The sequence below is a fragment of the Sarcophilus harrisii genome, chromosome 2 (genome assembly GCF_902635505.1).
Source record: "Sarcophilus harrisii chromosome 2, mSarHar1.11, whole genome shotgun sequence".
NCBI classification, from domain to species: domain Eukaryota; kingdom Metazoa; phylum Chordata; class Mammalia; order Dasyuromorphia; family Dasyuridae; genus Sarcophilus; species Sarcophilus harrisii.
The window spans coordinates 47,374,989-47,428,003 of NC_045427.1; the positions used below are offsets into that span (position 1 = coordinate 47,374,989).

Consider the following 53,015-nt stretch of genomic DNA (forward strand, 5'->3'; position numbering starts at 1 on the left):
CAAACCACGATTGGCAAGTTCAAGGAGAGTAGGATGAACGGCTATTGGGTTAACCACATTCACCTTGGAGTCAGACTATGGTTTCCTGGGGGTAGAGGGTCCTCATTTCACCCACTACCCACCCTTGAAGATCACTGATCTACATTTACGTACCCCAGGTGGTTAAATCATTCCAAATTATTTGGTATCCCTTCCACACTAGTTTTTTTCCCCCTCTTCACTTTAATCCTAAATTAAAAGATCAGGAATTCTGTTTGACTTGTGACTATTTCTTCTCCCTCCGTCTCAGGTTGTCCATTCTCTATTGTGTTTGATGTATTTCTACATCTGTCTCTGGGTTTGTTTCTTCAAACCCAGAACTTGAACTTTGTTCAAGTTTCTTCATTTCTGATAGGAGTTATCCCAACTGCTTCTGATGTCTGTATCCTTTTCTTCTCAAGCACCCTGATTATGAGAAATATAAAGATCCATCCACTTCTTCCTTCTTTCTATATTAGTATATTCATTCCTTTACCATTCCTTTTCTTATCTTTTTTAAAGTACTCAGAACAGAATCAAGGTACCATCCCTCATATTCTATTTTTTTTTAAATTTAACTCTCTTAGTACTTTTTGAAGTGGGACATTTGTTTTCTCTGCTCCCATTAGAATGTTAGCACTATATCATCATACTCCTTCTGATCGTTCAAATAAATTTACTTTTTTAGTATTCTCTTGATTTTTATATTTGTATTTGAAAGTTCCTACTCAACTGGGAAGTCTTTTTTAAAAATAATTTTTAAATTATATTAAATTATATTATATTAAAATTTTTAAAAATAATAATAGTTCTGTTAATAATAGCTTTTTATTTTCAAAATAAATGCAAAGATAGTTTTCAAAATTCACCCCTGTAAAACTTTGTATTCAAAATTGTTTCTTCCTTCCTTCTTCCTATTTCTCTCCCTGAAATAGCAAGTAATCCAGTATAAGTTAAACAGATACAATTCTTCTAAACATATTTCCACATTTATCATACTGCACAAGAAAAATCAGATCAAAAGTGAAAAAAAGTGAAAAAGAAAAGAACAATCAAGCAAACAGCAACAATAAAAAGTGAAATTACTATGTTGTGATCCACATTCAGTTCCCACAATCCTCTCTCTGAATGCAGATGGCTCTCTCCATCACAAGTCTATTAGAACTGACCTGAATCACCCTGTTGTTGAAGAGAGCCACGTCCATCAGAATTATCATCATATAATCTTGTTGTTACTGTTTTTGATGTCCTCCTGGTTCAGTTCATTTCATTTAGCATCAAGTCATGTAAGTCTTTCCAGACTTTTCTGAAATCATCCTGTTGGTCATTTCTTATAGAACAACAATATTCCATAACATTCATATACCACAATTATTCAGCCATTCTCCAACTGATGGGCATCCATTCAGTTTCCAATTTCTTGCCACTACAGAAAGGGCTGCTACAAACATTTTTGCACATGTGGATCATTTTTCCTTTTTAATGATCTTTTTGGAATACCAACCCAATAGAGACATTGCTAGATGAAAGGATATGCACAGTTTGATAGCCCTTTGAGCATAGTTCCAAATTGTTCTCCAGAATGGTTGGATCAGTTCACAATTCCACCAACAATGTATAAATGTCCCAGTTTTCCCACATCCCCTCCAACATTTATCATTGTCTTTTCCTGTCATCTTAGTCAATCTGAGAGATATGTAGTGGTACCTCAGAGTGTCTTAATTTGTATTTCTCTAATAGGGAGTTAGAGCATTTTTTCATATGACTAGAAAAGGCTTTAATTTCTTCCTCTCAAAATTGTCTGTTAACATCCTTTGACCATTTATTAATAGGAGGATGGCTTGTCTTCTTATAAATTTGAGTCAATTCTGTATACATTTTAGAAATGAGGCTTTTATCAGAGCTCTTGGATATAAATGGGAACTATTTGCATAACAAATCTCGAAAGTCCTCCATTTCAAGGATTCTTAAACGTTTTGTATTATGGACTCCTGTGAAAATCTGCTGAAGTCTATGGCCTCCTTCTTAGAATAATATTTTTAAATGTATGAAATAAAATACAACAGAAACCAATTCTCCTGATCTTGCAAATTTTGTACATCAATCAAAACCCAGCAAACATCTCAGTTCAATGAAGGACTATCAGTTTTCCTTCTTAATTCAGGCAGTTTTTCATATACTATCTATACATAACAGTTGTGTAGTTCTTGAGACAGCCCTTATATAATGTTCTATGGGATCTTGAGCAAGCCACTTAACCCTGTTTGCCTCAGTTTCCTCATCTGTAAAATGAACTGGAGAAGGAAATAACAAACCCCTTTAGTATCTTTACCAAAAAAAAAACCCAAATGCAATCATGAAGAGTTAGACATGACTGATGAAAATGACTGAACGACAACACTATTGCCTCCATGAAATCCTACTCTGTGGCCTCAAAATGGATGGGAAGTCTGCTTCCAGAGAGTGAGAATTGTAGAGACTGAATATAAATCACCACATGTTATGTTCACTTTTTTCCCTTTTCTGTTTTTTCCTTCTTTCCTCCTTTTGTTCTGATTTTTCTCTCCCAATATGATTCATGAGGAAATATGTTAAAGAAAAAATGAATGTACACATATAACCAAAAAATGTTGTTTTTACATTGGGGAAAATAAAAATTTTAAAAAATGGGTGGGAAGTAATCATAGATTCTTGACAATGACCTTTTCTTGCCTGTTGCTCTTGGTAAGAAGGAAAGAGAATTTAGAATTCAAAAATATTTTTATGAATGTTAAAAATGAATAAATAATATTTTTTTAAAAGAAAAGAGTATCACTAAAACGTTTAAATACACACAAAAAGAAAAATAAGAAGGAAACATAGAGAGGCTAATTTTCTTATTACCTTAAATTCAATAAGTACTTTAAAAAAAAGATTAAACCAGTAGTATAAACTCTAGTAGGTTCTATTATGCTAGAAGATTTCAAATAAGGTCCTGGTCACAGACCATGCTATGGAATACCCTAACTAAATATAGCAAGGCTCCCCACTAGGAAGCTGACCTAGTGGTGAATTTTTTGACTACAATAATATAGATTCATATGGATATGGCTTTTTCCCCCCAATAAGGTGATTCAGACCATTTCTAATGGTCTTGTGATGGACAGAGCCATGTGTACCCAGGGGCTGAGTGAGGATCACAACATAGTATTTTCACTTTTTTTTGTTGTTGTTTGCTTGCTCTTTGTTTTCTTTCTCATTTTTTCCTGTTTTGATCTGATTTTTCTTGTGCAGCACAATATTTGTGGAAATATGTATAGGAAAACTGCATATGTTTAACATATATTGGATTACTTGCTGTCTAGGGGAGGGGTGAAGAGGAAGGGAGGGAGAAAAAATTTGGAGCACTGGATTTTACAAGGGTGAAGGATGAACACTGTCTTTGCATGTATTTTGAAAATAAAAGGCTATTAAAAAAAAAAAAAGAACATGAAATCATAGATCTAAAGCTAGAAAACACCTCAAAGATCATCTAGCCCAAATGTTTTATTTCAGATGAGAAAACTGAGGACCAGTGAGATTTATTTGCCCAAAGTCTTGTCAGTAGTAAATAGCTAGTGATACGATTTGAATCCCCATTCTCTAGCCTTGAAACAAAGATGAAACAAAATGGCACCAGTCCTGTTTGATACACTTACTTCTTCTGTGAAGAAGAAACAAAAGGCTTATAGATTACAAAGAAGCCTCATGTCTATATATCATGAGAGGAAAAATCATAAGGCATTGTGTATGATATGTCCCAAATCACAGCATGAAAATAATATTGATCATAGTTAAACGAACAGAATCATTGGCTTATATCCCAAAGAGATCTTAAAAAAGGGGAAAGGACCCATATGTGCAAAAATGTTTGTGGCAGCCCTTTTTTGTAGTGGCTAGAAACTGGAAATTGAGTGGATGCCCATCAATTGGAGAATGACTGAGTAAATTATGATATATGAATGCTATAGAATATTATTGTTCTGTAAGAAATGACCAGCAAGATGATTTCAGAAAGACCTGGAGAGACTTACAGGAACTGATGCTGAGTGAAATGAGCAGGGCCAGAAGATCATTATATACTTGAACAACAATACTATATGAGGATCAATTCTGATGGACGTGGCCATCTCCAGCAATGAGATGAACCAAATCAGTTCCAATTGTTAAGTAATAAAGAGAACCAACTATACCCAGCGAAAGAACTATGGGAAATGAATGTAGACCACAACATAGCATTTCCACTTTTTCTGTTATTATTTACTTGCATTTTTATTTCTTCTCAGGTTATTTTTACATTCTTTCTAAATCCGATTTTTCTTGTACTGCAAGATAAGTGTATTTATATATATATATATATGCATATATATGTATTATTTAACATATACTTTAACATAAAAAAACAACAAACAAAATCAAGTTGTTGCTACTATAAGTTTATAGTTAACACTATGGATTGACTAGGGCACAGATGGAAATTAATGCAAAACTAGACAAAAAAATGGAAAAAAGTTACTCAAATGCTCCAAGGGATTTATGATCTCATAGATGTCATCATTCCCTCCAGTGACACTGATCACAACATATCCTTTGAGTTCTTGATCATATTCTTCTATAGATTTGATACAGGAGTTCACCCAAAATGTTGGTAACTCTCCTCAGTTTCTCTTAATATGAGGATATCATGACAATCTAACTATTCTTTAATCTCAACATCAGTCTTTTTTCACTTCTTTCTTTGATGATATCCTTTACTCATTCACTCCATCCTTTCTTGACCTGGATGTCCTGTTTCATAGTCATCTCAAAATCTACATACCCAACATGAACTCATTATCTTTCCTCCCAAATAATTCCTTCTGCTCACTTCTTTATTACTGTTGAAGGCAGAAACATCCAAGTACTTAATCCAGGTAATAATTCACACTCAACCCACATTAGCAATTTGTTGTGAAATCTTACTGCTTCTATTTGAAAACATCTCTCATATACATCCCTTTCTTTCCACATACACAATCATGACCCTAGTACAGCCCCTCATTACCTCTTGCCTAAACTATATCAATGACCTTCTAATTAGCCCCTGCCTTAAGTCTCCTTAGTCTAAATCATCCTCTATTCAAGAGCCAAAGTGATTTTCCTAAAATTTGTGAGACCATGTCACACATCTTCCCCTGCTCAATAAGTATCAATGATTGTCTCTTTTCTCTAGGATCAAATATAAAATCCTCTTTTTGCCATTTAAAGCCCTTTACAACCTAGTCCCTTCCTATCTTTTCAATCTTCTTAGACTTTATCCCTTTCCCCTGATCCCCATGTACTTTGTATTATAGATATGACGGAAAAAGTTATATCTGGGAAGAATCAAGGGAGCAATACAGCTGAGTTCCCTTTTACAAATTTCTCTAAACAGACCTAGGAAATTCACCAGACTAATGGGGAAGTCAAGGGGGAAAAGCCACAGTGAATCATTTGTCCAGTCCATCTTGACATAGGGAGACCGACAGCAGATCTTCATGTATTCTGAGGTACTGAGGAAAGGGTCAAGCCAGAAGCAAACCATGTCCCATCGGGAGCATTCCAGTGCCCAAGGAGAGGCTATAAATATGAGAAAGAAGAGACCCCAGACATATTGAATCACTGCAATAGGAAAAGGTGCCAACTGACAGCTTTGAAAGTTTCAGGTCACAAGTACAAGGTAGAATGAGAAGTAGATCTGTACAGGGCAGTGACATTCCCAGGAGGTCCTAGGCTCTGTATGGGGAAAGGAGTAGCAACAGCAGAATCATGACTCACAATGCAAACACAAAGTAGGATCTTCCTTTTAGTGTCCAGAGAGAAATAACAAGGAATCTAAAATTCTGCCATTCTGAACCAGCAGAATTTGCAACTAATAGCAATATATTCTTATTTAGGTCCAAAACCAGGTCAGGAACTTTGAAAATGCAGACCAGGGGTCTAATCAAACTTTTTTTTGGAACACTGAAAGCAAGCAGGTTTCTAGCTAGTCCCTAAGATCCTAGAACAGAATACTCAATACTCCAAGAAAGCAGCAATAGGAGTAAAACAGGTTCTTCCCTCCAGAAGTGCCACAACGCCCAGCCCTAATATACAATCTGAGATCAGAAAATAAGCTGGAAGAATAGACGAACAAAAAAGAATATTATTACAATGAGCTATCACAGTAGCAGGGATGCTCCAGTCAAACATGCAGAAGAAAATGACACCAAAATACCTACGTGAAAGTCTCAAAGAAAAACTCAAGTTGAAAACGAACTCAACTAAAATTCTTGGAAGAGATAAATGAAAAGAAGATTTTTTTAAAGTTAAAAAATGCTTAAAAAATAAATGGGGTAGTTGATCAGTGGAATAGATTAGGTTCTCAAGACAATAGTCAATGAGTATAGTAATCTAGTATTTGATAAACCCAAAGACTCCAGCCTCTGGGATAAGAACTCACTATTTGACAAAAATTGCTTGGAAAATTGGAAAATAAGATGACAGAAACTAGGCATTGACCAACATCTAATATCCTATACCAAGATAAGGTTGAAATGGGTTCATGACTTAGATATAAAGGCGATACTCTAAGCAAATTAAGAGAATAAGGAATAGTCTATTTGTGAAGAAGGAAAGAATTTATGGCCAAAGAAGAATTAGAGACCATTGTGAAATGCAAAATGGATAATTTTGATTATATTAAATTAAAAAGGTTTTGTAGAAACAAAATTAATACAATCACGATTAAAAGGAAAGCAGAACATTGGGGGGAAAATTTACACGCAGGGGCTCTCCTCATTTCTAAAATATTCTAAAATAATTCTAAAATTGAGAATTGACTCAAATTTATAAGAATACAAGCTATTCTCCTATTAATAAATGATCAAAGGAGATGAATAGACAATTTTCAAGTGAAGAAATTAAAGCCATTTCTAGTCATATGAAAAAATGCTCTAAATCACTAATGATTAGAGAAATGCAAATAAAGACAACTCTGAGGTATCACTATACACTTCTCAAATTGGCTAAGATGACAGGAAAAAAATGTTGGAGGGGATGTAGGAAAATTGGGACACATACATTGTTGGTGGAGTTGTGAACTGATCTAAACATTCTGGAGAGCAATTTGGAATTATGCCCAAAGGGTTATCAAACTGTGCATACCTTTTGATCCAGCAGTGTCTCTACTAGGTCTGTATCCCAAAGAGATGTTAAAAAAGAGAAAAGGACACACATGTGCAGCCTTTTTGCACTGGCAAGGAACTGGAAACTGAATGGATCCTCATTGGGGAATGGCTGAATAAGTTATAGCATATGAATGTTATGGAATATTATTGGTTCTATGAGAAATGATCAGCAGGATGATTTCAGAGAGGCCTGGAGAGACTTACATGAACTGATGCTAAATGAATAAGCTGAGCCAGGGGGACATTGTACATAGTAACAAGATTGTGTGATGATAATTCTGATGGACATGGCTTTTTTCAGTAGTGAGGTGATTCAGGCCAGTTCCAATAGACTTGTGATGGAGAGGGCCATCTGCATCCAGAGAGAAGACTATGGGGACTGTGGATCACAACACAGTATTTTCATCTTTATTGTTTGCTTTGTTGTTCTTTTTTTTCTCATTTTTTTCTTTTTGATCTGATTTTTCTTGTGCAGCATAATAAATGTGGAAATATGTTTAGAAGAATTGCATATGTTTAACTTATATTGGAATAAGGACTGCTTGCCATTTAGGGGTAGGGAGTGGGAAGAAGGGAGGGAGAAAAATTTGGAACATAGGTTTTGCAAGGGTGAATGTTGAAAACTATCTTTGCATGTATTTTGAAAATAAAAAGCTATTGTTAAAAGAAAAAAAGAAATGGGCAGGGGGTTGGAGTGGGAGGTGAGAAGATGAGTCCTAGATAGTTAAAATTATATATATATATATATATATGTGTGTGTGTGTGTGTGTGTGTGTGTGTGTGTATATACATATATATGTATGTATAAACATAATTAAAAGAAAAATATGCACACAGTCTTTGAGAGATTATCAGAGATGAATGGGATCATATGAGTCAGTTGGTAAATAAGTGTTTATTAAATGCTTGCAATGTTCTAGGCATTGTGCTAAGTGCTAAAGAAATGAAGCGCTCAAGGGACTTACATTGTAATGAGAGATACAACATATAATTATTACAAGACATTAAAAAAGTAGATTAGAGGTAATATGAGAGAAGAAGTCACTAGAATCTGAAAAGACCAGAAAGGCCTTCCTGTAGAAGCCAAATTCCTGGAATTTAAGGTAAATCTTAAAAGAAGCCAGAGATGGAGTGATGGGCTAGAGTATTCCATTAAAAAGGATGGCCATGTTTGAGGAAATGTAAGTAGTCCAGTATCAGTGGACTATATAGTATATGGAAGGGAGGAAAGTATAAGAATATTGGAAGAGTAGGAAGGGGCCAGATTGTAAAGCACTTTAAATATTGATGTTCTCTCTATTGTGAAATCCAATGAATTTTTGTCATGCTTCATCCTTCTTGATCTTTTGCAGCATTTGAAATTGTTGAGTCCTCATCCCTTCCATAAAGTTTCTTCTCAAGTTTTCCTTCTGGGTTCTCTTGCCCAGTTTTTTTTGTGACAGATGATGAATATCTTATTTGTCTGATCCATCTTTTTCAGTCTCCTTTGCAGGAGATGAGAAATGTAATGGGAAGCCCAAAGCTCTATCTTGAACCTTCTCTTCTACTCTACTCTTTTGATTGCCTTGTTTTCTATGGATTCAACTATAATCTCTATACAGATGACTCCCCAATCTAAGCCCTCATCTCTCCTTAACTCTCTTATAACCCCAACTGTTTGGTGAACATCTACACCCAAGTGTCTCACAGGCCTCTAAAACTTAAAATGTCCAAAGTAAAATTTACCATTTTCCCTCTAAATCCACCTGTGATGTCATCACTTTCTTTCAGGGTTTTCCACCATTTTTTCTCTGAAAGGAGATAAAACTATCGCGGATACTAGATTGATCCAGGCTCCAGTTGATCTTCATTGAGTAGCTTCCAGGCCTATTTTGGCTATATTGATGTGGCTTTCTGGTCTCCAAAGGACATAAAAAGGCACACCCACATGGAATCCTATCATGGCCCTTCAGACTGAGAGGAGTTACTACATCCTAACCCAGAGGACAGGACACATTTCTACATGGAGGCAGAGGGGCTATGTCTACCTAAGCTAAGCGCTACAGAGTCCTTGTTGGATATCCTTTCTATGCTACAGCGAAATAAACTTCCTTTTGTTAACTATTGAATGACCTACAAATATCTTACTTCATTCTAATACCAAACCTAAACTAACAGAACATTGGCCACCTTTCCTCCTAATTTTCCCATTTCTTCCTCTCATTCTTCCAATCACTCAGGTTTATAAACCCAAGAATTATTCTTAATTGTACTCTTATCCTTGATATTTAATCAACTGCCAAATCTTATCAATTCAGCCTCTTCAACATCTATAGAATCATTCCTTCTTTTCTACTAACCAGTTTAGGCTTGGGTAACCTGGACTATTATCAAAGTAAGCTACCTGGTCTCCCTGTCTTGAGAGTTTTCCCTTTCCAATTCTTCAATTAGCTACCAAAATAAATCCTAAAGAATGATCGTGTCACCGCATCTTTACTCAAGAAACTTTAGTGGCTCCGCGTTTCCTTTGTGAGATAAAATGTTCACTTCTTACTTTGCCATTTGTAATCTGTAATCTATCTCAAACTACCTTTCTAATCTGATTCCACATTCTCCCACCTTAACCCTCCTTTACACATTTCATTTTCCTGACCAAATAGGCTATTTGTTCCCCAAACTCAGGATTCCATCTCTCACCTTCAAACATTTATAAAGGTCTAAAAAGCACATCCTTCTATCCTTTGGCTCTCAGAGTTTCCACCAGAAAGGGTAGCAGCACTAATGATGGCCCATGAACTTCCCTTTCCAGACAATGAAAAGCTGATTTCTGATATATCTCAAGGACATTTATTTTCTACTTCCCAGGATTTTAGGAGAATATTTGGGCAGATAAGATGGAAAGCATGAAGTCCAAAATTTTTATCTTTTATATGTCTACTTGGGATTCAGAAATCAATGATCTTAAGGAAAGAAGCTACTACATACATAAAAAACTCTTAAGAAATGATCATTTAGACTAAAACAATATTAAAAATTTTAAAAACAAGGAATACCTTCAGCAGTTTAAGTGTGTAAGGCAAATGACAAACAGGCAACAAATTGAATAGGTATGCAGGGGAATAAAACATTAGCAGGAGCTCCTAACAGAGTACTTCCTAATAAATCTTCTTTATCTCTAAATAGCCTTGACCACCACCAAGAGGAATGTTGTCCTCTGATGAAAGGACAATGGAGCCTTTGCTTTAAGGAGTCCTAGATTCACTTGAATTATCTATATATGACTGTTAGCCTGGATGATTGGAGAAAAAAGCTTCCTGAGAATCCTAATATTGTGGAGAAAGGAGTATCAATTTATTAATGTAACTATATATAAATGTGTGTACGTATGGGTACATTCTCCAGCAAGCAATATCAATTTATGTTTCCGAATGAAAAGATGGCATTTGCAGTAACACAAATTCTAAATAGCAAACATATCCTTAATATGGTTTATAAAAAAGTATGGGAGCCGCAAACAATTGTGTCAATCATAGTTTAGCTGGCCCTAACACAACAGCAGAACATTAATAGGTCCTTAGTAAATGGTTCCTGGATTCATTCTAAGACAAATAACCATCTTGTCAAAATGTAAAGACTTTATTGTACTATTTGGGGCAATGATGCTTATTAGACTAAGCAGTTGAATTGAACTGGGAGAGAATATACATCGCCACATGGCCTGAAACCACCATTTCAGTCCCTCCCCTCCCTGTTACATTCCCTCAACAAACATTCTGAATGGCGCAAAAATGTTAAAAATTGGGGAAAGCAGCTGTAGAAAAAAATATTAAGTTTAGAATCAAGCACCCTGGTTCAAATCTCATTTCTGATACTTATTCTCAGTGTGATCCTGGGCAAGGACCCTGAAGTTCAATTTCCTCAATGATAAAGTGAAGAGGTTGAACTATATGACCTTTGAGAGCCTTTCCAGATCTAGATCTTACACAAGGAGGGAATACTGAGAAGTCCATTTGGTCTGTGGAGAGGATGGGGAAATGGTATTTTGGCACCCTCTGCTGGATAATAGAGTTCACAAATTGTCATGAAAGTGAAAGAATTAAGAAAATAAAACCAGTGATAACAATCATAGGGCAAGACTGGTTTATCTCTTTTATGAGTACAGTAAGATGTCATAAAAAGACAAATAAAATAAAAAGTCACATCAATTTCTTCAATAAACTGGTAATTGGACAGGCTTGAGAACGCATGACATAGCAGGTGGAACAATCCCAGTCACCCTGTGTCTGCATTTAAGTTTGTGACCTAGAGGTGGACATAAAAGATCAAGGCTTTTTCAAGCTAGTGCTGGACCTCAGATCTGGCTTCCAAATTTGTTTTCTCATTCCCTAATCAGATGTACTCTGTCTATACAACTTCCTTCATTTAGAGATTGTGGCTAGGCAAAAAGAACTGGGGATAGAACTGAGTAGATTTCTTGGGGTCATAGAAGAATAATAATCTTTATCTATAACCCTTATATTTAGCTCACCATATCCATTATTTAGCTTTTTTCCTTTTCTTATTTTTCTATTCCTATTTTTCTTTCTTTTTTTTCCCCGAAGCAATTGGGGTTAAGTGACTTGCCCTGGATCACACAGCTAGGAAGTATTAAGTGTCTGAGATCAGATTTGAATTCAGGTCCTCCAGACAACTATTTTTCTAACTTCTTTGAAATTCTCCCTACTAAATAAACAAAAATTCCAAATGGATTATGTTCATGCTTTTTAAAATTCAAAGTCAGAATTTATGGATGTAGATAGTATGGATGCTGGAGTAATTGTTTTCTGTAATCCTCAGTCATGAAGAGTCAGACATGATTTGAGAGCATCATCCAATGTCCAGGACCCAGGCAAGCTTGCTGAATTTTTCTGAGCAACCAAATTTTGACATAATTTTCCATAAGCCCCATGACTGACGGTATCAAAGACTTTGATCAGGCTTATAAATGTCATATACAGATCTCTGTTCTGCTCTTGGCATTTCTCCTAGAGTTGTTGGGAGGCAAATATGTTGACTTTTCTCAGCTCTGTCTGAAACCACATTGGCTCTCAGGCAGATGATCTTCCAGGTGTAGGATTAGTCTATTAAGGGTCTAGCAAAAATCTTGCCACAAATGACCAAGAAAGAGTCCCCTCTGTGCTTGTCGCAGGACATCTATTCCTTTACTTTTAGAGAGACGGACTACGGAGGACCTCGAACTCCTAGGATATAACCTCCTCTTGCCATATAATCCAGGAACTTTCAATCAGTTTTTGTATGAGCAACAGACTTCCCATCTTGTAAATTTCAGGTGGAATAGGATCGGTACCAGATCTGGCAAACCATTAGGTTCCTTTCTCGTGGCAGATATAGGATAACTAAAGCTAGATTTATAAGGTAAGAAAGCAAAAACATTATGCAAGGTTTTAAAAAAATTATTTTTAGAATACATTGCTTTATGAATCATGTTGGGAGAGAAAAATCAGAGCAAAAGGGAAAAACCATGGGAGAGGGGAAAAAAAAAAAAAGAAAAAAGAAGTGAATATAGCATGTGTTGATTTATATTCAGTTTCCTTAGTTCTTTTTCTGGATGCAGATGGCATTTTCTGTCCAAAGTCTATTGGGATTGCTTTGGATCACTGAATCCCTGAGTAGAACCAAGTCTTTCATACACTATATGCAAGGTTAACACACACACACACATACACATACATATATACATATATACATATACACACACAAACACTATGAAATAGTGTGAGAAAACATAAATATTTAGAGCTCCCATTTGGTGTCCCCATCTTACAATCCACTCCACACACAAGGCCCAGTGAACATAATCAAATTTACAGGTTTGTGATTCATTATCTGGCTATGGTCATCATCACTTGGGACCAAGGCAGCAACTCAGCCCGAACCCCATCTTATCCCACTGGAAGCAAAAGAAACTGATTCTGTTTAGCTGATAAAGGAAAATAAAAACAACTGAAGGAGGGGGAAATATGGGCAGCACAAAGCTACTCTGAAAAGAATATCTGTATCAAAAAAAGGGGGACAGAAAAACAAGCTATTCCTCTTTCTCTGGAGTTTATTCTGAATGGGCAGGGACCCAGGCTAAGCTGACCCCCATATTCTTCAATGCAAGAAATTTAGGTACTTCCATCATGCCTGGTGTTGGGGATCTGTCCAGAAGTATAAGCTGAAGATGCCAAAGAATGAACCTGAATAACACAAGAGAAAGGCTAAAACACCAAGAATTCTGAGAAAAGTCTTGCATAAAAACAGACCAACAAAAGAGAATTTCAAGGCAAAAGGAAAATGAATAAATTTCAAAACAAAACAAACAGCAAGTACCAGACTACCATGATCCCTAGCTCTGGCTTCACTTTCCTAATGTCCTAATCCAGATTATTTTACCTAATTCCATGCCACATTGTCCTCTCCTCCCATCTCTCTTCCCCCTTGCTCTGTCAAACTCCTGGATCATAACCACTGCTCTCCCCTCTGCTACTGCTACTTTACATAGCTCCTGATCAGCAGTAGAGGAAGTCATGAAATCTTGATTACACCCACTACACATTCATGTTATCTAACTTCAACTGACCCTTACTGTAAGAAAGGCAGTCCTTTTATCCTTCCTTAATATACTCTCTTTGAACTTTCTAGAACAGTCATTTCAAAATTTATTCCAAACCCCTCCCTCCCTCTCTCTCTCTCTCTCTCTCTCTTTCCAAACTACCTTCTCTAATCTTTGGGGAAAAAAAGACATTCACAAAAGCTCTCTTTTTTTCAACATCTCAGAATTCTGTCCTTTACTCCATGTTCTAATAAAAAAAAAATGGCTCTTCTCTCTCCTTATTAGGTCCAAAAAGAATCCATGTACCTTTGATTCCATCCCTTCCTATCTCCACCAGCATATTGCTACAACAATCATCTCCTATTTTACCAATTGTTCATCTCTCTTTCTACTAGTTCTTCCCCATATTTAAAAGATCCTCACTTGACCCCTCCTCAAACTATGTTTCTATATTACTTGCCCCACCTTTTTAGTCAAACCTCTAGAAAAAGCCTTCTCTTGTCTTCCTGACTTTTCCTTTCATTTCTCAATCTTTTTACAATCTAACTTCTAAATTCCTCACTCAAATGAAACTTGCTCCCCAAAGTAGCCAACAATCTTATAATTTCCAATTTTTGTCAATCATTCTTCTTGAACTCACTGTTAACATTTGATATTATAATAATTTTTTATTTCTGAATACTTTCTTCTCTCTGGTTTTCATGATACTACTTTCTTGTGGTTCTTCTATTCTCTGTATAAACTCATTCTCAGTCTCATTTATTGAGCATCATTCACATGTTCTTCCCTAACTGTAGGTTATCTTATTTTTTTCTTGCTCTATAATATGTCTCTTGGGACCTCATCATTTACAAGAGATTTAGTCATCATATCCACACAGATAACTCCCAGTTTTACATATAGTTATATAGTTTCTCTCCTGAGTTCCATATTCATGTCACTAGCTGCCTATTGGACATTTCAAATATAATGTCCTATATGTAATTCTAGTTCCAAAGTTCATTGCTATGGAACTCTCAAAAATTATCAAATACAAATATTGTCTTTTGAAGAAAAGTAGTCAAAATTATCTATTGGAAAAAAGAAAATCCTGCAGACTTTACAGAGATCATGGAACAACAATAAGAAACAAATAAAGGGGATAAAAATCAATTTAAGAAGAAAGAAATGAAGAAAAGCAAAAGCCTAAGAATTATAATTTTAAGTGTAAATTATTAAATAATATGATAAAATGGAAGAATGGATAATTAAAAAACAATTTGTCATATGCCAAAAATACATCCAAGAAAATAAAAGACAAATAGAGAATGAAAATTAGAGGCTAGGGAAAAATATACTATATATTTGGTGAATCCAAAAAGAAGCAGTCATGTAGTCAGACAAAGAAAAACTAAAACTCCCTAATATTAAAAAAGATGAATGTAAAAATTACATTTTTCTTAAAGGAATCACAGATAATCAGCTAATAACATATATGTATATAATTTTTTGTTTATGTTTATATGTATCTACTAAATGGCATAGCATCCAAATTCATAAAAGACAAGTTAACTGAATTCCAAATTATGAAAAGATTTAAGATATAAGACAAGGCTATTTTATCCTTTTTTCGGAGGTGGATATATTTAATAGATTAAAAAAAAAGGAAAACATAAAACTACAGAAATTATTGAAGAAGTTAGATCTGAAGGATGTATGTCGTTTTGTGCATGAGGATAATAAAGAATATATATATAAATTTTCACTTATATATGCATATTTAATTCTCTTCAGTACTTAGTGGCTTACTTAGAAAACCCAAAGAAAACAACAAAGAAACTGAAACAATAAAATGTAAGAAGATAGAAGATAAGGCTACAAAAATCATCAACATTTATAAATCAATAACAAAAATATAAAAGAAAAATAGAAAGGGAAATCCCATTTAAAATAGCTTCAAAATGCATAAAGTATCTAAGAATGAATTTCTTAGGACAATAAATATGATAATTCTATAAAATCCTGATGAAAAGAAAAAAGACAAAACAACATTATTCAAATACTCAAATTAAATAGAAAAAAGGAAGTTTGAAAAAAAAAATCCCAGATGAGTTGCCGATTCTAGCAGTGGTATTTGCTATGCTAAGATGGTAAACAGGTGTGCCAGGCAGTTGACATTACTACTTACTTGACTAATACTCTTTTTCGTGGACCATATTATTTCTCACCAGTCACTCAGCTCCTCCCCTCGGAAGCACACTTTCCTCCAATCACTGCCTTAACTCCTCTCCCCCAATCACTGCCTTAGCTCCTCTCTTCTGGAAAAATGGTTTATCTTTCAAACACTGAAGGGAAAAAATGGAAATGGTCAAGATCCTAGCTCCCATTCCAATCCTAGCTCATCACTACCTCCCCCATCCAAAGTTGCTCATTTATGTAGAAAGATTATGTAGAAAGTGTAAATTTCTTTTTCTACCCTGGGTAGTTATAAAAATGAATCAATAATTTTTCCCCTTTATTTTAAGTTCCATAGCAGATAATTTCTATGGCAAACAAAAAGTGCTTCATAAATGCTTGTTGTTGACCACAATTATAAAAATCTTTCTCTCAATTTTTCCAGGTATTATCACCACTGTCCCTCAGCTGCATTTGTATATAGATTTGTACGTCTATACATAGATCAGCACTGCAATGGTAAATAATATTTATCATACTTAAGATTACAAAAGAAAATAGAAAGCTAACAAATTCTTAAGAAACAGAGATAGGCCCAACTCTTCTGAGAAGGAAGAAAGAAAGGAATCAGATTTCAGAAAAAAACTAAATACACCCAGACATACATCATAGGCACTCCCAACATCAGTTGCTAGCAAACTCATCATTTCATCTCCCCTCCCACTTGCATAAAGATTGTTCTGCAGTATCTGAAATCCCAATCTCTTGCATCACCAGTTACTGGGGCTGCTCCCTGGTATCCTGCCCTCCATGAGGTTTCTCCCATGCTGGATCTCTCTTCCAACTGTAGCTGCCCCACCTCTTACACACCTTAGGCTGAGAGGGCAGGACAATAAATCACCCCAGTCCCCTTTGGCTATTCTTTTAATTAAAGAAAATTCCCAGAAAACCAAATAGGAAGATGCTGAGCATTTCTACTTGCCAGTATTATTGCCAGGATCTTGTTGTACAAACCATAAGTGAACCTCCCTCCTATTCCCTATCCCCAAATCCAGGATCAAATGGATTTACAAGTGAATTCTATAAAACTTTCAAAAAAAAAAAAATAACTCTAATAGTATATATTGTTAAAAATGAAATATTCTACCAAATTCTTTTTATGAGACAATTATAGTCCTGACATCCAAAATTGGGATACAAATATAGAGTATATATACATATAAATAAATACATATACTTTTATATATGTATGTCTTACACATGGGTACACACACCTATACATATATCAGATGCAATTTTGCAGAAGTGGTACAATTATTTCTTTCATATCGAGAGTTTCCTCATTAAAATTTTGATATCACAGGGTTGTCATGAGAAATTAAATGAGAGCTGGAAACTAATACATTATTGGTGAAGTTGTAAAATGATCTAATCATTCTGGACAGCAATTTGGAACTATCCCAAAGAGTTGTAAAACTGTGCACATTTTTTTCCTAAGCAGTTGCTCTGTGTTTCTAGTGTAGTTGTATGTATGCTGTAGTTCTGGTGAAACAAATATAAGTATGTGATCTACTATTCTAAATTGTATGGTATGGTCATCAGCTCACACTTCTGTTTTGAATTATTGTTTAAAGATGTTGATCTAAACCTAATTTTGGCCGGCTTGCTTTCCAGTTTGGGAATTTATCAAATGATGAATTATTAGGTTCAATTATTTCAGATTTTTCACTGTTTAGTTTCTTCCATGGATTTTTTTTTTTCTATTTTTTAAACCAATACTGCTTTGTAAAATAGTTTGAGGTCCAGAAGAGCTCTTCATTCCTTTTTTTTTTTTCCATTATTTCCCCTGATATTCTAATTCTCTTGCTTCCCCAAATGAATTGTGGTATTATTTTGTCCAGCATGGCCAATCTTTTGCAGGAAACCAAATGTAGGCTATCTCTAATTCAACTTTCCCTACACTTATAAAGACACACAAGAAGCAAACACATCTTTACAGTTATTTAAGACCTGTTATTCTCTTTTTGAACCATTAATTTCAATTATTTAAACAACAACAACAACTAACTTTACACTTTCTTAAGTTCTCTGCTTCTTGATGTCATTCCAAATTTGCACGTAATTGCTAGGAACCAGTTAATCAAGTCTATCCTGTTATTCACTAGGCGGGGTCTTACAACCAGGAAGGCTTAAGTCTTACCTCTGATCCACATTGGTTTTGAAACCCAAAACAAGCCCTTAAACTTCTCAGTGCTGTAGGCAACTTTTTCTTTCTCTTTCTTTCTTTCTCTCTTTCTCTTTCTTTCTTTCTTCTTTTCTTTCTTTCTTCTTTTTCTTTCTTTCTTTCTCTCTCTCTCTTTCTTTCTCTTTCTTTCTTCTTTTCTTTCTTTCTTTCTTTCTTTTCTTTCTTCCTTTTTCTTTATTTCTTCCTTCCTTCCTTCCTTCCTTCCTTCCTTCCTTCCTTCCTTCCTTCCTTCCTTCCTTCCTTCCTTCTTTCCTTCTCTCTCTCTTTCTTTCTTTCACAGGTACATTCTTATCTCATCCACTTCATAAGAGGTGATTCTGTGATTCATTCCTGAAGTGAAGGAGAATTAGTTTTATAACTTTTAATTAAGGAAATTGTAAAAAAGATGAACTGTAATTTCAGACAGGAATTGTCATATTTTTCCTGGTAGCTTTTACAGTGCCTTGGACAGTGCATTGAATATAGTATGTATCTAACAAACATCTGTGGAATGCAAAAAAGAATTAAAGTGCAAAAACTTGCAGTGGGAAGTGAGTTGGGCTGATTAATGTCTAAAAAGAAAAGTGGATACGATATTGTCATGATATTCCTAAAAGAGCTGCCTCCTGCTCCTGAACAGAATTCAAATGTCTTTTTCTCCTGGTCCTGAAAGCTTGTTCCCACCCTGGCAGCTTCATGAGTCAAGTGGCAGAAGAGAAACAGTGGTAGAAGAGAGAATGGCATGTTCTTTTTTTTTTAAATTTTTTTAATAATAGCTTTTTAATTTCAAAATAAAGATAGTTTTCAACATTCACCTTTGCAAAACCTTGTATTCCAATTTTTTCCCTCCCTTCCCTCTTCCCCCACCTAGATAGCAAGTAATCCAATATATATTAAATATGTGCAATTCTTCTATACATATTTCCACATTTATCATGCTGCACAAGAAAAATCAGATCAAAAAGAAAAAAATAAGAAAAAAAATCAAGGAAACAACAACAAAAAAGGTGAAAATACTCTGTTGTGATCCACATTCAGTTCCCACAGCTTTGACTCTGGATGCAGGTGGCTCTCTCTATCCCAAGTCTATTGGAATTGACCTGAATGCCCTCATTGTTGAAAAGAGACACGGAGAATGGAATTTTTTAATCTCAGGAAAGGAATGCAACAATGTCTGTACCCAGAAGACTTAGAGAAATTGAGAATGGTGGTGCTAGAAGGAATTAACATCTTTTATTTTAGGGAGGAGGCAATTTAAGGCTGGAGGTAGGGTATAGGGGTAGGATTGGCTGGGGGGAAGGGAGGGGCTTACCCAAAGTAGATCCCAGCTCTATTAAATACTAGTTTAATCTTTTTTACATTATATCTGTCCATTCTTCCCACTGGGAAGCATCCAGGTCTCATTCTTGGTGAGCAAAGTGCTTTAAAATGGAGAATTAAATGTCCAAAATCTGTGAATCTGTTACTGTGAGTACTTCCTCCACTTACCAGAGCAAGGAAAATTACACTCCTTTAATGATTACTTTAAGCAAATCCTTCAACGTCCGCGGACCTCTGTTTCCCACTTGAGGACTAAGGAAGGAACAAGAGGCTGCCAAGTGATGAATAGAGCAGTGGGTCTGGACTCAGGAAGATTTGGGACATTTATTAGCAACGTCACATGGAGCAAGTCACTAGGCAGCTGCCAGTTTCCTCAGCTACAAAAATGCGGAGAATAATAAAAGGCAGTGAGATATCTGCAAAGTACTTGGCGCATACTAAGAATGTAGGGGTGGGGTCAGATGGTCTCCAAAGTCCCTTGGTGCTTTTGATTTATAATCTGTTTATTAAGGACATGTTATTTGCAAACCACGAAACCACAATGTAATCACAGGTCTGGTAAAATACACTAAAGAAAAAAAACCATAAATGAAAAACAAAACCACCTTTTCCATGTATTGTTATCACGTACCTGGAACAAAACATCCCACATCCTGACATTCTCTTGGGCTGCTGTTCCTCCCCTCCCCTCCCCCCGCTCCGCCACGCCCGGCTTTCTCCTCCTCCTCTGCTCTGACTGCTGACCTCCCCAGCTAAAATCCCGCCACTTTTTGGTCCGATTTTTCTTACACAACGTGATAAATATTCGGGGAATCCTTCCCCGAATCTGATTGGTCAAAGGAAGAGCGGCTGCTGCCGCGTCGTCCAATAGCGTCGGAGCGCGTGACAGAGGGGGCGGGGCCCTCCGGAAATAGGTTTTAAAGGACTGCACGTGTTTAGCGTACATCCGATTACTTTCGCTGTCCTGGGATTGGCTGGGTAATGGAGATGGGGAGAAAAATTGGAACGCAAGATCTTACAAAAGTGAATGCTAGAAACTATGGATGTTGAGAAAAATAAAATACTATTGAGGAAAAAATAAAATCTCATGACTTCAGAAATAAATAAATAAAACAGCGCCTTCCACGGGAAGCTTCCCCGGCCCCTCTCACGCCAGACCCCGCTTCTGTTAATTATCTCCGTTTGTCCCGTGTGTGCTGCTGCTTATATGTTTGCTCCTAATCGCTCCCGTTAGACTGGAAGCCTCTTGGGGCAGGGACTGTCCTGTCTGCTTTTGTATCCTCGGCGCTTAGCACAGCACCAGGTAAACAGTAGGAGCTTAATAAATGCCGACTGATGGGCGCGCTTTCCTCACGTTTGGGGGCGCGGTACTACTAGTGTTACAGTAGCCAAAGGACGGATGCAGTTCCGCTCCACCGACAAGCAGAAAGGGAAAACGGGCGGCCGGGACAAGTCACACCAGTTGGGGGCCACCAGTCTCCGGGGTGACCGGACAAGCCGGTCAAACGGAGCCGGGGTTGGCCAGGCTAACGCACGGGACCCAGGTGAGAGCCTCTCGCGTCGGCGCATGCGCCCTGACGTCCTTTCATCCCGCTTCCGGCACCAGCACCCGCCTACTCGAACCGGAGCAACCAGCGCGCCTGAGGGGCGGCCGAGTGCCCCGATCTATCTTTCGATCCAAGCCTATTGGCTGCGAGAATCCTTCCCCGAGTCTGATTGGTCAAAGGACAAGCAGCTGCTGCCGAGTCGCCCAATAGCGTCGGAGCGCGTGACAGAGGGGGCGGGGCCCTCCGGTGCGTGGGCCGCCTTGTCACTTAGGGCTCGGGCAGGAGCGGCTTGTGCTGGCGGTACTTGACGGCGTCCTGCGGAGTCCGGGGTTTGGGCTGCGGTTTGGGCCATGGCCGCCGACAAGGCCCTGGTCGCTGTCACTTGCACCGCCCCCACCAACATCGCGGTCATCAAATACTGTGAGTGGGCAAGGAGGCGCCGGAGCGGGGGGGAGGGGCCCGGGGAGACGCCCCCCCGGGCGCCGGGCTCCGGGTTTTGGGTTCCGGGGATCTTTGGGTCCGCCCATCCAAGCCGGCGGCCTGGGCCTGAGGGAGGCCGCGCGCTGGGTGGCGGGAGGGGAGGGCACCTGTAGCTCAGTAATCAAATAATATTCGGTGAAAGTACGTAACGTAAAAATATGCTAACGAAGTGGGCTCATTTACCTAAAACGTTACTTATGTTAATAATCAGTAATACTTTATAATAAATTTAAATAAATTATGCAATTCAGTGCGATGCAATATTTCTAGTAAAATTCAAAAATAAAAATAGCAACTCACACAATAAAATTTATTATAATGAAAATACAAATCCTCAAAATGGAGGTGGTTATGCTTTCACCACCTGCTTTACAGAGAAAATAAATCCTGAGCTTGAAATCAGAAAGACTTAAAAACTCTGGGCTTGAAATCAGACTTAAAGCTAAACTTGAAATCAGAAAAATTCTGGCATGATTCCAGGCTTTGCCTGTTTTAATGATGTTAGATAAAGCCCTTTAATCTTCTAAGGCTTGTAAAATGAAGGAATCACCAGGGAAGATGATCTTTCAAATTTCCTTCCACTAATGACAGTCACAGATTCTTCTTTGAGCAAAGAACTTTGTAAATGTTAAAGCATTCTGTGCATGTCAAATTTATTTTATCGTAAGTTCCCAAAGCGCTAAGGTCTGATTTTATATATCTTTAAAAAAAAATAAAAATTTCTCAGAGTTTGGCACAGGTCTATTGTGAAGACCACGTATTTTTAAATCAGCAGGAGTCAGGAATTCAGGTTAGGGGAAAATCGTCAGTCTTTATTCTCAGTGAAGAAGGATCGGAGGTGGAAGGGAATCTGCGATAGCAATGTGTGCAGCTGAGTCAAGAAGCTAGCTCGACCAGCAGCCACAAGACCAGCAGCTCGGAGTCTCGAACCCAGGCCCAATCTCCCCCAGCTTCTCTTCCTTTCTCTCTCTCTGCCTCCACCCACCAAAATCATCATTTCCTATACACCACATCAGGACTTGCACAGAGAGTGGGCAGGGGCCATTCTTTATCCAATCATGTATATTAATAGAGTATAGCCCAATTACTATTTAGCCTCATGTACTTGGGACCTCAGTGCATCAACTCAAGCCTCAGCCCATTACATCTCCTGCTTTCTTTTATTTTAGAACACAGGTGGTCATGCCATCCCTGACTCCTCAGGGAGGTCAGAGCCCCCAAGGGGAGGCGATCACAGCCTCCCTAACTTCTCAGGGAAGGAGGTGAAAGCACTAAAAAGGAGGTGATCACAGCTTCCCTGACTTCTCAAGAAAGGCGGTGAAAGCACCAAAAGGAGGTGATCACGACCCCTCCCCCTTCTCAGGAAGGGAGATGAAAAGCACCAAAGGAAGTAGAGGGGTTGCTAGTGGTTTTCTGGGCTGAAAGGGTCTTTTATGCAAACCCATCAGCATGGGAGGTATTACATAAGCACATAGCAACAACAGAAGCTATTGGAATGACTCTCCCCACAGTCAGTGCAGGCTCGATGTGGTGTAACAAACATGAATTGTACATAAGTAGCGGAATAGCAAACAATATAAATCAACATGATGTTGGAAAAGATCACCAGAAGTCCTAGAAGGAGGGTATGCAAACAACAGTCACACACACCTTCTTCAGCAGCCAAGAGATAGTCCAAAACCAATCTATTGTCTGTTTGCTTCACATTCAGAATCCAATGATCCCCTAGTTTTGAAGTCCTGCAAAGTCTTTTTATGTGTTAGGGAATCCAATGATTCCAGCAGATTTTGAAGTCCTGTAACAGTCTTATCATTTCTCAGAGAATCCAATGATTCCTGAGAGTTTTCAAGTCCTACAACAATCTTATCATGTCTCTCAGAGAATCCAATGATTCCTGAGAGTTTTCAAGTCCTATGTCTCAGAGAATCCAATGATTCCTGAGGGTTTTCAAGTCCTACAACAGTCTTATCATGTCTCAGAGAATCCAATGATTCCTGAGGGTTTTAGAATCCAACAATCTTGGATGTCCATGGTCAACGCCATAACTGCCATGCTCTTTCAATGGTGAGCACAATCAGCAACAGAACCACCCGATATTTCTTGGGTCTTCTCCTTTGTTTCAAGGGTCTGCTCTGTCTCTCTGCGATGGACAAGGCGAATATGGCTCGTTGGCACCCATCTGATTCCTTCTCCACCTGTAGAGATACAAGCAAATCCTCTCCCCAAAGTGGTTAGCCTATCTGGTCCTTTCCATTCACCACTTTCTGGATCTCCACAGTCTATGTTCAGAGAAGAGGCTTACAAAGTATTTGTTGAATGTGTGATAGTAGGAAGGTCGGAAAATATGGTCTCTAGTCCATCCTTTCAAGAGTTTACACTCATTCATACATTCATTCTTTTTTTTTTTTTATTGCTTTTAATACATTAATACATTTCAAAATTAAATATATTTAATACATTTTAATATATTAATGCATTTAATACATTCTATCAGCACTCTATCTGCTGAAACATATTTCCTAAATCTGATTTCAATCAGTTACAATTTTAAAAAGATACCTTAGAAATAGAGATTCCCAGCTAACTTTTATAGTACTAATATCTTCAGTTGTTTTCATCACTAGTAGACGATATGATCTGGCTACTGACATGTTGACATGTTGGAGTGTTTTTAATGTGATACTTCATCAAAAAGTACAAATAGTACAGGACTTCAGTGCCTTCAGGCCAAGCCAACATGAAATGACTCAGTTCATGTCCCCAGAAGTCTTTATTTTGGCTCTATTGTGAATGAATATAGATGAGTCTATTTCCCTATGTTTATGAGGGTTTTTTAAAACAGAAGTAATGTCAGATACAGGCAGGTCTGTTCCTTGCCTCACCTGTTACTTCTCCCTTCCCTCAATTCTAGCATCTATATCTGGACATTGAGAAATATAGAGGACCAGCTATTCTGCTTGTTTAGGATTCCATACTTTCCAAACTCCTCTCTGTATATGCCCTCAATGTTTTGTTTTTTTCAAATTTTATTATTTTTTTTTATTATAGTAACTTTTTATTGACAGAACCCATGCCAGGGTAATTTTTTACAACATTATCCCTTGCATTCACTTCTGTTCCGATTTTTCCCTCCCACCCTCCACCCCCTCCCCTAGATAGCAAGCAGTCCTATATATGTTGAATACATACATTCATTCTTAAAGGCCCTGAAAGCCCTATCTATGCCCCACAAGTCACTTACCTCTGTTTGCTGTGTTTGTTCACCTGTACAAGCTGAGATAATAGTACTTACCATCCAGAGTTATTATAAGAACCAGATTTGATGTATTTATAAAGTGCTTAGCACAGTGTCTGATACATAATACCTACTATTTGAATAGTAGCTATTATTGTGGTGGTGTTATAATCTTTTTTTGATGTTTTAAAAATTATTTTTTTTATTCGGTATTTTTCCGACTACATGTAAAAATAATTTTCAGCATTCATTTTTGTAAGATTTTGAGTTTCATATCTTTTTTTTCTCCTTCCCTTCTTCATCACCCCTCTCCCCACGGTTATTGACTATCATTTTGAATAGGCTTCTGTGTATCTGTTGTCTGGGGTCCAAAGTCCTGAGTATATGGAGACACTAGTTCATGACATGAACATTCATGAGCTCGTGAATTATAGTCTGTAAAGGAGTAGGGAGGGTTCGATCTGCCTCAATAGCGAGAGTCCTCACACTTTTGAAGTAAATGCCACTAATGTCTGACTACAGAGGAATGGTTTGCTAAAAAGAGGTTTAAATGAGCAGAGGGAAGGATGGAGGAAGAAGTAAAGGTAACAGGCAAATTGGGATACGATGAAGAAGGATGATCATCTGGATTTTTGTACCTCAGCTCAGAGAAGTTATTCTGGGGAAGCTTTCTGAAAGGGATGGGACTTGAACTAAGTTTTGAAAGATTTGCATAAACAGAAGGGAGGGAAAGGACCTTGCTGCCTGTGAACTACGAGTTCTCACCTAATTGGATGAGAGTGCCTAGAGCAGAAACCTCCTGTGGAGCAGCAAGAGCTCAGATAGCTTCCTGTGGGGTAACAGCAGTGATCTGGCTGTGCTTGCTCTTCCAGGGGGAAAACGTGATGAAAAGCTGATTTTGCCCATCAATTCCTCCCTGAGTGTCACTTTGCACCAGAATCAGGTATGACTCTTCCCAGAGGACTTTGATGACAACTGCACAAGACCAGCATTTCTACACTAAAAAACAAGGGACCCAAAACATTCATACTAGAACCCCAGCTGGCAGGTGGGATTACAGGACCAACCCCAGGGACTCTACCACCTACCCTACAAACCTAGGCAACCTTTGCCTCTCACTGTGTCTTGATTTCTAAAATAGACTTGAGGACTAGACCTATGACTCACTATCATGAGGCACACCCTGACGGAGCCGGCTTCTCTCCCAATGCAGCTGGAGCCTTTTCTGTTACTCAGTCCTAGAGAGTTGTCTGGGGTCACAGAAGGATCTGTAGATGTCAGAAATGGGACTTGAATCAGGGTTGTCCTGACTTTATGGCTTAGCTTCCTCCCTCCCTCCCTCCCTCCATTTCTCTTTTTCCCTTACCCAGGGTCACACAGCTAGTAGGTGTTAGAGTTTAGACCCTCCCGGCCCTAGGGGCTGGTGCTGTACATACTGCCTCATTTTTAAATGAGATCATAGATCCCTTTGAGTCTGTGTAAGGTACAACAGAAAGATCTTTTTCATATCTTTGAATATTCAACACCTAGCACAGCACCTGCTTTGCACATTGTGGTAAATGTCTCTTGAACTCAGGGCTGGAGAGAACACTTATTGTCTTAACAATAAAGTTAAATAAAGGTAACATCTGGCTCCCTAATAGCTAAAAAGGAGATCATGGATAGTCATAGGTATTAAAATGGACTTGGATGGGTGAAAAATCAGTTCAGTTTTGATTACTATTGTTATTTCCTGAAAGCTGAGGTGATCCTGATTTTTCTTTCCTAGTTAAAAACCACCACTACAGCAGCCATCAGCCGGGACTTCAAAGAGGACCGAATCTGGCTGAATGGCAAGGAAGAAGATGTGGGGCACCCCCGATTACAGTCCTGCCTTCGAGAGAGTGAGTGCTTGAGAGAGGGACTAGTTCCTTTGGCTCTGGATCCCATGCCCTTTTTCTTTCCTAGTTTCAGTTGGGGTGGGAACTGGTTCTTCTAATTTAAAGAGAGTAGATTAGGATGATGTTTTCCATTTTTTTAAACTCCTTTAAATTAAGGTGGTTGATGAGGAACCCAGAACATTGTTTGGGGGTAGGTGTGTGGGGATTAGAAGCTATAAATGCTTTTTTGTGCCTTTTATGTGAGATAATTTATTCCATTTTCTCTTTCACTTCCCCATTCTCCCAGTGCATCCCTCTTTCTTACCCTCCCCCAATTTCATTCATTCATTTATTTATTTTTAAGATTTTTCTATCCCATCATAGTCAACTGCATGCATGCTCTCTGTCTATGGATCTAAGAATTATAACATTCTTAGGAGTTACAAGTATCATCTTCCCATGCAGAAATTGTAAACAATTTAATCTTATTGAAACCCTTCTTCTTTCTCTTTCTTATTTTTTATGCTTCTCCTGAGTCCTGTATTTGAAAGTCATAATTTCTTTTTAGCTCTGGTCTTTTTATCAGAAATGTTTTTAAAAGTCCTCTATTTCATTAGGTCTCCATTTCCCCTCCTGAAGAATCATACTCACTTTTACTGAGTAGTTGATTCTTGATTGTAATCCACACTCCTTTGCTCTCTGAAATAGCATATTCCAAGTCCTCCTGTCCTTTAATGTAGAAGCTACTAAATCTTGTGCTTTCTTGATTGTGGCTCCACAATACTTGAGTTGTTTCTTTCTGGCTGCTTGTAGCATTTTCTCCTTGACCTGATAATTTTAGAACTAAGCTATACTATTCCTGAGAGTTTTCATTTGGGGATCACTTTCAGGAGGTGATCAGTGGATTCTTTCAGTTTCTATTTTACCATTGAGTTTTAGGATATTAGCAGGTTTCCTTTATATTTATACCCAGTACCTGTCATGTGGAAATTCTCATTTTCTGTGAGCTGGGGGCTGCCCGCTTTCTGTTGTTGTTAGTCATGACAGGGGCCTTGCGTGGGGCCCTGTACTCGTCCCGGGGACTAGGAAGGGCAGAAGCTTGGGGAGGGGCACAGGCCGGCTGGAGCAGGACTGAGCCAGTCCGACCTCTGGGCTCTGTTCCTTCCCTTCTCCCCCAACAGTCCGTCGTCTGGCTCGTAAAAGAAGGAGTGGGAGCGAGGGCGACTCCGTCCCCCTTTCCTACAAGGTGCACATCGCATCAGTGAACGACTTCCCCACGGCCGCAGGCCTGGCCTCCTCGGCAGCGGGCTACGCCTGCCTGGGTGAGTAGTGCTAGGCCTGGGGCCTTTGGGGGGCCCTGGAGCTGAGTGGGTCCCGTTGCTCCTTGGCCTGCCCTCCCCTCTCACCGCCCTTTGGGCTCTCCCAGCTACTTGGTCACCAGTTTTCTGGGCAGCCCTCTGGGGGTGTCTGCTTCCACAAATATGTTTCCCCCCGCTTGCAGACAGTCCCTTTATCTCCAGCTGTTGGGCCAGAGACTGGGGCCACCCCCCATTTCCTCACCTTTTGTCTCTTTGCTCTCCCTTTGCTTTCGGACCCGCAGTCTACACTCTGGCCCAGCTCTACGGGGTCGAGAGCGAGCTCTCAGAGGTGGCTCGGCAGGGCTCGGGCAGTGCTTGTCGGAGCATGTTGGGCGGCTTTGTGCAGTGGCTCATGGGAGAGAGGCCCGACGGCAAGGACAGCATCGCCCAGCAGGTCGCCCCAGAGTCCCACTGGCCCGAGCTCCGTGTCCTTGTCCTGGTGGTGAGTGGGCTTGGGAGCAGACCTTCTCCTCGGGATGTCCCGTTCCGGGGCCACACTTCTGGCCCCAGAGACCGCAGCTCCTCCCTTGGGGCTGGGACAGACGCAGTCCTGGGTGTTTGGCAGATGAAGCCCAGCCCTGGCACCCTCCCTCCCTGCCAGGATGGTCTTAGCTGCCCCAAAGACGTGTCTCCTTCATTCCCTGGTGCTGCAGCCCATGTGACCAAGACCATCCCACGTCATCTCCCCTGGGCTTCTCCAGGACCTTCTTTAAAACTCTGCGTGGGGCTGTGGTCATTTCATGGGCATTAACCTTGTCTTGGGTTGGGCTGTGTCTCCAGCACGTCGCGCAGTGGGCTTTACCCAGAGTTCCCAGGGATACCCTTTGGGTCATGCTGGGAGGTGGACCCTTTAGCGGGGGCTGTCCTCTGGTTCCTAACTGTTCTTTCGTAACTTAGGTGAGCGCTGAGAGAAAACCAGTGGGCAGCACAGCCGGCATGCAGACCAGCGTAGAAACCAGCTCCCTGCTCAAAGTAAGGCTCAGTCCGTGGGGGCCGCTGGCACTGCCTACCACACCCCGGGCAATCTGGCCTGGCAGGAGTTGTGGTTGTAGAACTCCAGGGCCTCTTCTACCCTCGCCCAGGGGTTCCACATCAACAATCCAGTTCCTTCCCACCCTCCATCCTTCCCCTTGTCACTTTGCAGTTCCGGGCTGAGTCTGTGGTGCCAGGGAGGATGGCAGAGATGGCGCAGTGCATCAAGGAGCGGGACTTTGAGGGCTTTGGCCAGCTGACCATGAAGGACAGCAACCAGTTCCATGCTACTTGCCTGGACACCTTCCCTCCGATTTGTTATCTCAATGACACGTCTCGGCAGATCATCAGCCTGGTCCACTGCTTCAATGCCCACTATGGCAAGACCAAGGTAAAGTGGGTACTCCCGAGGAAGTGGCAACCACTCATACAGAACCTTGGTGCCAGAGCCCTTTGGTTCCCCCAAAGCAGAAATGTCAGACTCCCAACTAAACTCATGGAGCATGCAGGGATCAGCATCTGCCTGGGGGACCTTGGTGCCTGGGGCCCTGTGGCATTCCCAGCCCCTGAGAAAGGCAGTCAGGAGACTAGGGGTGTGTGGAAGGGGGTGAGGGAAGGGCCCAGAACGTGCCTATGGCCGGGCTTCTCTGGTCCCTTTCCACTTCCTGCTGATTCCCTTCCATCTCTAAAGCAGGGCATCTGCAAACTGCTCTCCTGCCTTGGCCATTCACGCAGGATGGAGTGATCCTGTTAGACCCTCTCCTTAGGGAAGTTGGGGCTCTGGGACTTTAAGGACAAGGCCCCAGGGGCTGTCACAGGTGCAGCCACGTCCGCTCTCCTGCTTTCAGGTGGCTTACACGTTCGATGCAGGTCCCAATGCTGTCATCTTCACCCTGGAAGACACAGTGGATGAATTTGTTGCTGTCATAAAGCAGATTTTCCCCCCGGAGGTGAATGGAGACAAGTGAGTTGCATGAACTATTTCCTCTTTTTTTTCTCTTTTCCTCTCTGGCTGCAGCTGGCTTATGGATGATGTATTTATTGAGGTACAAAGAAGAATACAATCTGCTTCGGCCAGGTTTAGTTGGAATTCCCTGAGGCTGTTACTGGCCTTAATTTGCTATTTGAAATGAGGTTTGTGATATGAGGACCATGGGAATGCTCTTTAATGATGGGGGGCAGCATTCTGAGTCCCAGAGCAACACTGGTCACTCTAGGAGGCCTGCACTAGGAAGTGGGCCTCCCGGCCAGTGTCCTGTCCTCCCGCTGCCTATGCTGCCTCCAGAAGCCAGCTGTCCTTCTGAAGAGAGCCATGACGCCGCTGACCCGGTGCTCAGGCAGTGGTGCCGGCCTGGGGCAGCCTCAGAGGAAGGGACAGAGGTGGCCGGCTCACCCCTCAGATTCCCAGGGAGCCAAATTCTGACCCGCCAAGTGTGGATAGCAATCTGGAAGACTAATTCCAAAAGCAGAGATCTTGCAGGCCTGGGCAGAGAAGCGAGCTGTACGGGGTTCAGGTTCGTGGCTCCGGCCGCACACTGTTGTGCAAATAAGACTTGTGTTTTGGGTAGAAAGCACTGATGTTTTAGAAAACTTAATGACTTAATGTAGATTTTTCAGGCTGTGTGGGTGTGGGTGTGGGTGTGTAGCACAAGCTCTGGGACCTTCTCCCTGCCTGTTTGGTCTCCCAGTAGCCTGGGCCACATGAAGCACCGGAGGCTCATTACTGGAAGGTTGGTCACCTGGCAGTGACAGCCGTGGAACAAAGAAGAGGGCTGAAAGGATCCCGTCCCACCTGGGGAGAGCTGGGGTGTTTCTGCCGGTACTTTGTCTGGGCTGCCTCGGTTGTCTGGGCTGTCTGGTGTGAAGGGCTTCCTGCCATTTCCTCCAGGTTCCTGAAGGGCCTGCCGGTGGAGCCTGTGGAGCTTTCAGAAGAGCTGAAATCTGCTCTGCCCATGGAGCCGTGCCCTGGAGGAATCAGATACATCATTGCCACCCAGGTGATCCCCCACCCTCAGGGAGGTCCCCCCAGGCCAGGGGTCAGGAGGCAGGCTGTGCCCATCCGGTCTGAGGAGGGCCACCTCTTTCACAGTGGTCCTGCCATCGGTACACCTCCCTTTGAGGTCCCAATTCTGGATGCCTGCATCCCCTCCCCTGCCTCAGGGCTTTCAGGCCACTTCTGCCTTGCCCTCCACTAGACTGTGGGTCATGGTGTGAGCCACAACTTAGAGGAAGTACAGATGCCCGGGGACTGCCAGCATTTCCAGTATTTCCTCTGCAAATCCCATGTTCCTAAGTGCATAACATGCATGTGACAGGACGACCTGCCCCATCTGTGGCTGAGGGGGCGGGAGGCTGCGTGAGAAATGCCACGGTGACCTCAGGCAGATGAGCCCATGGAACAGAGAAGGCTTCCCAGCCAGCCTCCCAAAGTTGGCATTTTGTGTAGGGCTGGCGACCTTCTGCCTAGAAGAGATGGGGGGAGTTTAGGATGTGTCCCTCCCTATCGCTGCAGTCCCGGTGGGAAGGCTAGCTAAGTGGAATTCCTGCCTGTCCGTGTAATCCTGCATCGAACATCTCATTACAGGTGGGGCCTGGACCCCAGGTCCTGCAAGATCCCCAGCAGCACCTCCTGGGCCCCGACGGCCTGCCTCAGCCGGCCTCCTGAGCAGGAGCCTTCTCAAGCCATCGTGCTCCCCGGGGAGATGTCTAGTTGAGAGATGGGGAACATTGATGCAACTGCTGGTAATACTGGCAAGGATTGGCTTCCCAAGGCTCTGGCTGGTTTCCCAGTTCCGGCACCTGCCTGGAGAATATTGTCAGGCAGGGAATTTTGTCAAGGATGCCGCCAGCAAAGATTCTGCTTTGGGAACTGGACTGGATTGACCGTGGCTTGCTGTCCCTGTCATGGTGTCTGTCACCTCTACCTCACTCCCCCTTTGTGATTTCTCTTGGCTCTCTGCAGACAGATAGAGGTGGCGGCTTGGTGGTGGGCACCCCAGACAGCCCTCCCCCCTAGTCCATCCCTGTAAAGAAAGGCCAGAAATGACATCAGATCCTGTCGGAGCTGGTGCGGAGGGTCTTGTTCCTCCTGACTTTCCTTCTGCTCTTCAACAAAGTTCAGAGAGGAGAAAAAATGGTTAATGTCTTTTGTGCTGGATTGTTGTTAACTTTTTGTGATCTGTGTTAAATGAATGGGAGTGTGCCATCTAAGCTCTGGGAGCCCACGGAGGGAGGATGTTTCTTGGGGCGGCGGCCCAGAGGACCAATCTTTTGCCAAATTTTTTCTTGGGGATTCCAGAATTTAAGCCATTGACTATGAGTTTGCTTTTCTTAAAAAAAAAAAAAAAAAAAATTGATTTTAAATGGACAGTCTTTGAGTGGTCTTGCTTTGAAGCCAGTGATGGCAGGTTAACTCGGGGCTTTGGCGCTACTTTACTCCACAAAGCTAAAAAAGAATGAGATTCTGCAAGTGACTTGCTTATGGATCCTGTTCAGATTTCTGTAGAAAGAGACCACCTTCCCTTGGTAATCTTCCATAATCTCCAGACTGGGTGGAGAGAAGATGGATACCTCTGCAGAGGCAGGGCTCAGCTTTGCTTAAGAAGTAGCAGAAGTAGAGTATTTCACCCCAGAAAGAAGTGCTATTTCATCCTCTTATCTAGTGTTCTGTTGAAGGGAAGTGTTCAGTTTGTACATTACAGTGATAATCCACATTCATCCCGGTGGCCCTAGATCTCCAATGAGTGATCGGGTTATAATCAGCCCAGTCAGTGCTCTCATTCCTCAGTGATTAATCCTGGATCCCTCTTCCATTGGTTACCAGGTCAAAAATTTGATTATCCAAAACATTCCATTTTCTCACTATGGTGGACAATTACATTTAAAACAGTACTGTAACCCTGTAAATAAGCTAAAAGAAATTAAACTACAAAAGGATTCTTCCCCTATACTTATCGCCTCTGCACCAACACCCTATGACACTCCATTAGAAGCTGGTCAGCTGCAGGTCAGAGAGCCAGATGTTAAGGAGGGTCAAGGATCTGCAGGTCCAGTGTCCTCAATGACAAGAATGACAGTTGTATAAACTCACTTATCACGTCTTCTGAGTTGGGTTTTTCCCCAAGTGAAAGAAAACATGTAGCCCTTGATAGTTGAGTCTGGGACTCTAGGCTCTTGTGTCTTCTGCATCTTACGGACGATATAAATTTAGCGCTTTCTGTCACTGTAAAGAGTGGCTGGTGGTTCTATTATATTTGGTTTAGAATTTCCCTGGATTTGGTTCCTTCTCATCTCTCATCACCTCAGATGTCCCCATTGCCCCATCTGCTGTTCTAAGCCCACAAAAGAAAGGGTTAACTTCTAGGAGAAAAGAGGTGATAGGTGTAAAGTCTACCTCTTCTCATGGTAGAACTCGTGCTATTTCATGTATCAAGGTTTTACAACCAGGGCAGAATTATTCCTTTCTGTCCTGCATGGGCACTGGTGGCAAGAGTCCTTCTCACAGGATGAATGTCTCTCCTGGGTCCTATTTAAGGGAGAGGATCAACAAAGATTGTGGAGGGCATTCAGTGAGGAAGTGGTCTGGATCAGGGGAATTTTTAAAAGTCCTAGTTCCTTGCTAGTGAACCCTGTGGACCCCTTTCTCAAGAGTCATGTTTTTGAATACATACAAGTTACATGTAGTTACAAAGCACAGCAATTGTGTTGAAATATAATTATCAGGGGTGGGTAGGTGGTGCAGTAGATAGAGCACTAACCCTGAAATCAGGAGGGCCTGAGTTCAAATCCTGCCTCAGACACGCAACACTTCCTGGCTGTGTGACCCTGCACAAGTCACGACTCCAATTGCTTCCACAAAAAAAAGAAAAGAAAAAGAAAGATAATTATAAAAAAAAATATTTAAATATCAAATCTCCAAAATTCTATTCATAGACCCCAAGTTAAAAGCCCCATCTCTGTAAGATAACAAAAGTGCAATTCTCATATTTTAGTTTTTGCCACTAGGGTGTCTCTGTCTAGGGCCAATTTTCCCAGAGCTCCCTAGAAGGAAGGGAAGTGTGAGGAGGCTCATGTTTCATCTCGGGGGCAGGCTGGATCACAGAAGTGATGTCCAGTGCTCCAGAGAGAGGGCTGCCATCTTGGTCACACTGCCCTAGTTCTGGAATGCCTTCCCTCCTTACTTTTGCCTCCTGGTACCCACAGGCCTCTTCAAGACGCATCTGAAGTGTCACCTACTTCAAGAAGTCTTTCCTAATTCCCTCAGTGGTTAGTTCTTCCACCCAGTTACTGTTGGGTTTTGTATGCTGTAGTTTTCTCTCGTCTCCCCCTTGTAGGATGTAAGGGCAGGGACCACCTCAGTCTTGTATCCTATCTGCCAAGGTGGTGCCCGATGCATAGTAGGTACTTTATAAATGATTGACAATTGATTGTTTTGCTTAGGAGGGTATTGGGAGTAGGGAGGGCTATTTTAAAAAGGTATAAAATGTGCGGTAGCCTAACGAGGAACTACCATAATTCATCTGTCTCTTCAGGAAATTGGTCAACTTCCCACCCCTCTCCTCGTGCTGGGTTTCTTTAGATGAGACCAATCCTTTTTTAACATAGTCAGTGTTGCAGCTGTAACGCATTCCTTCTAACAGCTCCATAGCTAGATCTTTTTGGGACTCAGTTTCTTCACATATAAAGTGAAGAGAGTGGCTAGAAAATTCCCAAGTCTGCAGGAGCTAGAAATCCTAGGAACTGCTGCCGTCCCTACCCAGGTAGTGCAAGTATTATTATCCCATTGTACAGGTGAGCAACTGAAGTCTAAGTCACAGTTAGTAAGTGACAGAGCCAGAATTGGGTCCAAGTCTCCTGAATTTGTTTCTGGAGCATAAAGTATGGAAGTCTGTTAGAGCAACGGCCCTGGACCCAGGAACCTTGGCTCTGAATCCTGGTTCTGTGACAATAGGAAAAAGAAGGCGCTTCTAACTATTCTCTGAATCTCAAAGATTTGTTTGTTGAAAATGTTGTTTTACTCTAACAGTTCCCAAGCAGAACCCTTGAGATTGGAGAGGAATGGGGGTCCCGGAAGGGAGGGGGCTTATCTATTCGCCCTTGCTCGGGAGGGCGGTGTAGCGTAACAGAAGGAACTTTCACACCGGGAAGACTGGGATTCAGGTGTTGGTCTGGCACTGAGTGGCTGTGTGACCCTGGGCAATGCCAGGGCTCTGTCAACTCTGAACGAAAGGTGCCCACTTGCAGTGGCAGCGGGAGCTTCTCCCCCTGGGGATTCCCTCCGCCATGAGATGGTCACAAGGCAGGAGATTCTCCCGACGCCCATCTCGGGAGGGAAGTGAGGGGCAGAGGCTGTCCCGACAGGACCGTCTCGTGGGAAGGTGGGCTTCAGGAGTCGGTATGGCCGCGGGGGCCGGGGAGCCCGGGGAGCAGGGCCAATGGCGGGGTCTGGGTGGGGACCGGGAGACTAGTTAGGCAAGGGTCCCCTCGGTCGGGATGGGGAGCTCGGGGGAGCGGGCAGAAGGCGGGGGAGGGGAGGAGGAGGAGGAAGCGGCGCCCTGCGGCTGGCCCGGCCCCGGGGCGGGGCACAGGGAGTGGCAGAAGCGGGGTCTGGCCGCGGCGCGGGTCAGTGCCGGGCTCCCGCCGCCGCCGCTGCCGTCTCCTCCTCCTCCTCCTCCCGCTGCCCGCACTCTCGCGGGGCGCCGCCCGCAGCCATGGGGCAGATCGAATGGGCCATGTGGGCGAACGAGCAGGCTCTGGGGTCCCCCCGGAGTGGGGAGGGGGCACGTGCGGGCGGGGGGGTGGCCGTCCGGCTCCCTGGGAAGCCAGTTCCCCCGCCCCCCGGAGGCCCCTGGAAACTTTGCGTATAACTTAACTCTGATTAACCTGGAGGGTGTCCCGGGGAACGGACATGGGGGGGTGGGGGCCGGGGTGGGGGGAAAAGAGAGGGGGTTTCCAGAGGTTTGGGGGAGAAAGAAAAAAAGAGGGGGAAAAGGGGGAAAAACAGAAGAGAAAGGGAGGGAGCAGGAAAAAGGGGAGAAGAGAAAAGGGGGGAGGGAAACAGAGAAAAGGGAAGGAAAGGAGGAGGGGGAAAAGAAGGGGGGGGAGGAGGGGAAAGGGAAAGGGGAAAGGAGGGGGAAGGAGAAAAAAGGGAGGGAGGGAAAAGGGGAGAGAAAAAGAGGGGAGAGGAAAAAAGGAAAAAAGGAAAAGGGAGAAAGGAAAAGGGGAGGGGAGAAGGGAGAAGGGAGGAGAAAAGGGGGGAAAAAAAAAGGGGGAGAAAGGAGAAGAGAAGAAAGAGAAGGAGGGAGAAAGAGAGAAAGAGAAAAGAAGACGGAAGGAGAGACAGAGAAGAGAAAGAGGGAGAGACAGGAGAAGGAGAAAGACAGGAGAGAAGAAGGAGGGAGAGAAACAGACAGAGGGAGACACAGGAGAAGGAGAAAGACAGAAGAGAAGAAGGAGGGAGAGACAGAGACAGAGGGAGACATACAGAAAGATAGAGAGAGATTGGTTAACTGACTGTGAGAAAGATTGTTAGAGTTTGTGGCTAGATGTGCCAGGGGTAAGGGCAACATCTGGGGGCACCACCAGGCTTGGCGGGAAGGGGGAAAGAGGGAGGGAAAGGAGGCAAAGTTGAGCTTGGACATCTAGCCAGAGGTTAAGGCGTAACGGAGAACCCAGGAAGTAGGGGCTCTGTTTGGTAGTACCCATCAGCTATGTGAGCTCCCTTTCTGCCCCCTCTTTTTAAAGTTGTATTTAATTCTGAACTTCAGAAAGACAAGTGAGAAGGAAGCTGCCTCTCCTAGGTTGAGGAAATAAAAGTGAAAAGGAGAAGTGGGGTTTTCTCCCTCAGATGGTCTTTTTCTCTAACCTCTTTCTTCTCTTCCTTGTGGTTTCTGGCTAGGTCACCACCCTTCCACTAAGCCTGGGGAAGTCCCCATGTGCTGTTGCAGCCTCCGGTCCCGACACCCTCCGAGGGAGATGTCCTCTGCCTTAAGCTTTGCCTCCTTTATCTGAGGCATTCTTGATCTGAGAGGCAGAGGCCCCCTGGGGGATACCGTAGTAGTTGAGGTACAGGGAAGTTTGCACCACAGCCCTCCCAAGGCCCAGCCAAATCTTGGGGTTATAGTTCTTCCAAAACAAATACCCCCAAATCCTGAGCTATCCCCTTACCATAAGGATGCACATTGAGCACGGAGAGCATGGAACAAAGAGAGAAGCTATTTGTGACCTTATCTAAGATCCTAAGATTTAGTACTAGAAGGAACTTTAGAGATGAAGTCCCATTTTATGGATGAGAAAACAGGCTTTGAGGATGAAATAGCTTGCTCAAAAGCCCACAGCTGAGTAGAGTCAGAGGTGGGACTTGAACTCAGGGCTTCTACCTCCACACACAGCCCACAGCTGACCGTGACCAAAGTGAGACAGGCTCCCTTTTGCCCTCCATGATGCCAGTAGGCTGTGTCCCTAAGACAAAGATAGAATCTCAAAGCTAGAAGGAACCTCCGACTTCATGAACTCATGTGCTTTTAGGGAGCAGCTAAGCCCAAGTCAGACTTCCCCTTTCTGCTCAGGCCCTCAGCTTTCTTTCTTCCTCAGAGATCTGATCTCACTGATCTCACTGACTTCATACTCAAACCTGAGTATGAAGGTACCTCACTCTCTCCCAGGGAGGGGCAGCCTTCTCTTGCCCTGTCCATCCCTGTGAGAGGTGCCTTTAAAACTTGCCAGTTCAGCCTATTTATTGTTGGGGTTTGTTTTATTTCTGCCGAGGCAATTGAAGCTAAGTGACTTGCCCAGGCTCACCCAGCTAGGAAGTATTAAGTGTCTGAGGTCAAATTTGAACTGGGGTCCTCCTGACTTCAGAACTGGTGCTCTATGCACTGCACCACCCAGCTGTCCCCTCAGTCTGCTTATTGTTGAGAAGTCTTGGGGGAATTGGGTGAAAGCATCACCTCCAGAAGCTGAGCCTCTGCTTCTTTCCCTAACTTCACCTTGCCTTCAACCCTGATGGTTCCCTCCTTCCCTGCAGGAAAGAGAGACACCCAGAATATTTCACTTAACTCCTCAGAGTTCTTGGTCTGGGCTGTTGGGTGTGTGTGTGTGTGTGTGTGTGACTTTTTCTTTGCTCTGTGGATCCGTAAGATCCCAGCCAACTATAAAATCTGCCAGTCAAATCTAATTTACATTCATGATGTAAATTAGTCCATGTAAAGTGTGGGTCATAAAGTCAGTTAGTAAGCGGCAGAGCCGGAATTGAATCTTGGGGCTTCTGATTTATAAATATCTTTGGACTTTGAACCATTCTAAGACCTTCAACTGGAACAATCCTTAACAGGCACAGTCATTAGGGTCTTTTTTTCTTTCTTTTTTTTTTTTTTAAAGTTGTGAAGGATAATCATTTCTTAGCTTAAGGAAGCTCTATGCCTGGCAAATGAACCAGAGAGAGGAAAAAAAATCCTTTGAAGATTCTGAAACTTAAAGATCAGGGAAGCAAGTAGAGCCCCACTCAAACAATGCTAACAATTGAATGGAGGTTAGGGTTTTTTTTTTTTCAGTAGTCAAAATCACATGATCTGAAATTTCAATGTGTTAGGACTGACTGCTTGAATATTGTTCCTTTTTTTTTTTTAAATGAAACTGTATTGATATCTTTTGTTTTATCATTGCCTATATTTAACACCCCTCCCCCCCAGAATAATCTCCCTTTTCTTTCCCAGGAAGCAACTCCATGTACAAATTATTTTTAAGAGAAAAGAGGAAAAAATAAGCAAAACTGATAAATGCAATAAAAAAATCTGAAAATATGTGTAGTTTTCCACATTTGTGTCCATCCCACTTCTGCACAGGAGTAGAGAAAAGCATCTTTTTCTACCTTTTCTTTGGGGCTAAATGCATCAATTTTAAATTTATACCACTGGTGAGCCATTACTTTTTTTTTTTTTTAAGCCCTTTAGTGATACTTTTTGTTTTGTTTTAAAGATGATCACTTTTCAATGATCATTCTCTCTCTTATAAGAAATAGTTAAACATAACAAACCAACTCACTGAAAATGTCTGACAGCACACGCACTTTTCTCTCCCTCGAGTTCATCACTTTTCTACTGAGAAGAAGGAAGTATTGAACCTCCATGTTAGCTGGGCAGCAATCAGGACATGTGTGTTAGTTTAGCAGTAACACAAGAGCTTCCTGGAGAACAATTCAATCCACTTGCTTCTTAAAGGAATAGGGTTCTGGGTTCTATATATATATTTTTAATTTTAAAAGTTTTTTATTTTCAAAATACATTCATAGATAGTTTTCAACATTCACCCTTGCAAAATCTTGTGTTCTGAATTTTTTCTCCCTCCCTTTCCCCATCATCTCCCCTATATGGCAAGTAATCCAATATATATATCAAACACGTGCAATTTTTCTATACATATTTTCACAGCTATCATGCTGCACAAGAAAAATCAGATCAAAAAGAAAAAAAAAATAAGAAAACAAAATTAATCTTTCTTTTTATTTTATTTTTTAAAATCCCCATCTCTTAGCATAGTACTTAATACATGGTTAACAGATATTCATTGACTGACTGCCTAATCAGGCAGTTCCCACCTGAGATTTTATTATGAAGAGGACTGTGCTTTCCCAGAACCAGAATGACTCAGACATTGCCCAGGCTTTGGCTGAATTCCCAGAAATGTCAAGTGATTAAAAGTATTCTATTTAGACTGGGAAGATTTGAATTTGGGACATGCTGGTCAGCTGCTGTGTGAACTTGTGCAAATCTTCTCTCTCTGAGCTTAAATTGCCTTAGCTGCAGAATAAAGACTCTTGCCTTGGTAATTTGCGGGAAAGGTTCCTTATAAACTATTATCAAAGTATATCTTACTATAGCTTTTTCTCTAGATCTGTGATTTCATAAGTGTCATTTTGGAAAATCCCTTCACTGATGTAGAACAGCCATCCATCTGTAATGTACAATTTTGCAGAATTGTCTTGGGGTGTGAGTGTGGGGGTGAGGAAACGTGGTCAAGAGTTAAACACATGGTCTCACAGCAAATAGGTTTGTGTCGAACACAGTACTTAATTTCTAGATGTGTCCCATTCATTACTGAGATTAATTTTATAATGATAATGATATATTAATGATATAATTATGTCTCACATTGACAGTTATTAATATTAATTACTGTGCACTAATTAGGAAAGATGTTGCCATGTAAAAATTCTCAGGTGTCTTGCATCCCCAGAGATTCTTCTACCCACAGGCTACAGACTGACAGGGACTGAGGAAGAACCTTACTAGTCATTTCTTAGCCTGAGTTTGGACTTGAGCACCCAGAATGCTTTTCAGCTGCAGCTGCTGAGACAGGCTGGGCAGTTACTCGTTTTCTTCCAGAACTGGAAGTTCCACATGGTTTTAGTAGGCTTTTTTCCTCTTGGGTTTCTCCAGAGATTAAATGGTAGAGGAACCTGGAAGAGGATTATTCTTCAGATACCACTGGAATAGGTGGGCTCTGAGACGCTTTCCAACCCCGCGACTGATTCTGTGATTCTGGAACGTGGGTGACCCCAGTTCTAGGAAGCCAAGTTTGTTGGGGTCTGGGAAGAAGAATTATTGGGGCTTCTTTATTCTTGCTGTCTTCTTCCTGGAAAAGCGGCCTGGACTCCAATTCCCATTCTTCTTTATGCTAGTTCTAAGCCTTTAGGTTAACCACTTCCTTTTTTGTGCCTCAGTTTCCCAATCTGTAAAAAGAAGGGATGGGGTTGGATGGGTCCTTTCAGTTCTAAAACCTGTGATGAAGGGAAACACACACACACACACACACACATCCTTAAGAGAATTTGTTTTGCAGTTAATTCACCAAGTAGGGCAGGACACTACCTCCCTCACCTCTGATTCTGACTTAGCCAGTTTTTTGTTTCCTCTTAATGGATCCATAAACAGCTTCTGGTGACCTAATTTATTTTATGGAAAAGGGAGACTAAGTGACTCCCCTCTCACCAAAAAGAAAAAAGTTACAGCTAAAAGGATTTACGCTAAATAGGGGAGAGATCTTATGATGGCCCCTCAGATTCAGAGGAAGAGAAGACCTGAGCAGCTTCTATTTTCCCCTTCCTGTCGCAGTGAAGATTATCACATAATAAAGGGGGTGTTTGGGGATGGGGAGAAAGTGGTCTCTGCGAAAGCCTTTAAAAATTGTGCTGTTTATGAGGCTTGGTCCCTTCCATGGCCCTGAAGCCACTGAGGGGGTTTGGGTTCAATCAATCAATAAGTATTTATTAAGTGTTTCCCACATGCCAGACACTCTGCCAAGTTCAGAGGATAAAAATGCAAGAAAAAGGAAAAGTCAGTTCATTTCTTAGATGTCCCGGACAGTGAATGGACACTGTGAAATAATAGCAACTGTTGTGGAAGGAAAGGAGATTAGTGGGGTACCTAGAGCTGGGGCCCCATGGAAAATTCCCAGAGTTTCGCTGGCGTCAAGCTCTGAAAAGTCTGTGAAACTCTCAGATCCATCTTGGGAGCACACTCTGCGGCCATTCCCGTTTGCCTTCCTTCCTCTCCGCCATGTTATAGCCATGGCTGGGGGGTGGAAGCCAGAAGCCCGGAGGGTGCACCAGCTCAGCCACTTAGTACATGGGTAACTCTGGGTCTAACTCTACTCAAGGGGTCTCAGCTCTGGGCTGACAGAACTGGCAGCCCCCCCTGACACTTCAGAGAATTCTTCTCATGGAGATGGAGAAAGGCAGGAGAAGACCCTCTGTGAATCCCCTTTGGGAAAGCACTGACTGTCCTACTCAGACCAAAATCGATGTGATGGGGGTCTCTGGGGAAGAGTGGGCTGGGAGAAGAGGAAGTCCTGGGCTTCTGGGCTGAGCTGGGTTCGAAAAGGCGAGGGTTTCCTGGTCCCAAGGTCCTTCTAACTCTGAGCTTCTGTGGCTGCTGCCCTCAAGAGCTGGGCAGCACTTTTCTGAAGTGTGTATGAGTGTGTGTGTGTGTGTGTGTCTCTGTGTGTGTGTGTGTGTGTGTGTGTACACAGGGGTATCATGGGTGTGGGTGTGGGTGTCCGGCCCCTGAAGCTGGCCCATGACCCTGACTCAGTTTCCCCTTCTCTCTCCACAGTCCTCCTGACTGGTGGCATCGTGGCAACCGCTGGGCAGTTTATCTGGTGGCAGTTTGGTGCCTACTCGATGTATCCTTCTTCTACACCCCCAACCTTGCCTGACCTTCCAGTCCTGATCCAAGGGATCTGTATCCAGTTGTTGAGCTTCCTTCTTTGTCAGATGATACAGGAAAGCTAGGACTGGCCTTAGAACAGAATATCAGAGCTAAGAGGGGTCCTGGAACCCAGAATGTCAGAGCTGGTGGGGGAGACCCTAGAACTTGGAATGCCAGATCTGGGAGGGACCTTAGAACACAGAGTGTCAGGGCTGGTGGGAGGGCCCTTGGAACAGGGAATGTCAGAGGTGGGAAGGCCCTCGGAGATTGTCTTGTTCAACTTTGTGGATCCTTTCACAGATGAATAAACTCAGCAAGGTCTCATCTTTCCCAAGGACACAAAGTTAGTTAATGGCAAAGCTGAGACTAGCGCTCCATAGGCCTTGGTCATGAGCTCCTTTACCACTGCTTGCTTTCCTTTATTTTTCCTTTTTAATATCTTTTAAAAAATTCAATTTTATTTTATTTTCAGTTTTAAGTTCTCTTCTCCCCCTTATTGAGAAGACAAGACAAACAAAGCCCATTAATAGTCATGGAAAACAGAGTTCTATCTTAGCCTTGTCAGAAAAAAAAGAAAGAGAGAAAGAAAGAAAGGGAAGGAGGGGGGGAAGGGAAAAAGGGAAGGAGGAGGAAGGAAAGGAAGGAGGAAGGAAGGAAGGAAGAAGAGGAAGAAAGAAAGGAGGGAGGGAGAAGAGAAGGGAAGGAAGGAAGGCAGAAAGGAAGGAAAGAAAAAGAGAAAATAGTTTTTGATGTACACACTGGCTCCAGCAGCTCTCTATCAGTGTATCATGATAGATGGGCAGTATATCATGAATCCTCTGGAACTGTGGTCAATCATTGTGTTGCTGAGAGTTTCTAAGTCTTTCAAAGTTGATTATTTTACAATATAGCTTTTACTGTATATATTGTTCTGATTTCTGCTCATGTGCCTTTGCATCAGTTCACACAAGTCTTCTTGGGTTTTTCTGAAACTGTCCCCTACATGGATTCCACAGCATCCCCTTCTTGGAATATCTCCCTCTAGCCACATAATGGGCCAGAGTTCTTAGGTCATGACTGAAGCACCATTTAGTTGCTGCTGTCACAGACTCCTAGCCTTTCCGGGATCCTTCTTCAGGCTCTATGACCTTAGATCTGTTCCTATCCATGTTCCCCAGCAGAACCACTGGTGGGCGGGTCTGGAGACTGGGCTGGATGAGTATCATAGGATGAGAGCATCATTGATCTGGGCCTGGAAGGGACCGCCAAGACCGTCTGATCCAATCTCCTCATTTCACAGAAATGAAGACTTTTCCTTAACTTGGACCCCTCAGTGTAGCGGGGGTGTTCGTCTGCCTGCTGGAATATCCCCGGGGCAAGAGGAAAAAGGGCTTCACCATGGAGCGGTGGTAAGCTGCCACCTTTGTCACAGATGAGATCTGGGAGCTTCAGGGCCACTTTTGTCCAGCTATCAGAGACAGGAAGGCTGAGGACCCTTCCCACTCTTTGTTGGCTCTTCCTAGTCTGAGCTTGGAGAAGGGGAGCCAACCACTTGACAAAGTGCCCTAAGTGCCTACTCTGTGCTCAATATAAGAGAATAACATCTCTATCCTCATGGAGCTTACCATGTCTTCAGGGAGAAAGGGCTTTAGGAATTAAAAGAAAGGAGAGATGGGGGAGATTGAAGGTGGTCTGAGAGAAAAACAGAATTTTAACTGGGCCTTGAAAAATAGTTTGTGTGAGTGGGAGGGGGAAGGAGGGGAGGGAAACAGGGAAGGAGGAAGAGACCTGATTCCAGGCAGAGAACAGCATGAGTCAGACATTTGACAGATGCCTGTCGCCGGTCATAATGGGTAATGGGTGAGTGAGAGACCCCAAGTCCCTACTCCTCGAGTCCTTTTCTGAGCACTCCTAGCCCACAGTGGTAGTTCCTCTTTCTAAGCCCCAGTGTACTCTTGGTCCACAACTGATTCAAAACATCTGTATTGATCAGGACAACTGGCAACACTTATAAGCTGTTGTTCATTGCTGTTTTCTGTGTATTAGTCTTGTTCTCCCAACTGGAGCAAAAGCTCTGTGAAGAATAGGGGACATTGTCTTGTCTGTCTTTAATTCCCCAAAGTCCTGGGCACACAGTAGGTGTTTCAGGAAGGAAAATGGTGGAGTGAGAATGACTCAGTACACACTCATCCCAATTACTGCAAAAATCAGGTGTCCTACTGATGCAAACAGCAACCTGTCTCATCCCCTTATCATCTCAGTCCCCCCACACACACACATACACACACATACACACCCCTCTGTCCAAAACTTCTCCCAATCTCAGAGACCTGGCTGAAGTCCTTTGAGTTGTTCCCCTTCAGTCTCCATTTATCTTTTCTTTTCCCTCTGTTCCTTTTTTCCCTCTTTGCGTCCAGTGGTCAGAAGTACCTGACATCTGTGGTGAAGGCATTTGGGCCCCTGACTAGGAACTACTATATCCGAGCCCTCCTGCACCTGTGGTGAGTAGCATCTGCCTTCCTGAAGCTGGAGGGGAGGGCAGGCTTCTCTGAGAGAGTTGGGACACAAGGCGGCAGTGATGGGGGACGGCCCTGGGCTCAGGACCCCTAGGTCTTTCCCCTTCCATTCTAAGACATCCCTGCCTGGTTTTAGTGGATTTCATGGAGATTCTCCAGATAGGCTATATTCTGGTGGCCAGTTGAAAGCCTGACCCTGCAGGGAAACAGGCTCGTCTGTTTTCTGACTCCCTGGATTTCCTCCTCCTTGTCTAGATGGGCAAAGGCCTCGTATTTTCCTTGGGGGAAATGGGATACTTAAGATTAATCTGATTGGGAAGCCCCAAGTGATCATGAGAAGGGTCAGGGAGAACCAACCAACGTCTACATTAAGAGGACTGTGGCCGGTTCCTTGGACTACGTTGTAGGAAGAACATTAACGAGGTGGACAGGTCAATCTGCAGTGAGGGCCTGGAGACTTTACTCTCTCAGGTCTGGATGAAGGAAGGATCATGGCTCTGGAACTAGATGGTACCTTGGAGGCCATCTTGTCCGACCTCTTCATTTTAACACACAAGGAAACGGGAAGTCTGAGATGGACCGAAGGCCACACAGCTGGAGAAAAGATTCAGAGGGGATGTGATCACTCCAAGCATCTGAAGAGTCGTCACATAGAAGAGACACAAGACTTGTTCTGTGTGGTTTGGGAAGGTCAAAAAAGCCTGTGTGGGCTTGATGTGAGAAAAACAACTTTCTAACAACTAGAGTTGACTGAAAAAGGAAGAATTTATAGAGCACATAAGGCTCGATAACGTTACAAACAAAAATGTTTACAAACATTTAAGCTTTATAAATTGCTTTACAAATATTATCTCAGTGTGTCCTCCCAACAATCCTAGGATGTAGATACTATTATCACTCCCATTTTACCGGCGAGGAAACGAGGGGTTGGGCGGTTTGCCTTTGAGTTGTTTTTCAACTCCAAGATTCCCTCCTTCCCTTCTTGCCTCAGGCTCTTCAGCGTTGCCGCCTCCCCTGCCCATCCCTGACCATGTCTGACTGATGATTCCTTTCTTTTCTCCCTCCACAGCTTGGCAGTGCCTGCAGGGGTTCTCCTGGCCACCATCCTGGGCACGGTCTGTCTGGCGATTGCAAGTGCAATCTATCTGCTGGTGAGTCAGACTGGCCAGACCAATGCAGCCTCTTCTCTGCCCTGGGTCCCCTCTCACATCCCCATCTTTTTTATTTTTTTCCTGAGGCAACTGGGGTTAAGGGACTTGCCCAGGGTCACAAAGCAGGAAGTGTTAAGTGTCTGAGACCAGATTTGAACTCGGATCCTCCTGACTTCACACCCCCATCTTAAAGCCTTGGAAGGGACTACTTCAAAACCAGTGTCTGCCTTTAATAGAGAAAGGCACCGTTTAATAGAGAAAGATACCATATAAATGACCCGGCTCTTCATTTTACAATGAAGAAACAGGCCAGAGAAGGGAAGGGGCTTGTCCAGAGCCCAGAGGTAGTGATCGACAGACCGCAAGCCCTGCTTTCTCCTGCTCCACCCTGTGTCCCAAAGTTGGTCAGACAATAAGCATTTATTAAACGCCTGCTATGTTCCAAACCCTGTGCTAGGTACAGGAGATACAAAGAAAGGTAAAAACATGATCTAGAAAGGGAGAAGGAAGAGAAGAGAGAGAAAGACAGAGCTCGAGAGAGAGTCAGAGAGAGAAGGGAAGAGAAAGAGAGAAAAAAGAGAAGAGAGAGGAGAGAGAGAGACAGAAACAGAGAGCAGGACAGAAGTGGGGGGAGAAGAGGGGAGGCCTCCAGTTATTGGGGAACAAGCCCTTAGGTGGGAAGTGTCCCTGAGAAGAATCCCGGAGTCGAATTTGGGAGCTAATGAGGGAGATGGGAAGGCTGCAGCTCCTGGGGCACAGGCCAGCTGCTGAGCCAGCCTCCTCCCCCAGCAGACCGGCAGACCCATCCCTGGTTCCCCTTCTTTAGGCCGCTATCCGGGGGGAAGAGTGGAAGCCCATTGAGCAGAAGGTCATCGAGCGAGCCCAGGTGGGAACCACCATCAAGCAGCCCCCCAGCAACCCCCCACCCCGGCCCCCTGCCGAGGCCCGGAAGAAGCAGCCTGAGGAGGAAGCGGCAGGGCCCTCGGGGGGCCCCCAGGTGAACCCGGTCCCAGTGACGGATGAGGTTGTGTAAGGAGCCCCCCAGCCCTCACTCTGGCGGGGCTCAGCTCCCTGCACCACCTGTACTCCCACAAATGGCCAGCAGGGGGCAAAAGACACCAAAGGCAGGTCCACTTGTGGGCTGGGCCGGGAGCCTCCTCTTTGGCCCCCCGGGGCGGGGGCCGGCCTCTTTCCGGTCTGTCCACATCCTCGCTGACAGTTTCCAGTTGCGATACCTATTTTGTAATAAATGCACCACCACGGTAAAAGCTCGCCTGTCTTTCTTCCTCAAATGCCCCGGGGGTTGGGTCAGGAAGGGGGGTGGTCAGCACCCCCTTTCTGGAGTCCTTCCCAGTGTGACGGGGCCATTCCCCTTTGGATGCTTATCATCCACTTCCCACGACAGACCTGAGCTGTCCCACAAGCACTATCTTTATCACTGACAGAAGAGGAAACTGAGGTACAGGGAAGCAGCTTGAATTCAGCTTTTCTGACCAGGGTCACCCCCACTAGAAAGCTCAATATGTCTGCTTAGGTCTGCCTCACAGCCGCCTCTGGCTCAGCCAGAGCCCGGGTCCTGGAACGGACCCCACGTCCTCCTCTCTGACTTCAGAATTTCACAGCCGTGTGCCTGGCACCATGCCAAACGCGAGGGATGCTAAGAAAGACAAAAGCAGGTGATATGTGTTATATGTTCTTGAAGTTCGGTGCAAAGGGTGGGACCACAGGGTGGGGAAGTGGGCAGGAAGTGAGAAATCCAGTTTCCCAGTGCTGCTTCTCAAAGTTTTCCCATGGGGGAGAAGCTACATTATTGTGTTTTGTGGATATTAAAAAAAAGGTAAAATCTAGTCCTCAAGATGGTTCCTTTCTAGTGGAGGAGAGAAGGTAGATGGATGGATGTCTAGAAAGATGAACTAGACTGAAGGATAGATGCAGACAGATGAATGACAGAGAGATGACTGTTAGATAGACGGATAGATAGATGGGAAACGACAAACCATTATCTCTGCCAAGAAAACCTCAAATGGGATCACAAAGAATTGGATAAGACTAAAATGATTGTGACACAGAGAGATAGAAAGAGCAAGAGAGAGAAGAGGAGAAACAGAAAGAAAGGAGAAGAAAGAGACAGAGAGCAAGAGAGAGGGAGGAGAGATAGAAGAGAGAGAGAGACAAAGAGCAAGAGAGGAGAGGAGAGAAACAGAGAAGAGAATGAGCAAGAGAGAAGAGAAGAGAGACAGAGTCAGAGGGAGAAGAAAAGATAGAAGAGAGGGAAGAGAGAAAGAGGAGAAAGATCAAGAAAGAGAAGAGAAGAGATAGAGAAAAAAGAAAGAGGGGGAGAGAGAAAGAAAGGAGAGAGAAAGAGACAGAAACAGAACAGGAGAGACAGAAGAGAGTGAAGAATAAGAAGAAAGGAAAGGGAGAGAGAATGAGAACCTGGCACAGTCCCTGGCACTCTGCTAACCTCTGAAAATACAAATACAAGAAGACAATCTCTGTTCTCAAGGAGCTGATACTCTATAATGGGTACAGATAACATATAAAGGAGAAATGAAAACAGGGAATCTCCAGTGAGACTATAGAAGGGGTGGAGAATCTATTTTCCCAGAAGGATAAGGGGAGTCTATCAAAGATTTTTACCAGAACAGTTACCAGAACATGAGGCAGGATGTGCTAAAAGCCTTTCCAGAAGGTTCAGTCAAAGTTCAGGTGAGAGGAAGTCCTTTACAACTCAGGCAGAGGAGATTTTACAGAGGAAATGGCACCTGAGCTGAGCTTTAATAAATGGGCAGGGTTTCAACAGGTGGAAGTATGGGGGAGAGCCCCAGTAGAGCTATGAGCAGAGATAAAGGAGTGGGAAAATCCCAGGGTGTGCCACAAAAACAGACCTTCCTTCCCTCCTCCGCTCATAAACTGTTATGACTAGGGGCCTTTAGCCATTAATTACAAGGGTCTCTGAACTGGATTGCAACACTCTTCTTAGGTATTGAGAAGAAGCCAGGCCAAGAGTTGGGTCGTCCTTACAGAAGGTTCTAAGTATACCTTGTTACCCCTCCCTACCTTCTTGCTCTGGACACTGAATGGGCTGCGGGCAGATGCAGGAAGGTGTGACTAGGTCTTGCTGCTGGTGCAGCCCCTGGATCTTGTTAGGGGAGAGCAATACAGTCTTGAAGGCATTCTGATGTAACTCCTAGCTGAAAAAGAATCCCCACTTCAACATCACTGAAGAGGGATCAGCTAGTCTGTGCTTGAAGATCTCCAAAGAGGAGAAACCAGATGGATAGATAGATAGATAGATAGATAATAGATAGATGGATAGGTATATAGACGGATGAGAGAGAGATGACAGATGAATGGATTAGATAGATAGCTATATGGTTGGATAGGTAAGAGAGAGCGATGGAACAGATAGATAGATGAACAGATGATAATTAGATGGGTAGATAAGTAGATAGATGGACAGATAAATAAATAGATTGATTGGACAGATAAGTAGATAGGTAGACAGATAGATTGATTATAGATTATAAATAGATAGATAAATAGTTATATAGATGGATAAGAAAGAGAGGTGATGGATGGATGGGTTAGGTGAATAGGTAAGAGAGAGAGAGAGAGAGAGAGATGGCCTAGATAGACAGATGAACAAATAATAATTAGATGGATAGATGATAGATAGATAACTAATAAATAGGTAGACAGATGACCATATGGATAAATAGATGGGTAGATAAATGGATAGATGATAGATGAATAGATAGGTAGATAAGACTGACAAATAGGTAGATAGGTAGACAGACATAGATAAACAGACAGATAGGTAGACAATCAAATAGATAGATAGAAAGATAGATAAATGAACAGATGGATAGATAGATGGATGGATAAATAGATAGATAGATGAATAGATGATAAATAGATGACTGACAAATAGATAAACAGGTAGACAGATAAGTAGATCATAGATAGATGGATGAATGGATAGATAAATGGGTGGATAAATAAATAGATGAATAGATGATAAATAGATAAGACTGACAAATAGGTAAACAGGTAGACATAAATAGATGATAGATAGATAAATAGATAGATGGATGGATGGATAGATAAATGGGTGGGTGGATAAATAGACGGATAGATGATTGATAAACTGACAGACAGGTAGGCAGATGGGTAGATAGATAGATAGCTAGATAGCTAGATAGACATTCAGATGATACCTTGACAGAGACAGACACACAGGTAAATCACTTATTCATCACTTACTATGTCTAATCACTGTGCTAATCTCTAGAAATTCAAATACAAGCAAGTAAAATAGTCCTTGTGTTCTAGAACCTTTCATTATAATAGAAGAAAACAAATAAAGAAATCTAGAAAGAAGTGCCATGGTTTTGAAATGTTTGGGAAGTAAAATTTCTAGGTTTGGTTCAAGGCAAGATGGGACCAAAATTAAAGGGCAGAGTCCAAGGTTCTATTTTTGAGGTGAGAGGGTTCAAAGTGTTGTTCAGGGGCAATGATAAAGTATAAAGACATCTGAGAAGTAACTTCCTTTTTAGGAAAGTTTTGTAGAAACTTCCTTTCTAGGAGGCCTTCCCACTTAGGGCAAGCTCTGATTGTTGGGACACTGATCCAAACAATTCTGATTTTCTCTCTTGGTAACCTTTCCACATTTTATATAGATCTATTCTCTGGATCCTAATAGAATCTGAGGACCCTTCAGATTCTTAAAGAGGTCCGCCTCTCATTCCCTCCCCCCGCCAGTTGTTCTCTTTTCCATGCTCAGATTCTCTAATCCATTTATTTCACATTCAACAAGCATCTGAGTGACCCCTATGTACACAAATTACCAGGCTAGGGTCTTTTAATCAATTCTCACTGGGGATCCTGTTAGACCTAGAATTATCTACAGCCCAGGGATTGTAGAAGAAAAGTTCGAGTGAAAGACAAACTTTATTTCCAAATGTGACTTTATTTTTGTAGAAACAGAAATACAAATTCTGGGGATAACAATAATTTAAATAAATTACACTACCCTCTTCTACTCCAAACTTCTTCCCCATTCCTTGCCTTTAGCATTCAAGCCCTTTAACTTTCCATCTAAAACATGACAAATTTTTGCCCAAGAAGAAGCCAAGGCTCCCCTCTGAGGGAACCCATAAAATTCACAGTATAACTTTCTTGAATTACCTCTGAACTTGCTCTGCCGGGAACGAGTGCCAACCATCAGAGGCTCCGAGCTGATACCTGATTCTTGGGGCCTTCCCTCAGATGCCCAACCTAAGTTGCCACACGGATGGATAAAAAGCATCTTGCCACTTTTGTTGAATTTCCACAAAGGGCTGACCATATCCTACTGGTCTCTAGGCCCAGAAGCCTGGGTCCAAGATTCTCCTGACTTAAAACATACAGTCTGATGAGTGTACTCTTACCAACTAGACCCCAAGACAAACTGTGTTTTCTTGGAACCTGAGCTGGGCAAGACAGGTGCAGCGGTGGAATCCATCTACTTGGACTCATCACTGAGAAAGGAGGAAGGACAGGGGAATGAGACAGGGAGACCATATCATGGGGCTTTAAAAATGAAACATGTAGATACACACACACACATATAGGTATATTTCTAGCATTTCTAATACATATATTAGGGGTCTTTTCACTAACTCATATGCAACTTTGGAGGCTCAAATAAACATTCAGAGCACCCTGGAAGAGGAAACTGTCTCCAAAAAGAGCAGGGAATTCCAGTGAAAGGAAGAGCCCCCATATCTGGGTCAGAACCGTGGCTGTCTGGTTTGTCTCTCTCTTTGAAACCAGAGTCTGCCAACCTGTGGCTTCATGGGAATGGAGGTAGTTGGAGAGAAATCTTTCAAAGGGTTAATTCTTCCCTTATTATTCAACCTGGGATTTTTCAAATAATGGCAACAGAAAATCATAGAGTCTCTGGATACAATGGTGAGAAAAACTGATACAGTTTCTCTAGGACAAAACAACTGTGAAGAGAGACTCCAACCACAGTGCCATTTGACATAAATAGTTAATAAATATATAGATAAGACATATGCACATAGCCACAATGTTTCTATAAATACAATCTGTGGTCAGTGAGTTCTCAGAGTAGAATCACAGCCTTCCAGAGCAGACAGAGAACAAGTGCACTGAGATAGCCCATTTTCCCCCCTCTGCCCTCTGGGACAGTCTGAGGGCTGCCCAAGGAAAGGGACTGAACGCTCGATACAGAAGGCTTTGGAAGAGGGGAGAAAAATAAAAGGAAGAGGGCATCTGGAAGGTTGTATTCCAAAAAGGAATCCACCAAAAAACAGCCCACTGGGCTTGAAAATAACAATGATAATAATAATTATAAAATAAGTTATAAGTTTCAGGGTTCCAAAAGGCTTTCCCTTACAGCAACATGGTGAGGTAGGTTGTGAAAGGATTATTATCCCCAGTTTGCAAATGGGAAAACTGAAAATCAGAGTTTATGTGACTTTTCCCGGGGATTCTAGTTATCAAATCTGGATTTAAAACCCAGTTTTCACTTAACTCCATCATTAAAAATATAACTTCCCCATCGTCATCCCTACCCCTAAAATCCGTGCCCACCAGACATTAGAATGAAGGACATCATAGAAAGCGAGCCAACAGCGCTGGACCCAGTGGGTGCACAAGGAGGGGAGTCTTGGGAAACCTTCAGTTCAAAGACTGAAAGTCAGCAAGGGTTAGCAATCAGGAACCAATAATAAACCAATAATAAATAATTGTAGGTCAAACAAATCCATCTGTCCAGCACCACAGAGACATTGGAGAAATCCAAAACGAAGAAGATTTCTTGTCTTGGCTGGGATAGGGACTCCCTTGGGTATTGTCCTTCAACTGGGTTCAGAACTAAACCAGACCCTCGAGGTCATCTAATTCAATCTTCTTAGGGAAACTGAGGCCCAAAGTAATTACTTGTTCAAAATCCCATAAGTAGTAGCAGAACCTAAATTCAAACTCAGATCTGTTGATTCCAAACACGGGGCTCTTTCCATCCTTCCAGACTGCTTTATGGGCTAAGTTCTGTTATGGAGCTGGGCAAGTGATGCAGAATGGAAGGAGCAGTGACTAAATCAAGAGGACTGAGCTCAGAGAGCTTCTCAGCTCCCGCTGACCATTCCTTAGCTGAACCGGGGCAGGACACAGGTACAGCCCACAGGGACATTGATGTATTCTATCTGG

The 53,015-nt window shown here is 42.5% G+C and overlaps 3 protein-coding genes and 1 long non-coding RNA gene across 7 annotated transcripts in view; 2 read left to right on the top strand and 2 right to left on the bottom strand.

The window, feature by feature from the left end:
* The first annotated feature begins 21,271 nt into the window (after nucleotides 1-21,271).
* Nucleotides 21,272-32,313, top strand: MVD (mevalonate diphosphate decarboxylase). 2 transcript variants are annotated; one of them, XM_003758484.4, is made up of 10 exons: nucleotides 21,273-21,462; nucleotides 25,630-25,700; nucleotides 26,526-26,640; nucleotides 27,798-27,938; nucleotides 28,217-28,416; nucleotides 28,872-28,946; nucleotides 29,119-29,337; nucleotides 29,795-29,910; nucleotides 30,835-30,943; nucleotides 31,531-32,313. In XM_003758484.4, exons 1-10 carry the CDS (start codon nucleotides 21,393-21,395, stop codon nucleotides 31,609-31,611), a joined length of 1,197 nt encoding a protein of 398 aa, XP_003758532.2. In that variant the 5' UTR covers nucleotides 21,273-21,392; the 3' UTR covers nucleotides 31,612-32,313. The 2 variants fall into 2 exon arrangements, with proteins under 2 accessions (XP_031806010.1, XP_003758532.2); XM_031950150.1 differs by lacking the exons at nucleotides 30,835-30,943; nucleotides 31,531-32,313 and adding an exon at nucleotides 30,635-30,823 and having other exon boundaries at nucleotides 21,272-21,462.
* Nucleotides 32,314-35,213: 2,900 nt separating this feature from the next.
* Nucleotides 35,214-47,065, top strand: LOC100932491 (cytochrome b-245 light chain). Of its 3 annotated transcripts, none has more exons than XM_031950151.1 (6): nucleotides 35,214-35,340; nucleotides 42,056-42,125; nucleotides 43,465-43,539; nucleotides 44,548-44,631; nucleotides 45,716-45,797; nucleotides 46,624-47,065. In XM_031950151.1, the coding sequence occupies exons 1-6, from the start codon at nucleotides 35,229-35,231 to the stop codon at nucleotides 46,828-46,830; spliced, it is 630 nt and encodes a 209-aa protein (XP_031806011.1). In that variant the 5' UTR covers nucleotides 35,214-35,228; the 3' UTR covers nucleotides 46,831-47,065. The 3 variants fall into 3 exon arrangements, with proteins under 3 accessions (XP_031806011.1, XP_031806012.1, XP_031806013.1); XM_031950152.1 differs by having other exon boundaries at nucleotides 46,590-46,748; XM_031950153.1 differs by lacking the exon at nucleotides 35,214-35,340 and adding an exon at nucleotides 35,537-35,714.
* Nucleotides 40,373-42,336, bottom strand: LOC116421314. The gene is made up of 2 exons (XR_004231630.1): nucleotides 42,160-42,336; nucleotides 40,373-40,674 (listed from the first exon to the last, which is right to left on the bottom strand). It is a non-coding gene; the product is annotated as an uncharacterized LOC116421314 (long non-coding RNA).
* A 5,564-nt stretch (nucleotides 47,066-52,629) lies between the features above and the next one.
* Nucleotides 52,630-53,015, bottom strand: part of IL17C (interleukin 17C) — a 15,685-nt gene continuing 15,299 nt past the window's right edge. Inside the window, exon 4 of the mRNA XM_012540368.2 lies at nucleotides 52,630-53,015. This exon is cut by the window's right edge and continues 198 nt beyond it. Within this exon, the coding sequence (XP_012395822.1) occupies nucleotides 52,955-53,015 (61 nt within the window). The 3' untranslated portion in view covers nucleotides 52,630-52,954.

Excerpts from the sequence above, each read along its gene's own strand:
- MVD (XM_003758484.4), top strand. The coding sequence starts at position 21,393 with ATGGCCGCCGACAAGGCCCTGGTCGCTGTCACTTGCACCGCCCCCACC. Across the intron at positions 25,701-26,525 it reads TCACTTTGCACCAGAATCAG|TTAAAAACCACCACTACAGC; the intron begins GTATGACTCTTC and ends TTTCTTTCCTAG. Across the intron at positions 28,417-28,871 it reads TCCGTGTCCTTGTCCTGGTG|GTGAGCGCTGAGAGAAAACC; the intron begins GTGAGTGGGCTT and ends TTCGTAACTTAG.
- LOC100932491 (XM_031950151.1), top strand. The coding sequence starts at position 35,229 with ATGAGATGGTCACAAGGCAGGAGATTCTCCCGACGCCCATCTCGGGAG. Across the intron at positions 43,540-44,547 it reads GGCTTCACCATGGAGCGGTG|TGGTCAGAAGTACCTGACAT; the intron begins GTAAGCTGCCAC and ends CTTTGCGTCCAG. Across the intron at positions 45,798-46,623 it reads CAAGTGCAATCTATCTGCTG|GCCGCTATCCGGGGGGAAGA; the intron begins GTGAGTCAGACT and ends CCCCTTCTTTAG.